Source organism: Pezoporus wallicus, unplaced genomic scaffold (assembly GCF_028554395.1).
Source record: "Pezoporus wallicus isolate ANWC-B61680 ecotype Strahan unplaced genomic scaffold, APGP_CSIRO_Pwel_v1 contig_8673, whole genome shotgun sequence".
Lineage (NCBI taxonomy): Eukaryota > Metazoa > Chordata > Aves > Psittaciformes > Psittacidae > Pezoporus > Pezoporus wallicus.
The window spans coordinates 2233815-2302778 of record NW_026637196.1 but is presented as its reverse complement, the minus strand read 5'-3'; the positions used below and the strand labels follow the sequence as shown (position 1 = coordinate 2302778).

The window sequence follows — 68964 nt, the reverse complement described above, 5'->3', positions numbered from 1 at the left end:
ACTCCATCAGTGCGCATCTTGATTAACCAAAAAAGCATTCTCCTGGCCTCTTTCCTCTTTCTAGCCATGACAGAGAGGTCTTGGATTGCTGATGCTCTGCAAGAGATCTCCACGCTGACCTGTGTGCAGTTTGTAAACCGCACTACAGAAAAGGACTATGTATATGTTGAACGTGGGCAGAGGTAAGCTCCCGATCTCCTGGGAGTGAAAGCACTCGAAAGGTCTTTCAGCTGGTTTTCTGGTTTGAGTTGGATTTAAGTAATTGCCCTTTTTCAACCTAGGAGTCAAGATTCAGAGAGCAGGTGCAGTTTCTCATTTTTTCCTTAGACATACTGGTAGTTACATCAGTTAATGGACTGCAGGAATAAATGTATGTGTGGACTTAATGGGCTATAATTCAAAATGAGATCTTTTCCTTAATTGTTGTAAAAAAGTATTACAGTTGTTTCAGGATCTTTGCTTAACTACTTAAACTGCTTCATTTATCATATCATATATCCTTCATATAAATATGATATCATATATCATTCAAATAAAGCTTCAAAGGCTTTATTTGCACCCCTATGTAGTTTGGCAACTTCTGGGAGACTAGATATCTCACACCAGTGACTATTTGCATGGCCCCTTCTGTGGCTGCACATCTGGAGGTCCTTGGTGGCATAATCAGTACATCCATTTCTTTGTATGTGCTGAGTGTGATCATTTTGGTTATTGATTGCCTGTTCTTAGCTGCTGGTCCTACTTTGGGAAAATTGGAGGACGTCAAGCAGTGGGCCTGGTGAAAAATGGGTGCATGGATAAAGGAGCGATTCAGCATGAAATGAACCACGCACTGGGTTTCATCCATGAACAGGCACGGAGTGATCGGGACAGGTTTGTCAAGATTATGTGGGAACATATTGTGGCAGGTACGTCCACTAAATCTTAAGAGAAAACATACACTTTTGGATGAAGGAGAATGTTTCTTCTGTGAACAGCAATGCAAAGAAGAATCATGATTAATGCTAGCTGAATTGCAGCAGCAGCAGCACATTCAATGTGATGGAATTTCTAGTTCAGTGTTTGTACTACGGGAATTTCTATGGCTACACCTATGTTAGTGTAGTCCTCCAAGGCAGATGCAGCCTAAAATTAGCCTTACCTTATATCCAATGGAGATCATCAGAAATGCAAACTGTTGTAGCAAAGACTTGGCCAAGAGGCAAAACTATGGGACTTTTAGCTGAGTTGGGGTAAAACACGATATTCAGAGATCACGGTAGGGAATCGCACAGTAACTCTATCTTAGGAAAAGACATGGAAATAGGGAAGGCAGCTGGTGGTCATCTTGGCACTGGCAGTGAGTGAAATGCACATAGCCTAAAATGTAGGTGAACAAGAGACGCAGTGTGGAAAGAACGGAAGCACATGCAGCCATCAGCATGTGCAAAATTCTGGGACCTGGCATGATGTGAGAGGAATTATTTCCTCCTTGAGGATAGAATGATATATGCTGCCATGAAAAGAAGGAGCAATGGGGAGCAATCAGGATTGATAAATCTGTAAAGGAAAAACTGAATGCTATTTAGGGAAAGGAATGCAGGATGATTAGTTTGGGCATGTGCCCTTGACCTGTCTGCTGGGAACATGAGAGCACATACAGGGATCCAAGCTCTATGGAGGGTAGAAGGAATGGTAGGAGGTCCCAGGGAAAGTGAGGAAGTGGTACATAGAAGGAAACTAGGGGAAGAAAGGATGCAAAGATCACTCATCTGACAGCTCTGAAAGAGCTGGTCACCCCATAAATTGTGAAAAGATATTTAATGGTGTATTTAGTTCATTATAGAAAATAGTAGTAAATGAGGCTGGACGGTTAGTACCAAATTCTAAGAAGTCAAATAAGATATTAAACTCTCCAGTGTCATGCACAGCTGAAAATATATATATATCTTTTTCTCCAGATGGAACTTGATTGTTTTTATTACAAATTCCTAAACACACTGTTCTCCAAACTTTTTTTCAGCTATTCCCATGATATCCTAAGTAAATTCCATTTGTGTTCCTCTTTATTGAGGTTTTAGTTCTACTGTTAAGACGTAATTCTGCTATGAATTGTTTGCCATCGTGTAACAAGGGCATGTTGTGTTTGATATGCTAGCAAAGGATGTACTAGGAAAGAGGAGTTGAAAATGTGAACTTATACCAACAATACTAGACGTACATTAAATCTTATGCTAGGTTTGCAGGGGGAGTCCACAGTTTCAGATGTCATTACTCCTAAAGGATATGGATGTAACCAAGCTCTGATTCAGGCACAGGATCATAAGTTTAAAAGAGGAGGAAGAGGTGAGGATGAGAAGACTATTCAAAGGAAGATGGGGTATATCTTCACTGTTTTAACAGTATTCACCCAGAATGGAGGCTGAGAAGATTGGTGTTAAGAGGGAGTTGGAATGCAGAGTGTGTGCAGCACAAGCACTGTAAGAAAATGCAAAGATATGCAGGGAAAAGGAAATTAAGCAGCACAGTTATGTTTGTGATGACTGTTGGTGTACATCTCCTGTAAAAACATGCTGCTTTTAACAGTGCTGAGGGCAGAGGTTCCACTGACCTCCATAGTACAGAACTAGACCTCTAGACCTTGTGCAGCTTTCCAGCTCTCCCGCACAAGCTGTTTTTTTCTTGCCAGGACTCAAGTGCTGTGGATATTTTCTGGGTTTTGCTCTTACCCAGCAATTCACCTTGGAAGCCATCCTACTTCTTTGTTTGGATAAAATGCAGCCTCATGGGTCGCTCTCCACTTTGCTACTTGAAACTCAGCTTGTTATTCCCAAACTTTGGAGGGGGAGAAAAACTACTCAAAGCCTTCAACCAAAGCTTCATTTTCAACTCTTCTGAGTCACTACATTTAGATTCTGGCAGAGGCAGGGTTTTTTTAGAATGGAAAAGATAGAGTAAGTCCCCACATGTGCGCAGGTCTATACAGCCAAGTCTCTCTGGCATGTGATTAGGCAGATACTAGTTTGCTGGCAGCACCTCTGTACAGCCAGGCTGCTGTTGCTTTCTCTTCTTTTAGTAAATCAATTCAGCAAAGCACTTATGTGCCAAACAGTAGCCATATTCGTAAATGTTTCACTGCATTTGAACTGTGTTCTCTGTTCATCATCTCAGAAGAAGCTGTGCATTTGCTGATAATTGTTTCTAAAGTCACTATAACAGATAAGAAGAATTGAGATAAAAACAGAATAGAGTCAGGAAAGCCAATGCTGTTGAGAACCAGTTTGAGCCTTAGCTGAGGTTTTTGAGCTATGAAAAGTTCCAAACTCATGTTTATTCCCAAACTTTCTGTAATTCAAGATTTTGAAGCTTCTCTTTGTGTTTCCGAGCCCTCACTGGGACCAGTGCTGAAGGACATTACTGGAAGAGACTGGCTCTGATTGCAAGCCTGCCAGCCAAGTTCTGTAGCCTGCAGAGATTTTTCTGATAAAGTGTCCAATCCTGAACTCTTGTCCAGATGGCTTGTGGTTTACAAACTACTAGTTACAATAATAAAGGTACAGATGTTGAACTGGAAAGAAGTGCTCAGTGGTCAGGGCATTAGCCTCAAGGCCAGGCTGACTGCACTCAGCTCCCTGCTCTGAGATTGCTGCTTACCATAGACAAGAGACCCAGTGGAATGGATTCATCGATTATATCAAAACTTTGATTTATTTGATTCTGAAACCTACTAAGTTAAGTGAAAATGGGTTCCCATGTTCTTCAATAGGCTCTGGTGGCTTTGATAGGTCCAAGTTCTCGTAAGTACAAGTATTATATCCTGTGTTACTCTTAGGATTATGACAGCAGGCAGTGTACTATTAGAGCAGCAATAATTGTTCTGAATGAAATGTTGTTTTTCTGCATTTAAGGGGAACAAGGGAACTTTGGGAAAGTGAATTCCAAAAATCTGGGCCTTCCCTATGACTACTCTTCAGTGATGCACTACGGCGCGTAAGTTGTTTTCTGAGATACCTTTTCAAAGGAGCAAACAACCTTCAGATCTGGGAAGAAGGAATTGCTCCTTCCCAAAAGGGAATGACTTCTGCTGTTCACTTAAAACGAAGGGAGTGCTCATAACTAAGGGTGAGCATGTTTCCATTGTCAACAGGATTCTTGGAAAACAAGAGTTGATATGGATAGAAGAAAAAATTAGGACATTCTTTCATTGTCTCTTGATAGAGGCCTTTGACCTGGCTCAGTAGCCTAACTCTACTGAGTCGCTGATTTAATAGTTCTCAAGTCTATACGATTTCATTAACATAGTAACAGCTGATCATACACAATAATATTTAGGGTCAGAGAGAAGAAAGATGGAATTTTTTTTGTCATTAAAATGTTGTGTGTTGCCTCATACACATCTGGGCATGCTAAGGCTGCATTTTAGTACATAATGTACAAGCTTCTCCTTTATTTCCACTAGCAAGTCACAACTTCTGAGCAAAACCATGAAATCAAACTTGTCTCTCTAGAAGCAGAAAACTGCAGATGGCAAATGAACAATTAGTAACTGAGACAGAGGCGGTTCCAGAGGCAGAACAGCTCCTGCCCCTCTGCCTCTGGAACCATGAAGGTGGGATTCAGTTCACTTTGCCAGGATGCTGGTGAAAGCTCTCCTCGCTCAGGATAATACAGCTTTGTCTTGTTTCTTGATTTCAGCTGCTGCATACAGTGTCTGCCATGCTGGTCCTCCTCAGAAAAGGTTAAACCGGTCTCTGAGAAGCTTCTTGCCCTTTTCCATTGAAATTCTGTGCATGTGGTACATGAATATGATTATGCAATTAAAGAACTTCACTGTTTAAGAGAAATGTGATTTTCTTCTTTCTACAGGTATGATTTCTCCAGCACTCCAGGGAAACAAACTATTGTACCAGTTCCTGACCCCTCTATACCCATTGGGCAGAGAGAAGGGCTGAGTAATTTGGATGTAGCTAAAATCAACAGGCTCTACAAGTGCAGTAAGTGCTGTAGATGGAAGGCATGTGAATCCTTAGACAGCTGATGTCTGTAGGCACTGTCAGACATCCCCCAGAAGGAACACAGCCCACAGTCCTTTCAATATATCTCTCCCTTGCCCTGTAAGAGGGCTGATAGGCACCTGGGAACAGAACTGTCCCTGTGCCAAGCTGCTGCCTTCTTGGAAAGGGCAATTTGCTTTCAATAACTGACTGTCATTCTGAGTTATCCTCACCTAGTCCCTGCTCTTTGACATAAGCAAAATCCATCAGAGAAATCATGGATGCTACCTCCGTCAGCTTCTCACTTCAGGAAAGATCTGAAGGTTCCAAATCACGTAAGCTATTCTCAGCAATGATTATAGCATAAAGTCATGTCCATCAGTAGTGCCAGCAGGTTTGTGATTTCTTTCAACTGGAAAATGACTGCAGGGCTATAAGTATGGGTGCCACTTAGGCTGATCAGAACATCATCTTGGAGGGGAATTCCCAAGCTTTTTGTATAGTTACCTACTTCCATCACTGTAGTATCTTAAGGTCTAGAAATACCTTAAGTATTCCTCTGCAGCAGGAATTCTTCAGCTGAGATACACAAAACACAGGTAAAACACCATGCTCCTCAGTTTTTGCCTCAAATCCCGGTATGCAGGCTAATTGATTTATATGGTATTTGACTCCCCTGAGATGTTATTCAGTCAGTTTCCACCAAAACAGCAAGAACATGAACACAGGCTACATGTTAGTGTACCAAATTCTGTTCTGAATTGTGTTAAGAGCTCAGTTAAACAAACAGCAGTAATTAATGGGAATCAGGATTCCTTCAGTCGGATAGTCAGGTAAGGAAGTCATTCCTGAGTGGTTCCTCCCAAGTTCTAAACTTCAGATAAAACAAGTTTACAATATAAGTGTCTGGTTTCAAAGACAGTGATAATTCAATTGTGATAATAAAGTGATAATAAAGACAGTGACAGCATTTGATGATATTTATTCTTGATAGTGGAGCTGGAAATGAATCTTACTTCAATACCATTATAATGTAATTTCATAATTTAGACCTGTATGTTTTGGAAGAAAAGGGCAAAATTAAAAAAAAAAACAAGGATAATTCAGGGGCTTAAAAAAGAACAAAATGTCCAGTTGTCCCAGGGAAAGCAGGGAGCAAGAGAAAAATGTCAAATTCCTATGTGCAGATGTCATATTCATAATTTTTAATTTGGGGAGTTACATACAGCACCATAAATGAAGACCACATGTGGAAAGCCAAAAGGCAGATGAAATCAGACTTTGTATGCCAGTCACTAGGTCTGTAGCTTGACTTCAGTGCTCTCTTTCACTGTTTTCCCCCACTGATTACCTGTCTTTGCTTTGACAGAAACTAGTTTTCAAGCTTGGTTTTGCACAAATGTAGGCATACACACACATTTGCTGATGGGAATTGATGTAGTGATGCAATTGAAACTACTCCTGTGGTTGAGGTTAAGGAAGTTCATGAAAGGTCCAGGCCTTGTTTAGAACAGTATGTGAGTGAAACCCCACTCTCTTTAAAAAAACATGAGTAGCTGAAGCAGATAAGTACTTTAACCAGCTTTATTTGCCTTATGTAACTTTGACACAAGGAACATCAACGCAACTGTAAGCATTCTAATTCATTTCTCCTTTGCAAGTTTGACTGATGTAAATGGTTGAAGAGACTTGTCAGGCACTTCTGGAAGACTTTTGTGGAGTTTTCATTCTCTTCAATGCTGTTTGGTTCTTCTCTTCAGATTGCTGTAGCTCTGTGTTGTCTAAATCCAAAGGCTTGTTCTCCTCTGTCAATTACCCATCCCCGTACCCGAACAATAGCAACTGCCTCTGGTTGATCCGCATCCGTCGAAGTAAGGTAAGCTTTATTAGGTGGAAAATAGGCTTGAACCACAGTGTCAAGGCTACACATTACTTCATTATTATGAGTACCCTCTGGGAGTCATTTTCATGGACCAAGACATTTATTTTGTTAAGCAGTGAATTAAAAGACAGTCTCAACAATTTTCATAAGACCTATCAGGACTCTCAGATGCATTACTTAACTTGATTTTTATCCAGCTAATATTTGATGGCTTTTCAAAGACAAGCAATAGTCAAACATCAGTAACTGGGCTCAGTAATGGGGTAGCTAGGTGAAATGTAATGCTCTTTTTATATGGAAAGTAAAGTTTCAGTATTACACAAATAGCAAAATGAATATGAAAACCTAGTTCACTTCATAACAGCTAGATGGTTTGAATCTTTCCCTGTGTTCAGCATTCAACCCAACATCTGTTTCCTTGTTTCTCAAGATTTTCCTGCAGTTTGAGGCTTTTGATCTCCAGCCCTCCTCAGACTGTTCTTCTGACTATATAAAAGTTTACAATGGAAACAGCAAGAATTCCCCTGTCTTGCTGGACAAATACTGTGGGAAGGGGCCACTGCCCTCCTTAGTGGCGTCTGGATCAACAATGCTAGTAGAGTTTGCAAGTGATGAGAGCATTACAGCCACAGGATTCAGAGCCTCCTACAACAAGGGTATGAACACTTCTTTACAGAGCTTGAAGAACAACATGAATAGCAGTTGTATGGAAGAACTGAACATTTTGAATGTGTACTCCAGAGGGGTTTGTTTCTGTGTCTTCCACAGCAATTGCTAATGCAGGTTAGGCAATGATGGGGTTGAAGGTTAGCAGGAAACAGAAAATGGGATGTTGCATGGGTGTAATGTTAGTAATCCTGTGAATCCACTCACATTCCTCTGAAAGCTTCTGCTGGGCTTCATCACATCTTTAGAACAACTCCTTTAAATAAAAACAATTCAATGACTGTAACTAATAGGAACAGTGCTGCCAAAGGCTGCAGAGCTCAATAAGAAATCTCAATCAATGGGATGTAGAGCCAATACCTGAGCAATATGTTATTGAAGATTTTGTGGCACTTTATGCAAAAGGAATGGTACTAACCTTGGGTAACTTAAACTGTCTGAATTGAAGACTTGTTATGTTACATAGAAGACAGTTCTTACTGTAGTCACTTCAGGGGTGTCTGGTTTGCAAACATAAAAGTGCCTTATGGACTGCTGGATAAAATTCTGTTGTGCTGAAACATGCTTTCAGTTAGAAGGCAGCAGCCTAAATAACTTGTTACTGCCTTATTTCAACTCAAAATTAAAACTTTCTTAAACCATAAATTGAAGAAGTCTTATAAATGTGGCATTTTTACTCTTTTTGCATTAGTCTTGATGGAGTCATTTCTAGACAGCATTAGCTCTAGCTTGGTAATGCAATCTTGAATACTTAAGCTAATTCTTTTCTGAAAGTGCAGTAAGCTGGTACCATTGGAATGCTGTGCTAATACAGGAACTCCCAATTGTAAAGACAGATACAGCTTTAGATGCAACTGTTTCCTGTCCTCCAAAGGTTATTTAGCAGCCATGTATTTAGTTCCTTCAGTACAGTGGCTGATGCAAATACTAAGCAAAGAAATTAAGTATGTCAGCAGTAGGTTTTCATGGTAGCACATTCTTTCTTGGCTTCAAGAAAGAATACAATATAGTATAAGCAAGCTCATTTCTGTTGCCAAAATACTCTCGTTAATATGCCTTTCTCTGTTTTTCTCCTTTATTCCTCAGTGAATTGTGGAGATACTTTCACAGACTCAAATGGAATCATCACCTCTCCAAACTACCCCAATAAATACCCCAAAAACCGAGCATGCTTCTGGGTCATCAATTCTCCAGTCGGATTCAAGGTAAGGTATGGATTCATTCATGAGTCTCATCAGCATTCTCTAGTAGAATCACTTTTTGCCTTCAGGAATAAGAGCTGTAATGTCACTTTTTGAGCAGGCATTCTCCGAGTAAAAAGCTCAACACAAAAATCCAGTTTAAGAACTTATGCTGGATCTTGGTGTCTGAGGTATTCAGCAAGGGCAAAAACCTGTACACACGTGTGAACTCTTAGGAATCTGGTTTGTACCAGTAGACTTTGTTCAGAATAATCCCTAGGTAAGAGTTCCCACTAGGAAACTGAAACACTGCACCGGTGCTGGTTTTATATTTCTCTAGAGAGAAGAATCAAAGTGTACAAGATCAGTCTTGTCCCTTGCTTCTCCTTCCATTCCAAATGCTGAGGAACTAAGCAAATAACTTGCTACTGATTTGCATTACAGTATGGGATGATTCTAAGATCAGGATGTGGTGCAAACACAATAAAAAATAGTGCCTGCACATAAGGAATTTAGACTATTTGTGCTTGTTACATACAAAGAGTAAGAGAAAAGGATATAACCTGGAAGCAAAGTGCTTTGATTGTATTTTCTCCAGATATCTCTTAAAATGTTATCCTTTGAGCTGGAAGATAGTGACAGATGCATTTATGACTACTTGCTTATACATGATGGAAGCCGACCTACATCACCTGCAGTTGGCCCTTACTGTGGGACAGAGAAGGTTGCAGACTTTACTTCCACTGGGAACTTTGTGCTGGTTGAATTTCACAGTGATATAGTTTGGGAGCTGCCCGGATTTGTAATCAGTTATACATTTGGCAGGTAGTACAATACAGGTAGTAGTTGGAAAACACAGAATGGAAGTAAAAGAGCAGCTAGCAACAGGTGAAAGTCAAGATGCCACTAATATCAGCAATAAATAGAGCTCTCTGATACCTTTGAAAAGCTTGAAGCTTGATCTCTTAGTCTTCTGTCTACAGTGGTGTAATTTGCATGGGGAATTATGGACAAAAGCGTTCCTTTCTGTGGGATGTCTGAGACTGGAAGCTTCTTGTTATACTATTTCCATTGCTAGTGTTGCTTGGTGAAATACAACAGCAGAACTGAAACTATGTAAGCAGATTTTCAATACTTTTTATTGATAGAAACTGTACCCATAAAACAATTCAGAATACAGCTATGTAGTAACTTTAACCTGTATTGTGACAAACATTACTACCCAACTCTAATGTGTATTCTAGTATGCTTGCAGAAAAACCTTCAGACACATGTTTATGCTTTTAAGCCAAGCTCAGTTATACAGTTTGTATAGGCCTTAGCTTAGCCTGGAAATCACCAGTTTACACTGAAGGATGTCTGTACAGCACCTCAACTCAAAGAACTGCACTACTCCTCTGTGAGATGAACCAGGTCAGGGAACAGATTTAACCAAAGAAACATCTAAGAGTGGCAGAAAGTAGAGGTGAGGGAGAGTAAATGGAGCGAAGGAGCTACTGCTGATAATTTGCTGTGGTCTGCCTCAGGTATTGAAATTGTCCATAGGGTATTACTAAATATTAAAAAGGAGGCCTGAAAATCTCATGTGAAGTCCCATGGAGCAAATAACATTTGCGAACACTTTAGGTGCGAAGTGCCTTGTCTGTAGAGAGAAATCTTCTGCCTCTGAGATGTCTGAAGAGAAAGAGATCTGTAGACAGCCAACACTTTGCCTTGACTTGATGTATTCAGAACTAAATGTCAATGCAAAACTGGAAGATGTTGAAGTGTAATAAATAAAAGTTCTTGCTGCAATTATGCCTTTGTGAAGAAGAGCATGTAAAGCACGTAAAAAATACCAGTTTGCTTTCCTGGTGCTAGGACGGCAGCCAAGAAACTTTTGATTATGCTGACTTTTGGTTTTCTTTTGGTTTTGTTGGCTTAGGTGGGGTTTTTTAAGGCCCTATAATGTTTTCCTTTCTAAGCACTGGTTAATTTTCATCCTCAGAAGGATGATAATTGATAAGTTGTGGATATCAGGATCTAGAGCTTTCTGGCATTGTGGTGGTAAAGTGCATGCACAGCAGGCAACAAATATTTACAGCTTTTGCAAGCTCCTCTCTTTTGGCTATAAAAAACTTTCCCTCATTTAATTTGGCTCACTATTTAAATTGGCACCTTTTTGGAGGACATAACAATTCCAGCAGCATGGCAGATCATTACACTGCACAGGAGCTAATTCTTCTCCCTGAGCCTGAGGACCTTCATGGAGGTGCAAAAGTAATAATCCTGTGACAACTGTTATTGTATGCAAAGTTGAATGGGTCCCTATTTTAAATATACAGTGTTGAGCAGTTTTTTGTCATATTACTTTAGATTCCCTTCCCATGGCCTGATGTGGAGCTTTACATTAGGTCCAGTGTTTTAGATGTTCACCCGTATTTGGTAAAGTAGGAGCCTGAGATGTGGCAATGTGACTAGATCAGGGTGTCTTATTTGTAAGCAAGCCCTTCACCAGTAATGATGTAGAAATGCATTCCTGAATGTAGACAGGCTGAAATATATCATAATGAATAAGTTCTCTCTTTCATAGGAAAGGCTTTTCAATCCAAAATGTAAAGGTTCTGCTCTTCATGAGTTCTGTTACAGGTCCTTGTTAAGCGCTTTCCTTAAGGGATATGCACATTAGCTGGAGCTTCCACACAGGCTCCAAACCACCTCCTGAACATCTGCAGATATCAAAACCTTCTGCTATCCTCTAATTATTGCTAAAATCTCTGGTTTCCTGCCAACACTCTCCAGTTATATATTACTCATCAATAAATCTGTGGCCTGCCAAACAGGAAAATGCAAGATACAAAACATCCTGATGAATGACATTCTTCTTACAATGACTGCTGCTCATTTTCACCCACAGTTGTGAATCTGAAATGGAGAAGCTGTAGGATTCACAAACCCTGCTAAGAGCTTAGGAGTACCCAACAGTGTAAGGGGATTTACATTTAACAGATAATAATCCTCCCACAACAGGCATTGCCCATAGATAGAAAAGGTTTATAAGCTTGCTTTTAACATTCATATTCTGAGATAGATGAATTGAGTGACACATGGACAGTATAGCCAAAAGTTGAGGATTCAAATATCACCATATGAGGATTTTGTGAGGTTCTAATGAAAGTCCAGCATTATCTTAACACCCCTTGAAATCCAACATGTAAGGATTTAACCTCATAATACAGGTATCTAGCAGTGATGAATATATATGTATGCCCATATATGTAGATACCTCATGACATAGGTATTACGTTAATTGCATACCAAAAAAAATATTCTAGGAGATACCTGCTTCTACAAGCCTCCGTGTGTGGAAGAGACAAGGGTGTTTGAGTCCATGTATTCAAATCCTACCTGCTTTGGGACTGTGCAGGTTCCTATCTGGGAGGCCTTCAAGTAGTATTCTTTTGTAGTCTGAAAGGACCAGAACAGAGCTCTGTCAATTACTGCTGTAGGAAAAAAACAGCCTGGAATAAAGCACCACAGAAACACACAAAATTGTACTACTCATAGGTCTTTTTTTGTCTTTAATTTGAAACAAATTTCCCTTACATAAGTAAATAACTGTGGTTGAGATGCCACTTGCTCGCATGACTAGAACCCCAGTCACAGAATCATAGAATACTTTGGGTTGGAAGGGACCTTTAAAGGCTGAGCTTTAAAAACTGAGTTTGGCAAGGAGCCGACCTATGAACCAAAGACCATTGAATTAATCTCTCCTACACTTCAAACAAATTGAAAACCTAATAGGCTAAGTCATAGGATTTTACTAGCTGGAATTACCTTTATCATGGGAAACAACTGCAGGCAAGAGAAGAAATAAAGAAAAGCTGCTGCTGTTCTGCTGCCAAATGGCCTTTTGGTGCCAGTCCCCCTCTGGTGGACACCACCAGAGGAAGAGGAATGTGCCTCCATCCTCTTCTCCAGGGGAAGAAGATTCCTTTCTCTGGGGGAGTGAGGGCTTCTCCTCATCCAGCAAATTTAGCTGAGCTGCTTCTAAGCAGGTAAGTTCAGTTTCTTTAACTGCCTTACTCCCTCCTATGCACTGCTATTGGCAGTGCTCTGATAGGAAGGTTCTTTGAGGCACTGCTTGCATTCTGTACTGAGGACCAGCACTCCAGCTTACACCTGTCATTCCATAGGTTGCACTATAACATTAAGTTTGAAATTTCCTCTTCCTCTTTTCCGATTGATCAACTCAATAGCAAAGACAACATCAAATTAATCCTTTTCTTTGAGTAGGTTCTCTTTCATATTTGTCTCAATTCCTTGATTTATGCCTTCAATACCTGGAATTTCCAGGTGGTCTCTAAAACGGTTGCTGGACCGGTACAAAGTCTGGCTCCCAAGTTTTAGTCAGTTGTCCTTCTAATGTGCTTTCCCATTAAAAAAAGCCCATAAGCTTGAGATGGGAAACCCCAGTTTTCTTCCTTTAAAGTTAGCTTTGTTCAGGTATTCATGAGGCTTACTTCCTTGAATAGATCTGTCAGTCTCCTAATTTAACTGAGATGGTATTTACAGTGCGGACTTATCTGTTGAACTGGAAAGAATGAAAAATGTAATTGAAGCCCATGTGATTAACAAGATGACCAATGGGAACCAGTGGTACCTAGAACTACACTAAGTAACTCTTAATGTGTAATAGGACATTCACTTCTGAAGGCATTGTGAAATACGAACTCACTCCTCTAAATGAGATAACAATTTGTCCCTCAATTTATTGAGGGACAAAGTCAATAAAGCAAAAGCAACAGCACTGGGCACATGACCGTAGCCAGAGGCACAAGTGATTAGTATTTGTTACAGGTTTATATACTTTCACTATTGCATTAGTCACATACATATTCATACTTCCCGCGTATAGGTGGGGAATATTATAACTAGCTCCAGGAACTTATTATCGTAAGTCTCCTCCTCTTGGCATCTGTGCACTGCTCTCCAGTGATTGTGGGCAGGGGTCTTGAGGATGAAGTAAGCAGTCTTCCTCTTGTGAGCAGGGGTCTTCAAGATGAAGTAAGCAGTCTTCCTCACAGTGTACTTTTCACCTTTGGCACAGCTGGATGCCCCAGTAATCACACAAGTAGCTGAAACCAGCCAGATCTGTAACTCTTCTGATAGCTGGCAAAGATTTAGAACAGTGTGACTTTCCTGCAAAATTTCTTGCAGGATGGGCAGGCAAGGAGTATCCCAAGCTAGCAGATGTTCGGGAGGCTCTGTCTCTAAACTGACTGATGAGTAGAAAGATGGTGTGAAGTAACTCATTCATGTTTAGTGGGGCCACTAAATCCTGTTATTTCACTACAGACTTACAACACAGACATTGTTCTTTAAAGCTAAAGATACTTTAGAAGACTAGTGTGAAACAATTAACTCATGTTTAGTGGGGCCACTACATTCCACAGACTTACAACACAAACATTGTTCTCTTTCTACAACCTAAGTTAAGCTAAAAAGTGCTTTAACTCTATGTTTTTCAGGCACTAGCTTTCCTTATATCAAGCCCCCCCCCCCCCCCCCCCTTTCTTTTACCTTTACAAATTCTTTTGCTATGTGACTCCCTTTTGCTCGGGAGTTCTGGCCCTTTTTAACTTGTTGTCTAATCGTGTGTCTTTAGCGAGCTTTGTTTCTGTTATTGTAAACAGTTATATCCACATAACCACACCTATGATTTGCGAAAGCCAATGCATTTATGCGTTTATCACAGCATGCAACCAAACACTGGCAGGAGTGCTGGCTGGGGACTTTTCACAAGACATGTAGCATTAGGACAAGGCGTAGTGGTTTTAAACTGAAAGAGGAAGATTTAGATTAGAAATTAGGAAGAAGCTCTTCCCTGTGAGGGTGCTGAGGCGCTGGCACAGGGTGCCCAGAGAAGCTGTGGCTGCCCCATCCCTGGCGGTGTTCAAGGCCGGGTTGGACACAGGGGCTTGGGGCAACCTGCTCTAGAGAAACATGTCCCTGCCCATGGCAGGGGGTTGGAACTGGATGAGCTTTAAGGTCCCTTCCAATCCCAAGTCATTCCATGTTTCGATGGTAACTGGAGTTTTGTGGTTCAGCTGATTTCAGCCTCTTGAACCAGCATCTCACCACAGGTTTAAGACAAAAAGGCACAGTCACTTTAGCACAGCCCTGTCAACATTACAAAATACACTCTATTTTATTTTATTTTTTTTTTAATTGTCTTAGTAACACCAACCAACAGCTAATGGGCAAAAATGCAACGCTTTACCACCGCGGGGCGTGCGGGACTGACCGCTCACAGCCACCCTCCCCACCAGCACCTCAGCCCGGCTGTCCACGCGCTGCCTGCCGGGAAATGGAGTCTTCCGGGGCCGCCACCGCTCCGTGCCTCGCTGCCGAATAGCGGCACCAGACTACAGGTACCATAATGCATCGCGGCGCGCAGCGTGCGCCGTGCGGCGCAGTGGGCAGTGTAGTTTATCCACGGTGCGCAGGTGGCGGGGTGAAAGTGGGAGGGTCGCTACAAGAACTGCAACTCCCATCGGGCTGTGCGCCGCGGCGTCGTGAGGTGTCGTGCGGCGCCGGCCCGGTGTGTGGGGGGCGGCAGGGCGGTGTGGCGGCTCCCCGGTTACTGCCTATGGAGCTTGACATAGTAGGGCCGCAGCGCGGCGCCTGACCTCCGGGCCCCAGGCCGGCGGTAGCGCCATGGAGAGCCGGTGCTATGGGTGTGCGTCCAAGTTCTCTGTCTTCAAGAAAGAGGCAAGTCCGGCTGAGGAGGGTCCTGCGGGGGCCTGCCCCGTTGTGCGAGGGTCTGCAAGGGGAGCTGCGTCGCTCGGCAGGGAGGGACGCTTCCCCAGCAGCTTGCTTCCCGAGCTGCCGTGTGCCTAGCTCGATATGTATTTAAATATGGGTGGTTACTGCAAAAAAAAAGAAAATTGCCATTGAATGTCCTATATCTAATCTGATATTTGGTCATTGTCACAGAGAATTTCTCCCTCTGCACACACACTTCAGTATACCATGGGATGACATGGTGTCTCTGCTTCTAGCAGAAGTTACAGGCTAGTGCTTGAGGGCTCTGGAGGGTATCCGCATCTTCAGAAGCAGCTAGTGATAAAGTTCTCTTAAAAAATCAGTATAACCCCAGCATTAGTTTTAGCGCACATTGGCATGGGCACTGTTCCTGCATGCAGTCAGCCAGGGCAATGGACTGTGTTGATGACTGGGTGATGAAGCTTTCTCCTGCCCCTCTCTTGTGTCTCTGCAGTGTGGATGCAAAAACTGCGGACGGTCGTTCTGCTCAAGCTGCCTTAGCTTCAGTGCTGTTGTACCCCGCTGTGGAAGCACTCAGAAGAAGGTGTGCAAGCAGTGTCATGAAAAACTAACTGGGTAAGATGGGAGCGTTTTTTCACCCAAAAACAGCGTCCTGCTTTTCTTCTTCATTTTGCCTCCCAGTGTTTTGTTGCAGATTTCTCCATGAGAGCTGTGCCTTGGACTTGTGCATGCACATATTGCCTGTACCCTAGAGTTTCAAGCCAGGCCATTACTAAACTGCTTTACACAAGCTGCGCAGTCCAAAGATAGGAATCGGGATTTGTGGCTGTTCTCCGTGGTGACAGAGTAGTCTGAAAGATCCAGGTTTAAATCTTTATGGATACACATTGAATGCCTGCGGATATCTTGGCTGGACAAGATCAAATTAAGCCCCAATGTATTTTTGCCCAGAAATTTACACCCCTTTGAAAGCACTGTCAGGTTTTTTTCAGGTTTGCAGTAGTTGAATGGCCCAACAATAAGATGTTTAAAGCATTATTACCTCAGTGGGCAACCAGTGACTCAAATCCTCATGGATGAAGGGTCTCTGCATTTAAGCCTAAAGGTTTAAAATTGCATAGCATAAAGTCAGTTTCCTTTTAAAAGGAAAAAAATTTACAAACATAATCAGAGATGCCTTTTGGAAGTAAATAAAATGTAATTCAGCAGCATGGGTTATACAATGAACAAGTAAGATGAGCAAAGTGTACGTGAGAACTTCTCTCACAACCAGCCCTGTTGTGTCCACTTCCTTCTTTTGCATTTCTCTTATCTCTTTTTCCCACCTGTCTTCTGTAGCAAGGAATTTTCACCAGCAAGTGGGAAATTTTCTGTCTTTGCAGGTATCTAAAGAAGACTTTTTCATTAGGAAAGGTCTTCATTTTAGAAGCAATGGCTCACAAAAACTGTGAATGTTGATGGTGAAAATACAGGATTCAGTCTTCCAGTTTTGAAATCTTCTAATTTCCCTTAACAATTCCAAATCCCCTAAGAAAACAGAGCAGCCCTTCTCCATGCTGCTTTTAGGTTTTTTTTTCATCATTTGTTTAATATCAGTACTACAGAATTACAGAGGAAGAAAAATCCTCCCTGCCTGGATAGCAGGTAGATAATACATGTAGGCTGCAGATCTGTAAGCTGCATTATTATTGTTCTTCATGCAAATAGCTTTCAGAACTGAAACCTTAGAACTGGAAAGCAGTCCAGCAACAACTTTGCATTCATTTGTTATTCCACAGGCCTTGGCACAGCACAGATGTATTTGTAGCTGTGCCTTCTAAGAATGAATAAAATATGCTAACTGCCTTACATAAGTTTGTAGCTCAGCAACTCAACCTGAATAGAGCAATATAGAAGATAGTTACCTGAGATGTTTGTGGTATGCAGTGTTCAAGTGTGCTAGAGGATGTTGTTGTGATACTTTTCCATTATATAATTCTGTGTTTGTTGCATGCCACAGCTCCTCTCATAGTGTTCTGCTGCACGAAAGCTAATTACACTGGGAGTCTGACCTAACTGCTCTCTATCTGCTCTCTGAACTGGGAGGTGCAGGCTGTGGGAGGCAAGGGTATTCAGCTCCACCTCCTTCAGGTCGTTGATGACCATATTAAATCACATTTTGTCCAGACGCAAAACAACTGGACCAAAGGACTAGAAATAAAGTCCCCTGTTGTCTCAGGCAGATATTATCTTAATCCTTTCTATAAGCTGATCACTGTCCATATTATGAGGTTATGAAAGGGGCTGTACAAGGAGGTCTAGACACATATACTGGTTCTTCTTGACTTGAGAAACTAAATGATTGAAACGTTGCCATTATCTGGAGTTCAGAGAAATCGTTGGGTTTGTCTTCCAGAGGGGGATCTCAAAGCAGTTCAGCAAAATGGTCACCACCAGAAAACTACAAAAAGTGAGTTGCACTTGCCAACAGACTGTTGTTTGTGCTGCAGAGTAGCCTTTCAGGCCCTTGCTCCTTTTCCCCCAAAAGAGACCAGCAAAAGTGGGGATTGTGATGTGGGTATTTGCTTGTTCAGAATTAGGTTAAGGATGGGGCTTTTGGGTTTTGTTTGTATGTCTGGGTCGGGTAGTATGTATGCTCCCATCTGCCTAATTTGTCTGTGACTGACTGGGGTTGGCTTAGAAACACAAACCTGGTGGTGATGTATTCCTTGTCTCCTTGGAAATGGTGCCAGGTGTGATGCTCCTATGAGCTCAGGCTTTCCTTACCCTTGGGAGTACCTCATTATGCCATTATGGCAGAGCCTGGTACAGGAGGGAGTGGTTTCTGTTCTGTTGTACAGTGACATTCTTCAAATAGCCTGTTGGGTTCACAGAGGGTGTTTTCATATGTTGGGGTTTAAATCCCTATTGTCAATTGTCATGTCTTTTTTCCCTTCTTGTCACAGGCGTGTGGCAGCTTTTGAGGCTAAGCAAAACCAGCTGAAAGAACAACAGAAAGCAGCTGCTGTAAAAGCCCCAGGTCAAGCAGGCTCCAGGTACCAGGGGCTCTCTAAAGAGGATAGAGCCATTGCAGAGAGACTGGAGAAGCTCAGGGAGGAAAGGAAACCAAGTGAGTTTTGGAAGAGATACATTGGGTGGAAATATTGCTACTTGGGAAATACAGAATCTAGCGGGAGAGGGAAGGCCTTTTTAGAGAACTGAAGGATTAAAATTGGACGGAGCATCCAAGTCCTGCTGCCGTAATGGCCAGATTCTACATGATTTTAGTTTTCTAGTTTATTTTTTCTTCCTGAGGTTTTCCTTGAAACTACTTCTCTGTTTTGGGGCAGTATCTTACCTGTAAAATCATCTTCTCAGTTTCCATTTCTTGGGTTAAAAGCCTGTGTCAAGCCCAATAGGAGCAGAAGGAAGTGAGGGTCTTGGACCAAAGTAGTTTGCAGGTTTTCTGTGGAACATTGTTCCAGGCAACAGCAGTGCCAGTCTCTGGGGGACTATGTTCTGGCCAGCCTTGCCTTACAGAGGAGAAAAAGGGCTTTCATCCCATCCACAGCTGCTGGGTTCTGGGACAGCTTTGTGGTGCTTGTGGGAGAATAAACTATTTTTAAAATGATATGTGATCTCTAAAAGGAAAAGAACACACTGCAGAGTGGTTACCTGATTAGCCCAGAATCATAGAATCATTTAAGTTGGAAAAGATCATCAAGTCCAACCTTGGTGTAAACCTAATAAGTCCACCACTAAACCGTGTCCCTAAGCACCACATCTACGTGTCTTTTAAATACCTCCAGGGGTGGTGACTCAGCCACTTCCCTGTGCAGCCTGTTCCAATGCTTAATAACCCTCGTAGTGAAGAAATTTCTTCTAATACCCCATCTAAACCTCCATGGTGCAACTTGAGGAAATTTCCTCAATTATGTGGCAGGGGAGGGTTTCAGTCTGATGTGCCTGGGATTACATTAAGAGATGCGGCAGCAATGGGCCGTACCACCTAAATGACACTTATTTCTATGACTGTCCCTAGTATCCTGAGTCAGCTGATTGCCAAATGACATTACCCTAATGCTTGTCTTATGGCTAGGAGATAAACTGTGAAGGAGGCAGGGACTTGCAAGAAAAGGGTAGCAGTTAGTATTAGGGCAGTCTCCAAGTCACTACACTAGGACCCCTCATTCATGTCAGGGGCTGAGGGAGGGTTTTGCTCAGTGTTCTGAGCAAAAATCAGAGTCTAATTACAGGAAGAAATACAACTTTAAGGGAAAAAAAATGAAGCCTTTTGTTTTCAATAACAGAGTAATCTCCTCCCTTGGCTTATTCTGAATTGCAGAGTCCATCCCTACTCAGGCTGAGATCGAAGCTAGGCTGGCTGCTCTGAAGGAGGACTACCGGCGACCTCTGCCATCCACACAGGAAATGGAGGACCGGTTGGCTGTCCTGCAGGGGAGAGATCCTCCTTCCCAGGCTCCCAGACCCGTAAGCTCCCTCAGCTCTTTAGCCAGCAATGTATTCCGAGTTGACACAGTAACTGGTGTCCCAGCATGTTGGCCATTCTTGACTCCATTTAGAAATCTCCATGTTTCCTGTTTGTGTCATTGCTCCAGAAGGAAATGGCCAGTCTTCACCAGTTCACTGCTTCAATTTGAATGCAGTGTGTTCTTTTATGTCAAATGTAGTTCATGTGTTTATTTTTTACAATAAATGCTGGTTTTTCCTCTCAACCCATTTGTATAGCTAAGTGGGCTGATATTTTTTCAGAGCTGTTTGTGTGTGTTTGGGGCTTATCACCTCCCTCTTCTAATTGTATCTTGTAGTTGTTACTGCGTCCCAGCTGGGCAAATCCTGTTAATTATTCCAGAAATGGAAGCACAGAGTGGTTAGTCTGAGATTACAAAGGAATGACTTGGTATCCCTTCAAAGCCTGTATGAATGATCTTTTCCCTGAGAAATCATTTCCTTATGCTCCCTTCTCAGCAGTGCTGTACACCCAGCTGTTACCATAGGCCTCAGTGAGGCTGCTGACTGGCACTGTTGAGAATGTCATTTTATTTCCACGGGGGGCACTGTTTTACATTGGAGGTAGTGTCAGAGCTGGGGTTCGGACCCAGCAGCATGTACTTCTATACATTCAGCACCACTTTTCCTTGGTTGGGTGACAACGTTTACGGTTGTGCACATTCAGTACCTCTGAGAATGAAGCCTTGAAGGTCTTACACCAGATAACGGTAAGCTGAGACTCTCAAAATCAGTGGATGCATCTTTTTATGCATCACCTAGGGTGATCTTGGTTATGAAACTTTTCCTTTAATTGAGTATGCCACTTCCCTCTCATTTTCCTTTTTCTATGCCCTCCTTATTTCTTAGGCATATCAACCTCCTGATACCAGGAGTCTGGTCCAGCAGACAGATGACCTGTTAACTCAGTTGTCTGAAGAAGTTGCCATTGATGAGCATTACAAAACAAGAGTCCAGCCTCAAGGTATCTATTCTGGCTTCCAAAGAACTGTTTCTGTCTAATAATGTATATGCTATAGTGCAAAGGGAATATATGCCTCCCTATCTAGCTTACAGGTGGGCTGGGTGTCCAGTTTGTCCTTATCTTCCCCTTATGACTCCCACATTAAGAGGAGCCATGTGGCTCAGTACTGGGTCTCATTTTGCTTAGAGATGATTCATTCTTCTCAGGGTTGTATTATTCAGATTGCTCCTCCTTGTTTCTCTAAGAAGACCCTTCCCTGGGGAGGAGATGTTGCTACTCCTAACACACCTGTGCTCTGTTACAAAACACATGAATCTGTGATACCATTATCTTCCTGGCTGCAGTGTTTTCTCTGTAATCTCACTGTAAAACACAGATTAGGTCACTTCTCTTCACATACAGTGCAGATCATACTGTGGCATGCCTTCTTCCATTATCACCCAGATTAATGGAGAACAGCAAGCTGCTCTCATCCCATTGCTTTTGTTGTGTTGTGTGTGCCCAAGGAGCATTGGAGCTGAGTCACCAGCACATTCTGTGTGTCTGTCTGCAGCTGTTAGTAGCCAAAGTTTGAATGATCTCAATCGGGAAGGTGGAGACTGTGTTTGCCCTGCAAATCTGGACCCAAAACAGCTAGAGGAAGAGAAGAATAAACTTCTGGCAGAAGCTGCTGCTGAGCTGAGGGAAGAGAACACCAGGCAGGAAAAGATCCTACAAGTTGCCAAGAGACTGGCAGCACTCAAAGGCGAGGACCCAGAGAAAGGTGGGTAGCAGACATGAATACAGTGCCAAGGGAGGAACCAAGTTCCTGTGACAGAGTAATTTCTTTTCTGAGAGGTGTTTCTCCATTTAGTTCCCCTGTTCTCTAAGAAATAGAGATTTGGTTCTTTCTGTAAAGCTGTGTGGCTTGGTTCGGCATGAAAGTTCTTTGTTGAGGGTAAAGGCTGGAGCTGTAAAGTCAGACTGCTTTGTCTTGTACCCTTTGAGATAATTCTAGCATGCTCTGGTGAGCTTAACAAAGCTTTTTAAAGCAAACCTGTGGTTTTGGTGAGGATTTTTTTTCCTTCCCTCTTCCACTGTTAAAACAGTAATGCTCTTTTTGAGGAGACCCCATCTGAAAGGATCTGTCTGTGCCAGAGCCAGAATGTCAAAACCAGCTTACACCACAAAGGACTAACTCTGGCTCATAAGTGGGTACCAAGCTTGAGGCAGGTGTGGGTTACAGTCTCCTGTGTCTTACTCCTGCAGTTACACTGGAAACCTATAAACTTCCTGACAGTGATGAGGAAGTGGCTGAGGAGGAAGCTATTCGCAGAGTGCTGAAACAGGTCAGAAGTGGCAGCTGTAGCCTTGTTTATCTTCCTCAATTATTCCCAGTGTGTATGTTACCTGGGAAGCATGTGAATGGTGTGTTTCTGTTCCTGGGCAGAGTTTCGTTCCTTCGCCTCCTAGTGCTTTTCCAATATACTAACTCTCACTAACCATTCAGCTATGGGTGATTGACAACATCAAGTCTGTCAGGTTGTGTTTCTCATTCATACTTAGCACCTCTTGTGGTGTATGTCTCCTCTCCAGATCCAGTCTACTGGTACTTCCTTACTTCTTGTTTCATCATCTTCCCCACCCAGCTAGAACATGGCTGATGAGATGTGTGCTGCTTAGCTTGGTTATGCCTAGCTTTCTCTCTAAAATGTCTATGAATTGTCCTGCAGGCATACATGAGCTTTCTGTGCATAAGTTTCTGTCTAATTACAGACCACACGTGCATGATTAGCATGATGTTAAGGATTTGCTGCTAGATGCACTGCAAAGCAGACTGTGTTAGCTGAAAGCCCCTGCTGTTACACTGGCTGTTCACAATGTACACACAGTGTTCACTGCAGACAGATGTATTGTCTTGTAATCAACTAATCTCCTGTTACTGTATGAGGGTGAGGAGAAGGGCAGGAGGTTTTAGAGAATGAGATTCCTAACTGTGTTTTGAAACAAGAGGCTTCTTTCTTTCTGTTGTTCCCAGCTTACAGAGGAAGCAGCCCTGGATGAGGCAAGTGGATTCAACATTCCTCCAGATCAGAGCACTCAGCCAGGACCCTTGCAACAGAACTTGTACAAGAAGGCCAAGCAAAAGGTCAGTGAGCTGGTTAGGATCTTTTGAAATGACACGTTCCAGGGTCTCAGGAGTTCTACAGTTCTGCAGCAAAAGTTTGCTTGATGCAGAAAGAAAAAGCAGCCAGCTTCTCCAGAGCAGACAAGCAGAGTGGTTTCTGCAGGGCTGACAAGCCCTGAGCACAGCTGTGAGTCATCCTTGTACTTCTAAAAGGAATTGCTCCCTGGAATACAATTCCTTTCAGGCTGTCTTTCTGTTGAATGGGATGGTGTCTTCTAAACCCTGAGAAGCTAGCATAGACTTTGCAGGATGTATATTAGAGAGTGGGGTTTTAACTCATCAATATGATTAGATCAAGAAAGCCGCAGTCTAGAACACTACACCCTGAACCAGGGTAGGTGAGAGGTTTGCCAGTACTTTTAGCATGTGCAGAATAGAACCTCTAGATAGTAATCAACTGTCTGTTTTCTCATATAACATCAGAGGAAGGAATTAGTAACAAGATACTCCATTCTCAGAATGGAGTTCAGCCTTATTATGGAAATACATACACCTTCTCTATGTAGGTGTATTACAAGAATTGAATGGACCTGTGACTCACAGACACCTGACAGGCCTGGCCCCAGTGGAAGAAATTGCTTAATTGTAAGCATTATTGAAAACATCCATTTCATAGGTATGTCACCTTGTGCTTCTGGGACTGCTGATGTAAAAGGTAGTGCCATCTTACTGCTGTTGTTAGGAAGCTGCCTTTGCCCCTGTCCAGGCATTGTGTCCCAGTGTGCATATGGCTGTTCAGCTCCACAAGACTTCTGTTTTCTCCTTCTGCTTTACAGAGATGACCTAATGGATAGGTTTTAGATTATGATTTCTATAACAGAGAGAAAACACTCCCCCCACCTTCCCACTGCTTTCCATTCTCACGTAACAGCTTTCAGCAAAACTGCTTGATCTCTTGCTTTTGCAGCAAGGACTCTCTGTCACTTGGCATTGCTGTGGTGCCTGCCGCAAGATCTGGCCTTCATGCCCTTAACACAATATGGACAATGTTGATGTATACTGCTGTAGACACTAAATGAGGGTGAATACCTGTTTACTTTCTGAGCAATACAAGTTCATGAGCAAATGATAGGGAGTACCTTAGGGTTTTATTTAATGATCTAGATGCATATGGAGCCTATCCTTGGCCTCTGGGCAAGTCCATCTCTCAGACTTAGGATCAACAGAGTGAATGACAGACCATGTGACAGTGCCATTGTGGCTATCATGCATTACAATGAAAGTTCTGTGTTGTCCCTGCTGGGATTTCAATTCTGTGTCTCTGTTTTCTTTGTGAATTAGAGCCAGACTCCAGCCACCACATCTCTTGCCATGGCAGATGACAGTGATGAGGATGAGTTACCATGGTGCTGCATCTGCAATGAAGACGCCGCTTTGCGCTGCCATGGCTGCGATGGAGACCTCTACTGCCAGCGCTGTTTTCGGTAAGTTTCTCAGTTCCTTTTGGTCACAGGTAAGGTGGGCTGCTTTTGTTCTTCCCATTGGGCAGAAAAGCAGGCAGGAGAAGACTTGAAGAACCCAGAGCTGGATGTTAATGGTTATGGAAAGACCTTGTGCAATCAGTAGTTATCCCAAACTTCAGGGACTAAACTGGTCCTAGACAGGAATGTTCTGTCTGTGCTGCTCCAGTGTGTGTTTGGGCACATTGTCTGAGTGAAGTCTGGAGCAGCTGGTGTGCTGCATTGTGTGGGATGGGATAAGCGACACCATTGTTCAGTGACTCCTACAGCTTGTTAATGACATTGATGAATGATCTGGGCTGGATTTCCATAAGAGGGGAGATCAGACAGTATAAATTTCCTGAGGCTTTTCTTAGGTTGAGACTCTGCAGTCTTGAATCATACACAAAAATCTTTGATGAAATATGTATGGGCAAACCTTTTTCTTCAGTAAGGCCTTGCAGCAGCTATAGTCTTGGTTCTTAAACATCTGTAGCTTGATTATTGACTCAAAAAGTTTCAAGTCTCAGATTTGGAGGGTTAATTCCTTTTGAATACAAAGCTATTCCTTACAGTTTGCATGACTTCTCAAGGTATTGGGTAATTGGCTGTGTTCTCAGATCAGTGTTGGGTGACATTTAGACAGCAGGATGCTAAGAATAATAAGATAATAAAAGATGCTTTTGTGTATATTCTCTCATTTCCTGCAAATGCTTTTGTGAAGAGATGGAAATGGATTGGGGGAGAGCAAATGAAAATGGTAATAAAACAGATGACTGGCAATGCTAAATGATTAAAAACAAACCAAACAAAAGTATCAGACAGCAAACATCAGTAAAAGCAGAATCAGCAGTCTGGGGGGTGAGTTTATCTGTTGCCTGGTGCAGATGAAAGCTTGTGTCTTACTCAGCACTGCCTGCTTCTGAGCATGGTTGAGACAGCTGCCAGTGCACTGCATTTTTAGCCACCACAGTTACTTTTCGGAGTTGTGTGGAGCAGACTGTCACTTCAACTGTTGTCATAGGAGCTGCTAATGTGCCCAGGGATCACAGACATGGTGCTGACAATGAGCCATGAGTTACAGAATCAAACAGGCAAGAGGGACCTGTTGTCATTTCCCATTCCAGCAGACAAAGGACCTCAGATATTTTTGCTACAAGCAAGTATCTTAAGCAGTCATTCCATGAGGCTGCCAGTCAGGTGCTCACAGCTTACCCCTGGGATTGGCTTGTAGTTAAGGGCTGCAGAGAGACATCTTGTACCATGGCTAAGGTTTAGTTCCCTGTCTGAGTATATTCTGACTACCCTTTGTGTTTGCTTCTCAGGGAAGGCCATGATGAGTTTGACCTGAAGGACCACCACACTTCACGCTATCATCTTCCTCACAAGTAGAAGTAATCACACTCTTCATGGGCAGAAAAAGAGGTGGAGAATGGGAAGAGAGAAGAGTTGGCCAGATGGGAAGAGTCCATGTGGATTTGCAGCCAAAATGGGTGATGTTTTGGACAGCTGAAGTATGTGTTGTAATCGGAGAGAGGCTTAGAGGGCACATGACTTTATCTTCACAAATACAACCAGAGAAGTGCAGGGTTTGCTATGAATGCTTGGGGATAAATGAGGACTTGATGTGAGGAGGTGGATATGAATCCTTAAGTACAGACGGTAAGGCAGTGCGGGTAGCAATAAAGATGTGTGCTTAAGGCAGTACTGACTGGCTGTTAAGTAACTTCCTGCTTTTGCTAACAGTTTACACACTGGTTCAACAGGCAGCAAAGCATTTTGCACTAAGAAAACTGTCTATGTTGTGATTATGTGTGTGATGAGAACTTCCAAAGCATAATAAAAATTATTCACAGAGGCCTGTGGTTAAAGTCTCTCCTGGAAATGCCCAATAGTCCTCTTCAAAGTGTTGCCTACTCGTAATGGGATGTTAGTCCTAGTGTCAAGTGGTTTAGGGAAAGAAATTATGGATCATGAAGTCATCAAAAATGTTTCTGTGGTGTGGCTGGGAAAGGTGCAGGAGCTGCTCTGCCTTTAAAGGCAGTGTTGCTTATGTACTTGAAATGAAGGGTGCTTTGTAAAGGTAATACACTACTGATGCACAGTGCTGTGATCAGCAGTGGCTGTGCTGAGGTGCCATGTGGCCTGGAAGAGTTGTGTTTTTAGTTGGAAGTGGGATTTGGCTCTGTTTGTTATCCCCTGGTAGGATACAGATGTTACTTGTGTGATGCTCTTTATCTGGCTATGAGGGAAGCTCGTTTTAATATGCTCTCCCCTTAGACAGCCCAAATGCAACTGATACTTGCCAGTAACCAAAGCACCCAGAATTACTTCAAATACCCAACAAAACCTGGCCTAAATCGTCTGTAATATCCTATCAGGATGAGCTCTTCCCAGGACTACAGTGTGACTTCTAAGAGAGCTCTCTAAGGCTGAAAAATTCCAATGGCAAAAACGTCAAAGATTTGCCTTTGACAAGGAGTTTCCAATGAATCTTGCCTGTCTGGTTTGGCACTGCCACTCCCAGTTGACTGCCCTGCCCCTGTGCTTAAGGTAGTAAAGTGCAGGTGTGTTGATGAAACAGTGTTTGCCTGCACCTCAACCAGCCCTGGTGAATGCACTGTGAGCAAATTAAACCACTGCTGAAGATGGGTTGGTGCTAACGTGCTGGACTGGATCAGGCCCTTCAACAGAGACCTGGATCAGGCAATGTAGAACAGTAATACTTCAGGTTAGCACACTAAAAAATCATAAGTGTATCCAGCAGTGCCATCAAAGCCCTTTGTTAGGATGGGGTGGCAAAACCTGACTCTTGTGGAGGATCTTCCTCCTCCTGGCAGTCCTTGCTTCAGCAGCGCTTGTCTCTTTGGGACAGGCGGATAGGAAAACTACTGGGGTTGTTATGGTGTAGGAGCTCACAATGAGACCTGTGTTACACAGTTTAAGTGGAGACTCGCTGCCCGGAGGAGCCTGTAGTCTTAGAAATGAAACCCAAATGCTATTCTGGCTTTGTGTTATTGTAGGAATGACACTTTTTCATGGCTATTTCACATGCATAATAAACCTGAGAGCAAGACAGCCCAGTTCTGTCTTAGGTTTAATCCTTTGTGTTTTGCATGTACAGGAGAAGATGCAAATACCTGTTCTTACATCTCTTCTAAGATCCACTCCTTTGGGCTTCAGCCTGTGTCCTTTCCAACATTTTAATTCTTTTTTCTAATACCTTAGTATGAGCTAATGTGCTTTTTGCAACATTTTGGGTACTTCATCGGCCACAAGCTAACTTTGAGCTCCTAGTGCAGTTAGGCAGCCTGTGTCTTGTAAGTCCTGCCCTATTCCCATCAGTAGTAAAGCAGCAAGTTACAGCCGGAAGCACTTAATTTAGTTCCCCAGACTGGTTTCTATGGGGCCATCCCAGGGAATCCAGAAATGCACCCAACCCAATAATCTGAGCTAGATCTTAGTCATACATGGACGAGTCTATTCACTCATACATACATGCTGATGCTTTCCCTGCACCACTAATGGACATTTTTGTGGCTGCTGAGCTTTCTGCATGTAATTGGCCGTTTTAGTGGCAGCCCAATCACTTTCCCCTGAAAAGCCATTCCCACTGGAGCTGCTGCCTCAATGACCTCCATAGAGGAGGGTAAAAGGGGTATTTTAATTAGCTGTCTGAAGGAAGCAAACATAGCTGAATCTGTCATTGTGGAAGAGGAATGTTGCATGACCTTTATGTGGGCAGCGGACTCTTAACTGTTGCTTACTCTCTGTCCTTGTCTTTGAAAGGATACTGGTAAACAATCAGTTCCTTGCAGACCATATTGACTTCAGTCTTAGCCATTCAAGGACGGAAAAGAGCTTGCTATCTTCAAGAAAGAGAATCAGCTTCTTTGTTTCTATCTTTGGAGCATACCATAAGGGCACAAGTAGTTTTTGTTTCCCTCTGAGAATGTTTTGTGTGTGGAATATCAAATGTAGGCTCCACCCCCAACAAGAAGTCAAAATAAGGCTAACACAAGATTGAACTCAGATTATCTTACAAAGAGAGGTCTCATCTTAGTTAAACTGCATTAACTTGCATTTGCTGCGTCTGCATGTAACCTCGAATGCTGTAACATGGTCACGTGTCTAAATGTAGCAGCCAGGATATTTTAAGGGCAATATAAGTGTTGATTATAACTAAGGGAGGATTGCATTAAAGGTTATTTTATACACCTTCATAAACCCTCAGTTAGAAAAGCATATGAACTTTCACGCATTCCGAGTTATCTTGGTATAATCAAGAGGGCAAAGTTCCTTTAAAGACACATTCTCACACAGTACGTGCATACCAGACATTACAGCCTTACATGAGTGATGATGCTGAGAAACAGCAGGGTTAAGTGGCAGCTGGTTTAAAGAATGGTAAATAAAAGCAAGTATGATTTACTGTTTTTAAGAACTAAAAAAAAGAAGAAATTGCTCTGGTTGCCTTGCATCCACCTTTTTCTTTTTGCACCAGTGAGCTGAGAAATCATCCAGCACTGGCCACATCTTGCTTTGTTACCCCTGCTGCATGAGAGCATAGGGGCAGGACATGATGTGAGAGGCTGCTCTGCCTGAGCAACCAGCCTCCATTTGCTGTCTTAGTTCCTAGCCACATGTGTCAAGTTACTGGCTTGCTGAGAGGCTGGATGTAGTTTCCTCTGTATTTTTCCAGCCACACAATATTGTAGCCAGAAGAGTTTTTGCCTCAAGACAATCTGTCCTACTTCATATCTCATTTGTGAGACCAACCTGTCAGCAAAAGACTTGCTCTGAGATGCTCCCTGCAGGAAAATTGAGAGCAAATATTTTCTCATTTCAGTTTTTTGTTAGTGTCTAAAAAGAGAGCAAAAGCAAGCAGTGCATGTCTGGTTTTCTGTGGTTTAATATACAAAATAAGCATTTTTCCATTTTTAAATGATGACTAAAATCATTCCCAGATCTTAATAATTTAAAAGCATCTTCTAAACAAGCAAGTCCTAAATTCCACAAAAAGGAAAAACAGTCTCTTCCATTAACCTTAGCAGTTGTTTCCCCTTAAGTAGATCAGGTGCACTCATTTTCCTTCCATCCTACCATATATTTTCTGTCCAACCACCATGATAACAGAGGCTTCATAAGACCTACAAAGTACGTGTAATGCTGTACAGTCAGGTACAGCAGTAACAGGCAGGAGATCACAGCTGGGTCCCAGCCAGACTGAAACAGGGTGCAGCTTAACAGTAACTGATTTTCCATGTTGATGAATGAGTGATAACCAATGCCTTGTTTTCCTTGCAGTGGATGGAAAGAAAGAAGTCTTGATGAGCTCCTGAGAACTGTATTCAGTGCTTCTCAGCCAGCGTGGAAATTCGTAGAAGAAACTAAAGGAAGGACATCTTGGCCTGTTCCCCAGGTTAACATGCCCTTTAAGAATCAGGAATATGTACAGTCTAGCTCCCTGCTGTATGCGTAGATCTGGGATGAGCTGAGACTTCAAACCACTGGTGTAAAGTTCACAAACTTGGTAATGTTTTCTCAATATCAGTAAGTCTTAAACATATTCTGAAGTGATGTTTCTGATCCTGGGTTTTGTGGGGAAGATACATATTCCCTTGTGACCAAAGCTGGGTGTTCCATGGGGGCAAGGTCATTTCTTCTGAGGATTGGTGACTCTCCGGAGACCTTTCAATCGACTAAGCAGTTCTGTAATGAAGTCCTAGAATGAGAATTGGTTGAAGAAGTATGTCAGTTCCAGCACTCAGCAGCCCGGAGTTTGCTATGGCACTTGCATTATTCCCACATTTGCCTTAATGCTGAGCAAAAACCAGAATTTTAGCTTAGGAAAGGAGACCTTTGCATGGATGAGAAGGATCTAAAAGCCCTTCTATTTCCCTTCCCTTGTCTACCTCTGGAGCAGCCATACCTTTTCATCAGGAGCCAGCCTCCCCTTTCTTCATCCCAGATACCTGCTTTTTCCACCTTGAGATGACCTGAAGATGCCATTGTCCTCTGTTAGGTTCCACTGCTTCCTGTTGCTACCATTACTTCCTGCCCACTTCTGCAGCCCTCCCAATCTAGGGCAAAGCAAGTTGTCCCTCTTGTAGAACCTGTAAAGCTCCATGTTGTGCATTGCAAACCATCTCGAAACCATGCCAATTCTACAAGGAAGTGGCTGGCAGAGAAGAGGTGGAGCAAAACACACATAGGACTAATGATAACCTGGAGCAGGGGCTGAGGGCAGGCAGAGCAGATAGTTCAGCAGTTAATGGAGATAAACCCCAACTACTTTGCTGACACAGCCAAGGACTATGAACTAAACTGGACCATCTGGTTATTCCAAACAGAAGTTAATGTGACTAGAGCAAATTTTACACTTTGCATGACAATGTAACATCGCCATAATGGAGTGTGCAACCTTTCTTCACCCAAAGACAGAGCTACATGTCCTTGTAATTAGGCAAGGTCACTGGAAGTACTGCAGCTCACCATTTGTGCTGTGAGGAAGCACAGCTTCCTCTCTTGGGTGATCAGAGGTTGCCTGCCACAGCATACTCTGGAAGTAAATGCCTAGGATCATACGTACCTTTTCAGTCAGTCCCTTCAGGGCAAACCAGTTTATTTTCTCGTGAGACCTCACTTGGAGCACTGTGTGCAGTTCTGGTGTCCTCAACATAAAAAGGACATGGAACTGTTGGAACAAGTCCAGAGGAGGCCACAAGGATGATCAGGGGACTGGAGCACCTCCCGTATGAAGATAGGCTGAGAAAGTTGGGGCTGTTCAGCCTGGAGAAGAGAAGGCTGCGTGGAGACCTCATAGCAGCCTTCCAGTATCTGAAGGGGGCCTATAGGGATGCTGGGGAGGGACTCTTCATTAGGGACTGTAGTGATAGGACGAGGGGTAACAGGTTCAAACTTAAACAGGGGAAGTTTAGATTGGATATAAGGAGGAAGTTCTTTACTGTAAGGGTGGTGAGGCACTGGAATGTGTTGCCCAGGGAAGTTGTGAATGCTCCATCCCTGGCCGTGTTCAAGACCAGGTTGGACGAGGCCTTGGGTGACATGGTTTAGTGTGAGGTGTCCCTGCCCATGGCAGGGGGGTTGGAACTGGATGATCTTAAGGTCCTTTCCAACCCTAACTATTCTATGATTCTGTGATTTCCTCTTTCTGCAAATAGGCTGCTGTGATCTTTCAAGGGGACTGGATTCAAGATCACCAGGATGAAAGGACATAGATTTGCTAACGGGACAGCAGTATTTGTAGTTAGCAAGTACCATGCTGTCCACAATACACTTTCAGGGCTCATCAAGCAGTAGAGCAAACTCCAGTTACATCTCTGGGAATGTGGGGTTCTTGCCTAAGATCTGAAATTTCCCTATTGCCAGCCTTGTCTGCTGAATACTTGCTAGGAGACTCTCTGTAATGATTACTACAGCAAAGTTAAATTTCAGTGATGGTTGTGTATCCACCTCATTTTCTGTATGTTCATCACTGTACAGCTACATAGGCTTGACAAGATATAGAGACTGATTAATGATGTCCTAGCACATGCAATGCGTGTGATTGAAGCAGTGGTGGGGGACCCCATTTTGCACAGATATGCAGTACAGCAAAGGCGACTGTTGTGTGGTGCATGCACCACACTGCAAAGTATTGGGTTCCGTTCCTTTGGACATTGTGACAGCTTGTGGGAGTTCTTCAACTCTCTGACTCAAAATCAGTACTTGTAAACTTCACATGGGAAGAAAACCAAACTTGAAAAACTGACTTATGTAGCCACTACTCAACAATTATCTGCCCAATCCAATCTGAGGGCCATCCAACATTCTTGTCATTCATAGCAGTAGAGTGGTTTAAGCTAAGAATGCATTTTTTTAACAGTGTGAAAGATGGTTATGTGAGCTGTAATCCCTGTCTATGGATTTTCTATGCTGAGGTCCAAATAGCAACTCACCTTGGTCAGGTTAGGATGTCCAAAACATGAAATGGACTTTGGTTATTACGTGTAATTCCTTATTTGCTTCACTGCTCTGCCCTCATCTCATCATGTATATGATGTAGATTTACATGTACTTTTCTAACACAGCAGAATAAAGCAGCAAACACTTTCCATTGGGAATTAAACAAATTTGCAGCGTTGTGTTAGGCACAGAAATACTGTGGCTATTCAGTGAAGCAGCAACAAAGACACACTCTCCCAGCACAGTATAACATATATATATTGATGGTGCTTCACTCACCTCTGTCGGGTTGGAGCACTCATGGAGGATTTCCTAAAAGCAAAAATAGGGAGGAGTCATCTCAGTATTCTACGAGTTGATCTCTTCTCCCCTCTCTACAGAAAGGATATATAATCTTACTACATTTGATATAATATGGCACAGGGATCCACCATGCAACACTATATAAATATACATATACATGTAACACTATATACACATACATGCAACTACTTCTTCTGAAGGAAGTCCCAACTTAAAAGTCCCCAGTCCCTCTGACCTGTAGTTTTAATTTCTGTTCTTCATTGGGGACCTCCAGGAGATCTTCAAGGTCAATTTGTGGTTCAGGAGCTGCTGCCTCTGTTTCCTCTCTTAGCTAAAAAGAATAAAACCAACCCATACTTAACAAACCTTCAAACTTTAAGGACTCTGGAGGCCATCTTTAAAGAAGGGAGCAGCTTCTTCCTCCTCACTTTGAAGTGGGGAGGAACTAGTTGCATAGAACTGCTGCACAGTTGAGGTCAAGATACAAATTGTCTCAAAATAAGGAGATTCTTAGAGCACAGATTCCTGTCCCTCTCTGGTGTCTGCTACAGCTGCACATCCTGATGCATACGTTCTTCATCTTTTCCCACCTCAACTCTTGATACCACTGCTCAGTGGGAAAACCCAGCTGACAGAAATCCAGTGGGCTTAATCTTAGAGAAGTACAAGTAATACAAGGAAATTAGGCTAAATACATTCACACAGTTGGGATTTCTACTAAGGCTTTTTGCAGTTATGGAGAGAAAAACAGTAAGGCTTTTCAGAGGCCTAACAATAACTTGCCAGCTTTCTCTAATAGACATGAGAGGGGTATAATAGTCTCCTTTAATGTGAGAGAAACCCCAAGCTTTGGTGATTGGAGTAATAATCTTGTCATGCATGGGGGTGTTAGTTGAAACAGTTGTAAACTAGATCACAGATATATTTTAGGTCCACGTGTCCTTACCAGACTGCATGAAAAGCAGGCTGTGGTTTTCAATGGATTTGCAAAATAATCTTTGACAGTGCAACACTAGTGATATTTTAATAGTAATCAGAATAAGGATACTGACTAAACAACATAGTACGTGACTGCTGGGTAGCATTTATGGATGTGAATGTAAAACATTGTGCAATAAAGGCAATACTTACAGGGAAAAAAGAAACTTGTTCTCTGATACCAAGCCAGAGATGAAGTAGAAAACCTTTGTTCAGCTTTGTAATGCAACTGACCTGATAGTAACTAATAAACCAGACTTAAATATATTGTACTGCGACCCATACAGCATTTCCTCTTCCAAATAATAGTTATAATGTGACTGTTTAGACCAGGTGTTGATCCAGCCTGACTTTGTCTCTGGCTAAGAAGCTAAATAGGCAAGGAGAGTGAGAAAGAGTTGGAACCTATGGGCTTTTGGGTCCAAGTATGGATGGTGTTATGGCTTCCATGTGCAGGGAATCATCTCGAAAATCAACATTGTCTCCTGGTTCTTAGTTTTGTTGCAAAAAGCCTCATGACAGTGAATAGCATAGCATTCAGGTTATCTGTATCAGGAGGCAATGCTTGAACTAACCTTGCTGCAATTGAACCTACAGTGCTGTTCATTCTGACTCTGGAGATGGACTTTTCATCAGGGACTGTAGTGACAGGACAAGGGGCAATGGGTTTAAACTTAAACAGGGGAAGTTCAGGTTGGATATAAGGAAGAAGTTCTTTACTGCGAGGGTGCTGAGGCACTGGAATGGGTTGCCGAGGGAGGTTGTGAATGCTCCATCCCTGGCAGTGTTCAAGGCCAGGTTGGACAGAGCCTTGGGTGACATGGTTTAGTGTGAGGTGTCCCTGCCCATGGCAGGGGGGTTGGAACTGGATGATCTTAAGGTCCTTTCCAAGCCAAACCATTCCATCATTCTATACCCTTCCTTTCTAGAAGTGTTTCTTCCAGAAACACAGGTTTCTGGAAGACACTGAGGAACATTGCACTGCCCAGGGCAGGTGGAGCTATGGAAGAAGCTGACAAAAAGACGAATTAATGGAAATCAATGGATCCAAGGAAGCCCAGACTAGCAGGGCAAACTAAATAGCCTTGCCACAATTAGCAGGACCTGCTGGCACCTGGGTGATTACAAGTAATTTACTGTGGCACATGTATTTAATTGAAGAGATCCTGTGTAACCCCCCCTGTTGTACCCTACTAACAATCTCTGACCTGGCACAGCATCATATTGTGTAGTTCCCTATAGCAAATCTCTTTGGTTGGCCCAAATATAGCAGGAAGTTGGGAAACCTGTTGTGCAGGAGAGGTGCTAGGGAGGCAATCTACTGGCAATCTGTTCCTGTAAGGGCATGGCTGGATTTTGCACTTTTGCCTGCTGGGATTTTGTAGTAGGAAAAAAATATGCCCTTTGGGCAGCTACTTTGAAGACAGTGAACAGCTCCCAATTCTCAGAAAACCAGAAGTGGTAATGTAACCTGGCTTGGTTTTCTGACACCTTTACAAGTGCACATCTGTAGATTTGGGCAAGTAAGTGAAGCACATGGGGATCCTCATCTTGGATCACGTTACTGGTGGTACCAGGTGCTTTCATCTATCTCAAAAAACCACACACACAAACCCAAATGTCCTCTAAAACCACAACAATTTGCCAAAGAGCAAGATGTTCTGTTACTCAAAGCAGCAGCCATTCCCATTGCTTCTCTCTGGCAAATCTCAACAGTCAGGTAGCTCAGTACAGGTAGCTCTGTACTGAGCTACCAACCAGGTAGACCCAGGGGACAGTTCCTTAAATGCCAGTGCAGGCAGGTCAGCAAGTGATGCCATCACTGGCACTGTTATTTTGAAGAGCAATCTCTCACCAGGACAACCACGAGCACTGCACAGACACACTGAATGTTGCCTGCCTGACTAGGTCTAGGTCATGTGTGTTTTCTGCTCCTATGTACATGACATGATCATAGAATCAGATTCACAGACTAGACTGGGTTGGGAAGGGACCTTAAAGCTCATCCAGTTCCAAACCCCCGGCCATGAGCAGGAACACCTTCTACTAGACCAGGTTGCTCTAAGCTCTGTCCAACCTGGCCTTGAACACTGCCAGGGATGGGGCAGCCGCAACTCTGCAGCTACAGGTACAGCATTATCCAAAGTGCCTCATTCAAACAGCAGGTACAGCTACGCTATTGTGACCAAAGGAACAAGGCTACACTAATAATTCTAACCCATCTTGCTTAGCTACCACTTGCAGCAAAGACAGTCTGTATGTGGAGCTCAGCAACAAGCAGCATTCCAGGTCTGTACATCTCTCTAGGTTCTGTGAGCAATAGCTACACCCCCAGCAGGTACAAGACCAGGCAGTTTAAAGCTAGTTGGATTATACTGGTGCAAGCTCCTCTGACTGCAGATACACCAGTCAGTGCTGTAGCAGGTGGCAATAAGATACCTAACGAAGACTGAAGATGAGGAGCTACTTCCAGTGGGTCAGAGCAAGCACACTTCTGTCCCAGCACACGGGACACTGGTCCCATTCACCCGATGAGCGAGGGGCTGATCTGCCCCAGTTACTCACCCGGCACTGGTACAGCTCCTGCAGTTGGGTGTTGATCCATTCCTCCAGGTCCAGCCAGCGCTGTAGGTCTTTGCGGTTGTACTTGATGGTTAACTTGCCCAGTTTCCTGTGTGACGATTCCTCCCCAGGTTTCTCTGGTGTCTGGAAAGTCACCCGGGGCAGTGTGCTGGAGTTGCTGGCCATGCTCACCCCTCTGACAGCAGAAACTCCTTCCTGTGGGCTCCTTTTCTCTGCGTCCTTTAACCAACCCTTCTCTGCAACCAGTGGCCCACAGCACAAGCTAATCCCAGATGCGGAAAGCAGGATGCATTGGTGATCCCAAGGAGACAGATGGAGGAGACCACACGACCAGGGCAGCAGCCAGGCTCTGCAGGCAGAGTTACAGCACTGGAGTCTTGGGTTTCACCATGGGCTGTGCTGACAGGAGCAGGGACGGAGGCAGAGGAGTTGTTGTAACTACATCTGTTGTTAAAAGAAGCCAAGTGAACCAGGGAATTGATGAACCAAGGCTGTTAATATTTAACGCAAGGCAGCTCCAAGAGGTGGGGAAGAAGGAGGTTTTCAATTACTGTTTTCCTACAGGCATAACTTAGGTGCCTGTGCAGTTCCAGAGGGCTGCTCCATACATAATGCATTGAATCCTGCTGTGTTCAAGCTTCTGTAAACTACTTCGCTGCAGGGTTTAGCTCCCATTGAAATGGTGTATTTGGCATTTCCTAGCTAAAGCACTGGACCCAGCACAGGTAAGAAGTGATGTGGAGTCAGGTGGCTACAGCCACTAATACTAGGTCAGTGACACTGAAGCCACACTTGGGCTCAGCAGTCCTGTTTGACGTCGTTCTACAATCTCTGAATCTATTCCATCTGTCTCAAAGATTGCTGTAGAAACCCTGGTGGCCTCAATTTGAGACCATTTGAGCAAGGTGCTTCTGAGAGAAATCAAGATACCTGTGCTCTTCTTAAATAAACCAGGATTTGACATGATGATACTGGAGGGGAAGGCCTGCCTAGGGGCGCAGCACTATCCCGTCCCAAAGAAAGGTACTTAAAGTAAATAGGCTCACCTGCTGAAGCATCATAAATGGCTGCTTTACTACGTGTTATCACTGCTGCGTTTACAATCTCTTTCTTACTGGAAGGTGGGTTAAAGGTCTGCAGCGTTACTGCCCTACGTGTGAGCAGCACTGTTCAGAGGAACACAAGTCAGGCTGGCTGAGTTTATGGTGTGCCGGAGCACTGCAACACCTGCGTTCCCTCCACATGCTGTATCACACAGGCTCCTTATTCATCCACTCCCAGAGCACTGCCCAGGGAGCACATGGAACAGACAAACCAGCTGAGACCCTCCATCATGAAGCACCAACCATCAACCGCAGCCTTGTGATCTAAGGTGGAAAAAGCAAGTCTCTGCTGCTCCTGCAAGCCAAGGTACTTCCAGTTTGGAGACCAAGAGCTAGGTACACCAAAGGAAGAACAACCAACCCTTCTCCCACTGACAGGTACTGCCAGGCAGCATGGGAATTCTGCAGAGGGGTTGGTCTCCTCTGGGCAGGCAAAAGCTTATCTGTACCATCGAATCATATAATGGTTTGGGTTTGGAAGTGGTACCCAGTTCCCTAGCCAAAGTCCAATTCCTGCGCCCAGAGGGATGGTGGTACAGCCAGCCAGCAACATCTTGTACACAGGGTGACAGAAAATCGGGCAGGGCCATTCCAGCCCTTCTCTTCATCCTGCATTTCAAAAAAAATAAAAGCCTTTTCTGACAGAACATTCCACAAAACACTGATCCTGAAACTTGCTTCCACATCGGTGAGGTATAAGGTGTTAAAGTATACCTGAAACTGATATCATCTCCTCTGCTTTTCATAGAATCATAGACTCACAGAATGGTTTGGGTTTGATAGGACCTTAAGATCATCCAGTTCCAACCCCTCTGCCATGGGCAGGGACACCTCACACTAAACCATGGCACCCAAGGCTCTGTCCAACCTGGCCTTGAACACTGCCAGGGATGGAGCATTCACAACTTCCTTGGGCAACCCATTCCAGTGCCTCACCACCCTCACAGTGAAGAATTTCTTCCTTATATCTAACCTGAATTCTTTTCAGACAGCCTAAAATTCCTATTCAGAAGACAGATACCAGGTATTTAATTTAAGCAGCTTTGCCCCCTTTTCCTCACTTGGCTCCCTCTAATCTCGCTCCTGAAATTGTGGTGAGAGGCCCAGACCATACTCAATGAGTGCAGATTCTTCAGAGATTAAGAGTTAGAAACCTTGCAAAACCCACTGAACACCCTGTAGTGTGTTTACAGCTATTGGCTTTTCAAAGGTCAATATCTGACCCAGCACAGGCAGATTTTCACAAGGTAGCTCTGGACCAAAGGACACTGCCAGGAGTCAACTTCTCACCTCCAAACACAAGTGCTCTATTTTGGTGTTCAAGGACTGGTAGTTTTTAACAGGGGAAAACAACCAATGTTTCTTTGGTCCCAAGAAACCATGACAAGCTGTCATTGAGACAAAGAAAAAGGACCAGACTTAGAAGAGAAGTTCCCTAGCTGAACTCTGGTGCAGTTGAGCAGTTCACTTCAACTCTACATGAAAGATAGGGTTTGCCCTATTGATCTTCTGCCAGCACAGTTGAACTCATGAAGCACAGGATCCGGAGGTCACAGGATAGGTGTGAGGAAGAGGGAAAAGGGAATATAACCTGCCCTAATGGTTCTTCAAACACTTTGAGCCACTGTTCACTTGTCACCTCACTTGAGCATGAGCAATGCACTGAGATACCACGTCTGAAAAGGTCCACGGGCAGACTCACCCCACCGTCTCTATTGACAAAGTAGTGAGCAGAACCCAGTGCCCTTGTGCTGCTCTGTCAGTGTCACCTTACAGTGGAATAAGACATTCTGAGGGTGATGTCAGAGGCCTTCTCAGGCAACTGCAAACAAAAATGAGCCCGATTACAGGATGTTCATCATACTGCTTTGGCTTATATGAGCTTAGTCATGGATTATTTGTAATGAGAAGGTGGCGATATAGGAAAAAAGGTTTACAGATAAGGTAGGCCTCCTCCAGTAATAAACTATTTTAATGTATCACTAAAGCAAGAGAAAGAAGCAAAAAGTGTGCAAGATCACTGCCTGAGGATGTGGTAGAAATTCCTTCAGGCACAGGACAGGGTGCCTCATACGGGGTAAGGGATACTGTCCCCTTTGAGTGAGACAGCATCTTCTATGGGTGCACCAGCCATCTGCCAGTGCTGGTAAGGGCCAGTGCCACCAAGCAAGAAGAAGCTGTATGACTCTTTGCACACTGCTGCATCCCATCCTGTCCTCTTCTTGCTTCACAGCAGATTCTGGTGGCCAAAGGGGCAGAAGGACATTCACCATTGTGTTCGGACATGCACAGGGGGGGGATCTCAGAGATCTCGGGCATAGCTTGGAGATGGGATCTTATTTTCAACCACCTTATCTCTCCTTATAGCCTTGGGCACACAGCCTGCACCAAAACTTGAGGAGCAAACACACATACTTGGGCAACTAAGTCATCTCATTAGACAACCTGTTTGTTCACCAGAGCTGTGCACATTTAAACTCCAATGGGCCTCCTGCTGCAGTTGCTGGTGATTGTGCCCTCTGCAAACCTGCTTATGTAGTGAGTAAAGGGGGTTTAACTGTGGCCAACACGTTCAAGTGTTAGACTGAAACACTGTGCCTCAGTTTCCATGCGTGTGACCTGAGGTTGCTGCTCCTCCCTAAGAGGGAGGTCTTGCCTCTGAAAAGGAGGGGGGGATTCCATACTGTGAAGCTGGGCTTTTGCAACTCTCTATGGCTCCAGAGAGGGCCACCAAACCAAGATGAGCATCTGTGCCATAGTACCAAGCAGCTGTGACGCAGATCCAGACAGGAGAGCACAAGTGCATGAGGCAGATCAGTTACACTCCTGTGCTCTTGAAGCTAATAATGTCCATCCCACACCTGTGACCTAAGCTGGTGCTTCGCTTTCTCTCTGAGCTGATGACTCTGGTGTGTGCTCAATAATTCAGCAGGGCCCCAGCTCATCTTTCCAGAGATCCAGGTCGGCCCATTTCCCATTGAGTACCAGCATAGAGAGGGATGCTTCCCTTCAAGGGAAGCCACTCGCCACCTGGTTTAGAAAATAATCACTTTCCCTGTGGTTGCAAACACGATAGTTAACACGAGTTACACCAGGGAAGACAGCAGAGGTGACTGTACCAGCACTGTGTTGACACCACGAGGTAAAGGGGTTCCGCACCCTCCTGTGAGCAGGAACAGGCACAGAAAACAGTTGTGCAGAACAGAAAACGTAGCCAGGACTGGAGATATAAAGAATCCAGAGCCCCAAGCACATACACACACACACACACACACACACACCCTCAGTATCTTGACATCCATCATCCACTTCCATAGCAGCGTGAAGAACCAAAAAGGCTGCACTGAAATCTAGGCAGAGGAGGGAGCACACATCATCTCGTGCCTTCAACTCCTGGAGACTTAAGGAAGCAGCCAGGGGTTTCCAGCTCACAGATTCCCTACCTGAACAGTGCTGTACCTTCTCCCCAGCATACAAACAGGACCCTATCTATTCTTCAGACAGGCAATCAATAATCAGTCTTACTCCTCTCCCCCAACAGTCTCACCTTTCATAAGGCAATGGAAGAGCAGTGAGAAGGAAGAATGGTGAGAGACAGAGGAAAACATTTCCCAGCTCAGTATTTGACTGATCAACCCCAAATCATCACCTCAAAAAGCAGACAGGTCTCAGCAACAGAGAGAAGAGGTGAGAGGAGCTGGCCTGCCTGCCCTCCTGCCTCTGTTATTGGCAGGCAAATGAAGTGCGAAGGCTTAATGGCTCAGCACCAGCTGAGAAGGGTACATGAGAACTAGCTGTACTTACTGCTTTGGCACAGCAGGACTAGCGAACCCTGGACTCCCTTGTCATTTAGGCAGTTCTGCTTATCTGTGTCCATCCTCAAACGTTCTGTAGGTAGTGGGATCAGTAAGCATCTCCACTGAAGAGGAAGCCCCCCTCCCCTTGAATACACGTGTGAAGCTGCCAACATGGATTAGATGCCAAATGGATTATTTGGGGATCTTTGAAAACCTGTCCATGTTGTTTTGCTGCCCTCCCTCTTGTGTTGCTTTGCTGTTTCCCACAGAGAGTTTTGCAGCACTAAAAGCATTATCAGTGTTTCCATGTGTTTCAGCAAGTCCTTGAATGGCAGAGTTGGAGACAAGAGAAGCAGAGCCTGAAGAGATGAAGGGATCCTCCTTGTTCTCCAGCCTGCTTTCAATGATAAGATTTATTGTGATCCATGGCCTCGGAAAGGCGCAATTCCACTTGCAGGGTCTGTACTGCTCCCACTGCAGGGAAATCACCATAGACAGACCCAGGGCAGAGCAGCCTTTCATGGGAGGTGCTGGCAGCTGGCATGAAGTCTGAAGGTTCCCTGGGATGCAGTCACTGTGGGAAGTGATAGAGGAGAGGCTGTGGAAACCCCGTGGCCCATCCTGTTCCACGGTAAAGAACAGGCTGGGTTGCCTATGGGGACTTCAATAGGAAATGTTAAGCTTATTCTAGTATTTGCAAATTGAAGGTTCTTTGCTTCACATTTCCATATCCATCTCCATGTAAAAGCCTAATACAGACAAGACAAAAATGAAGATACTTTCTCGCTGTGACTCTTTTCCCTTCTTCCTTTCGCAGTGCTCTTGCCTTTCAGGGTTTACCTTGACCAGCAACATGAAAATAAAAGCCAGTGCCATGCAGGACTATAGACAAGAATTCCCCATTGTAACTGCCTTCCCCAAAGCTACCCTCCATGCAATAGGAGTGGCTCTCAGGAGGACTCAGCAGCTTGTCATCCTTTCCCTTGCTTCCACAGGACCAGTTTTAGTCATGGCCCGACGAGGTCCCTCCCGGTCTCCTTCCTCTGCCACATCTTTGTGCCATCACTTGCATCCGGGCCTCACCCCTAAACCACACCAGGAGGTTTCCCCTGAGGCAAATACAACAAAAGAAGCAAGCAAGCAAACCTGTCTCCCAAGCAGTAATAGTACACGGAGCGGTTCCCAGGTAAAGCACAGCAGAATGGATTCATCTGCAGCAGCCGGTGGGACAAGCTGCTGTCAGGAAGCCACTGCAGATGGTGATGCCATGGAGCTGGGCTGCACAGCAAAGGGGACCTGAAACAAGTCTTCCCTATTTTTCTGCCTGTTGGGATCACTTCCTCATGGACCTGCAGATGGGTCTCCATAGCAAACACAGGAAGGCCGGTGACGCAGGCTCCTGCATCGAGTGGGTTAGAAGCCATGCGTGTGTGAGAGCTCTTAAAATCTTAGTTAAAGATTAACCTGTGGTGTGGTTTACCCCCCTCTGAGTCACCTCCTCAATGGTTATTGCCAGGCTGCGAGCAGACAGGGCTCTCAAGGCTTCTCAAGGACAGACAGACGTTAACAATGACTCACTGTTCCACGACCCCTTAAACCACTCCAAGTCATGGCATTGCACACCCTACTTTCCCTTCATGCTAACATGAATGACACGCAGCTCAGCTGAAGTCCTGAGACGTGATTTGTTTGGCAGGAGATGAGGGCTGCGATGGGATTTCTGGGTTAGGAGAGCAAAGAATGAGTTACCGAGTTGGAAGGAAAGCTGCTGCAGCAGAGAGAGGTTCCTGGTAGAAGTCCTTGATCTTGGGATTAATCTTAACTTAAGTTTTAATTACTGAACCCTTCCAGAAGAACTGGGCATAGTGGACAGTGTGCTCCTGGCACAGAGGCGGGATGCATCCCTCCTACAGTGGAGGACCAAAGCTGTGATCTTTAAGGTCAATAAATAAGCCAGACCCATCTGTGAAGCAGAAAAAAAGTGGGACCAATTTATGAATATAGAGGATAGAAGAAGTAAAATCACATACTTAGGGAATTGTCACAGAATATTTAGCTGGGACTCAGCTGAAAATGGCAGAGAGAATAAGACCAAGATCCATTCTGTTTTATCATTGTGAGATGACTCTGCAGTGAGCCTATGAATGATATTAGTACAATCCCAAGATCTATTCAGCAACTTTCAGCAGAGAGAAGAAATACATGGCAATGGTGATCCATTCTTTAGACTGTGGCATGCAATTCTGTAACACATAGTTAATACTAACAAAAATGGAACCAGAAAATGTAAAAGAAGAATAAAGGCCATTAGGATAACAGAGGGGAAGTGGAGACTCTACCATAGGAGAAGTGATTGAAAGATCCTGACTTGCTTGCCCTAGCACACTGAAGGCTGAGTTAGGGTATGATTTCACTGAAATAAATACAGCTGAAGATGACAAAAGGAGAGAATTTTGAGATGAAAGGACAAGACTGCACAATGAAACTGAACATAAAGTAACTATTTTAGGCTGAGAAAGTTGGGGCTGTTCAGCCTGGAGAAGAGAAGGCTGCGTGGAGACCTCATAGCAGCCTTCCAGTATCTGAAGGCTATAGGGATGCTGGGGAGGGACTCTTCATTAGGGACTGTAGTGATAGGACAAGGGGTAACGGGTTCAAACTTAAACAGGGGAAGTTTAGATTGGATATAAGGAGGAAGTTCTTTACTGTAAGGGTGGTGAGGCACTGGAATGGGTTGCCCAGGGAGGTTGTGAATGCTCCATCCCTGGCAGTGTTCAAGGCCAGGTTGGACAGAGCCTTGGGTGACATGGTTTAGTGTGAGGTGTCCCTGCCCATGGCAGGGGGGTTGGAACTGGATGAGCCTTAAGGTCCTTTCCAACCCCAACTATTCTATGATTCTATAAATGCATTTATGGTGAGCAGCAGAAAACCTTGCAGCAGGACATCAGCACAGCCCTCTGCTGAGAGCAAATGCTATTAACCCACACACACACTCTAAAGGACAGGCTTGATCAGCGTATGAAGGGACTTACCCCTTCTTAAACAAACCAAAGCAAGGGCCAGAGATGCCAATCAAGGAGTCATCCCAGCTCTGCCTTGGAGGAGTTACCTGGCACAAGCAGTGGAGACATCACGTCCTTCAGGTTTGCAGGAAACCCTTGACAGAGGTTTTGCAACATGGCACAACTGCAGAGGCAAAATGGGTCACTGCCAGCTGGACAAAAATACCAAGCCAGACTGTTCAGTGTGCATATCCAAGCAAAGGGGATGAGGCCAGCAGCTCCCTGAGCACCGCGGTCCTGTGCTGGGGAATTGCATTGAGCCTCCAAACCAAAGGCTTGAAATATTGATCCAGGAAAAGCTCTCTTCCAGGTTCAACACAAGAGAGAGCCCCAAGCAGAGTGCCTCAGACAGCGAGAATGGAAGGAGGAGGCAGCTTTCATGTATTTAGGTCTCAAAGACCTGGTGTACACAGACAGGGTCTGAATGGGGAGTGAGAAACACTCCTGCTTCTTCTGACCAAGATTCATATGGCCAATAAGGGAAACAGATGTGGCTCTGCTCCGCAGTTATGTGTGTTTCCTACTGCTCCACCATCTATTTTCATGGTTTATTTTTTATACCCTTCCATAGCCTGATCAAAGCCATTCCCTTTTCCTAACAGCAATCACAATGTCAGGCCATAGAAAATCATGAGAGGTACTGAAAAATAATATTCCCACAACATTATGTTCCCATAGTGTTTGTCTGTGACAGACAGGAGAAGGAAACATGTCTCTAAGGACTCTCAATAAATCCCATCAGCATACGTAAGGCTGGATCATCAGCAAGAACTGAAACGCTGGACACCAGAATGGTCCCCAAAAGAGCAAAGCCGCTGCTCTTTGATACATAGCTGCTGCTCACTGTCTCTTTTCAAAGACACACCACATGAAACCACCTCACATTCGCTGCTGTTGCTTTAAATGATGCAATATTTCATTACAAATAATGTCCAAGCACATTACAAGCACTCCCTGCCTCCCTAAGGACTATGACAGAGGGTAAGAACAGTTTATCCAGGGGCTTTAGGGCTGTTCACAGTCACAGGGGGGTGGACAACACTGCTGTGTCTGTTGAGCTATTAATTTGAGCATGAGCCTGTGAGTGGAAGCAGGAAAGGAGAAAATAGATGGACGTTATGGCAGGCAGCCTGCGTGTGCCCAAACAGCACCGTCCTGTGAGGCAGGGCACTACCAACAGACCACAACCGATCTGTATGAGATGAAGCAAAACGCAGCACCGCACCAGCTACCAAGGAGAAAAATGACTGCTACCGCTGAAGCCAGGACAAGCAGCTACGGGTGGCTGCTAAGTTTTCACTGCTGCGGTGGCAGGGCAGCCCCTGGACATGCTACCAAGTGCTTTCACTCCAAAGGAATCGCGTCCGAGGAGCAGGGGATTCATGGTTTCAATGAGCACAAAACCTCTCACAGCAGAGACGCAGCTGGAACGTGAGTGCCGCTGCTGGAGGCAGACTCCCCAGCTTTGGGTGCACCCTCAGCACGGGGATGCAGCCAGCACCCGGCCGGCAGGATGCTCATCCCGAGTGGGTGCCTACACCTGCGTGCACATGGCTCCCATGGGAGGGAACCTGCGCTCCCTTCGCAGAGTGGACGCCGGTATCACCCCGCTCTCCTCCCCTTCCTCTTACGCAACTCAGCTCGCAGGGGAGTGCCTTGGGTTCCCCCCCCTCTCCCGGGGAGTTGGTTTTCACTTCCTGGGATCCGCGGGCCTTTGTGTGCGCTGGATGCAGCCGAGGGCACACCTGAGGGGTGAACCACAGGGGGGACGAGGCGGACTCCCCGCTCCCAGCATCGGAGCCCAGGTAGGGGCTGAGAGCCTGTACGTGGGGATGTGTTGCAGGGTGGGGGGACGCATTAGCCCCGCATCTGGACACCGTCACTCTCACCTTCATCTCTCTTCTCCCTTCTTTCAGGAAGGGATTAAGGACTCAAGGTGGTGAGGATCGGGGCGCCAAGATGGCCAGAGGGAGCCCAGGTCCGCACTTCGTGCTCTGGGTCTGCTTGGTGCTGGCGGTGGACTATGGAGAAGGGCAGGAGGGAAAACCCTTCGGTGAAACGTGCCTGGAGGACTTTAGGGCAGGAATGCCGGATTTGGTGTTGGATACAGACGCCTCTGTCCAGAATGGAGCCACCTTCCTGTCGTCCCCCATGGCCCGCCGGAGGAGGGACTGCATAAGAGCCTGCTGTAGGGAGCCTGCTTGTAACCTGGCTCTTGTGGAGCAGGACCCGGGCACGGAGGAAGACCACATCCGGGGCTGCTTCCTCCTCAACTGCCTCTACGAGCAGGCTTTTGTCTGCAGGTTTGCCAGGAAGGTCGGCTTCCTCAACTTCCTGAGGAAGGACGTGTACGATTCCTACCTGGCAATGCAGGATCCCAGGTCGAACGGTAAGGTGTCCCTAATGGATCTGTGCAAACCGGGGCTGGAAAAGAGTAAATGGCCATTGGTGCCAGCTCCTCCAACTGTCATTTGTGCTACCAAAGGATAAAGCAGTGTTAAAAATGGGGTTTCTGTATAGAAAATGGTCTATTTCTATGGTCTGCCATAGAGGTTTTCCCTAACTTGGATAAACTCACTTAAGAGCTGTGCCTCAGTTTACCTATTAGTGAATGGAGAGGGAACTCTCCTTTAACCTATTTGAAGTGGGTGAAGTGATTGTTCACCAAATGCAAGCTGGGTTTTGATCCTTGTAGAGCAAAAGGAGTTGTTTCCCTGCTCCCTGCCGCCAGGCCTTTGAGGCTGGAAAGTGAAATCCCCTCAAAATCCACACATCCCCGTGTTTTAAAGGGCTGCTCAGGGGCTGGAGGCAGGACTCAAGCCGCTTACCTCTGCTTCAGCCACAGCCTCAACGCTGTGAGCGGCAGCCTGGGTGGGGAGGTGTCTCCATATCGCTGCTTGTTGAGGTGGGGTTTCTGCTGGGGGAGGCTGATAGAAAACCTCCCATTTGGAGGGGGGTTTCTCTTCCCCTCTGGTTCCCTGCACCCAGACCCACAAAACCAGGTGGAAAACAAGCTGATGTGGAGCTGGCTGTCTCCAAAGGAATGCGGTGTGTTCAGAAACACTGAAACCACGGCAACTCCTCTTTTTGCCCCCTTCTTCCATGTTTCAGAGGAAGCCTGGCAAGGCTGGCGTGTCTCTGGTGTGGCTGAGACTTTGCCAGCCATGCCCAGTTTATTGTATGTTGGTGCTTGGGCAGGGCTGTATGGGTATATCTGGGTATGTATCTGGGCTGTATGCGTGTATCAGGGGATATGTATGGGTTATCTTCCTCAAACCCCTTCCCAGCCCAGCCGTGGTGGGGAAGGGATCTGTGATGATGACCAGGGGAGTGGACACATGGGCTTGGGCTCTATGGCATGAACTGAATAGGTCTTTGATCTTCTGCTCACATGCCAGCCTGTGAGCCTTGGAGGTGTGCACTGGCACCAAACCCCACACTGACCGCTTTGTCCGTCCTGAGTAGCAGTGCAGGGCTTTCGGCTCCTATGGAGCCACCCTTGGGTGTCACTGGTTTGAAGAGGGATGTGGCAGAGGTATTCCTTTTGTCCTCTGTCTCTCCTAGTTGCTTCCCACTGGATTTTAGGGCCTTCTAGTAAATCTCTCCCTCACAGTTGCAGTAGTTCTGTGTCTTCATTCCAGGCTTAAAATCCTTTCCACGTGAGGAAGTAAAGCCCACATCGCCAGGACTGGCAGTGGCATGCTGGCAGCTGCTTGCATTTCTACATGCTTTGTTGTAGGAGGAAAAAGGAATGCATCATCCCCAGTACATCCTGATTTCACAAGATTGGATCAGAATACAGTGTAGTGTTGAGCAATTCAGCCTCTTCATCTCTGTGGACCAGCACCTTGTACCAGGAGACTGCAACCCGCTTCTCCCTTGGCTGGTCCCAGGGCCTGGCATGGCATGTGTGTGGATCCTAGGAAGTGTCCCTGGGTCACTGTACTCCATGTGCCACCAGCAGTGCTGTATTCCCCAATCCATGGCACCTACCTGGAGCATCCCAGCCGCTGACAGCCGATGCTGCCTTGAGAACCATCCCCATAACGCTACTTTCACAGATGCTGGGATGACAGTGGTGGAGCTGGAAAACCCTGGAAGACTTATGAGTGAGAAGTGGGAAACATACCAGAAATGCTGCTGGGGATACTCTGTAAGGCAGGTGTACCCTTCCTTGCTCACATGCCATGATAGCTGTGCATGTAGGAAGGGCTTGTTCCCTTCTGCACCCTGTGTTGGCACTCTCAGAGGGTGCAGGGTGCCAGGCTGCAGTAACAGACACTGGGAAGCTCGCTGCTTCATGTTTGGATCAGGCTGCAATGTTCATGCTGTGCTTCGATGGGAAATGTGCTTCCCTCCTCTCCTGACATTCTTGGGCATTGTCTTTGATACCCAAAGCTTTCTGAATCACGCTGGATGACATCAAAGGGCTGGTAGGAAAAGAGATGGAGGATAATTAGTTCATTAATCCAGAGATGAAAAAGGTTTATTTTACTGGAGAAATAGCAAATAATAACAAGGGCCAAATCAGACCCCATGAACCCCCCTACAGCAGCTGAGAACTTCAGAATGCTGACCTTGATTTTGGTTCAGATCCAAACAAAAAGATCCAAACCCCAAGCCCCTGCGGCATGATGCTGGAATTGGGTCTGGGCGGGAAGGTGGGAGCCTGGCTGGCACCTAAAAGAGGGGAAGCACACAAAGGTGCAGGAGGCCAAATGAGGGAGCCTCTTGGCCACCGAGTGTGTCCACCCAGCAGCATAAGGAAGCTGTATGGCATTTTTGCTTCTGGACCTTTTGAGGATGCCTGAAGAGACCAGGTGAAATGAGTGTTAAGGAAGCTGGTTTTGGAATGTCAGGTTTTCCTCCCAGATGTTTACAGGCAAAAAGGTCTTGGCCCAGGTTTTGGGCTGGAGACCGAACTGTCTGATCTTCCTGCTGTTGTGCTGTATCGCTGTTAAAATGCAAAGCTCTGTGGCTGCTCTGGAGCCTAAGTTATTGTCAGCCCCCTGAGACTGGCTCTAAAGGTCTGCAGGAAGCTTATGTCTTGCTTTATCATCCATCCCTTTCATTATGTGCTGCTCTCAGGGGTCCTAGGAGCCTTTAGGCTATGTCCATGTGGCAATGTCCTCTGCAGGATTAAAAGCATGTTGTTTCTAGTGAATGGTGAAATATATCTTTAGTGACCCCAGTGGGTGACGTGAAACAAGAAAGCCACCCATTGCGAGACCCTCACTACTGCAGGGAGCAGACCTGTTGAATTGGGAGGTTTCTATATGTTCAGGAGGAGACTGAAGAACGCTTGAAAGAGAGAGCACAGCTGGAGGCTGCTGAATGGGGCAGATTTGGAGTGTTTCTGGAGCTGATAGAAGCAGCTGAAAGCAGGGACAGTGTGAGGGGGGGATGCACTGTGTATGTTTGCTCTTGCTCCACAGTGGAACTGCTGGCAATGGAACACAGGAACAGAAACACCCTTGCTCTAACCCGCTGCAGCCAACCTAAGGGTAGAGGCAACAATGAATACAGCTGAAATCTGGCTTCTGCACATCCTCTGAGTGGTTTTTCAGTGTTCTGGAGAAACTCACAAGAGCGTCTGAGTCATTTATAAGCCGGTGATGACAGCTTGGCTGTGTCTTTCTCCTGTTCCAGCTAACGTAGAGCCCCAAGTCTCTGATGTTGTTGTTAAAAGGCACCATCCTCTTAAACGATTCCCCAGCCTGAACTTTGGTGCGAGTTTTCTGCCTGGCTCATTCGGGAGGGGCAGGCTCACCAGGCACTTTATAGGTAATAATGGAGCCCGGTGTTTAAGTAACTACTCTGAGCTTATTCTGGTCTGGGCAGACCAGTTCTGGGTGTGAAGCTGGAAAATAACCTCCCTGAACCTTTGTCCGTTTCTTGAACTGAGCCTTCTGTGGTGGTTGTGAAATGCTTGGTGACATCCTCCTCCTGCTGAATTCAGGGCTTTTGAGTGGGAGATGGGAAGCACTGGGGTTGTGTTCAGGATCCGTCTGCTGCTGCCTCACCATAGGACATAGAGTGGTTTGGGTTGGAAAGGACTTTAAGAGCATCCAGTTCTAATCCCCCTGCATGGGCAGGGACACCTCACACTAAACCATGTCACCCAAGGCTCTGTCCAACCTGGCCTTGAACACTGCCAGGGATGGAGCATTCACAACTTTCCTGGGCAACCCATTCCAGTGCCTCACCACCCTCACAGTAAAGAACTTCTCTTCATCTAACCTTGACTTCCCCTGTTTAAGTTTTAACCCATTACCCCTTGTCCTGTCACTACAGTCCCTAATGAAGAGAACTTCCCAGGTTTGAAGCTCATCTGTCTTCACATGCTTGGTCCCATGATGTTTTCTGTTCTATGGGCACAGTGCAGCTGCAACAAGCAGTGCTTGGATCCTGGCTGGGGCTGAGACGGGTCGCGACACTGGTCTCCCCTTGGCTGGTGCTGCTCAGTCCTGAGCCAGCTGCTCATCCTCCAGCATCCATGTGTGGCCAGGAGGGGCTGGAACTGCACATTCAGTTTAAGCTGAAACAGGGTAGGTTTACGTTAGATATTAGGAACAAATTCTTCCCTGTGAGGGTGGTGAGGCCCTGGTACAGGGTGCCCAGAGAAGCTGCGAAATTCACTTGCAGGGAGATTCCTGTTTGTCATGCAGAATTCACTGACCTGCCGCCTGCTGTGGATACTTCACATCTTATCTCTGGAGCTGTTTGAGGAGACCAGGGGAACAAACCAATTGTCACTGAATGGCATGAAGACCATTCATGGAGACCATTTAGTGGGAGAGTCTTTCCCTCTGCCCACTAAAGCAAACCAGCCTGGTTTCCCATGCCCTGAGGAAGGATGGAAGGAGCCTGGCAGCAGCAACAAGTTGCCTTATGCTGAAAACACAACCCATTCAGTCATGCTGTGCTGCTTTGGAGAGCTGAAGTTGACCTGCTGTGTACACCTCTTACAAACCGCTATAGAAACCTCTAGTAACTAAAGCTGAGAGCTGCTCGGCTCTGCATGAGTTGTCAGAAAACTTCATGGCTTTAGCATGACTGTATTTGCTGCCCATCCAGAATGAATCCTTATGGAAGGAGCCTGTATTTCTCTTTCTGCTTTGTTGCATTGCCTTGTTCCCATCTCCCTCTCCCCCTCCTCAGGCAAATTAACAGTGTGGCAGCATCATCACCCCTTATTACCTTTGCCTGTTGCAATGGAGAGTTTTCTAGTGTTGGTGGGCACGATTTGAATGAACGCTCCCTGAAAGCTGTTCACTTTTGAATGACTTCCCTGTGAGCATCACAAGAGCAGAGCTTCAGCCTTTGCTGCTCCTGCCTCTGCCCACCTTCTCTTGCAGCAGGCCAGCTCAGCTGGCTTCTGAGCCCTGGAATCTCTGAGGTTGTGTGTCTCGTGGGTGCTGGAATTTGGGTGGCCTCATTTCTGCTCCCGTCTACATTGAGCAGTTGTGCCCAGTGAGGTCCTTGCTTCACAGTGCCTCAGTGTCCCCATAAGCTGCTTCTCCAATGGCAGACAACAAAGGGCTGTAAAAGCCCCTCTGGTGACCATGAGAAAGCTTTCCAGCTCTTTCTAGTGACAACCTTGAATCATTGTTGGGTACTTTCAAGCATTGCTTTACAGCCTCAAGTACTCAGGGTTCATCTGCATGCGCGCTGGAATGGAGGAGATCTGGTTTTCTGTGAATCTGTGTCTCCAGGGCAAGAGCTGGTATCAGAGCTCTAAAAGAGAAATCTCCATACTGAAAGCAAAGGCATCCTGCTGCAGGATTTCACTGGTGCAGGAATACACTGTGAGCCACACAGATGTGGCTTTAACCATTTTGGATTTACTTTATCAAGCTTTTCTGCGGGATCATAAAGAAATTTCACCTTCCAATGTATTTTATAAATGGAAGAGGAAGTGGTCACTTAATGACATGACTCCAGGAGCATGTTCCACAGTAAAAGCACGCAGTACAGAGCAGCATCATAAAGCTTTAATCTCCCTCTTAATTACAGAGTTTTACAGCAGAAACTTTCCACAGTCAATAGAGCATTATAGCAAAGGTAACTTTCCTTTTTCAAACAGGCTTTCAGAGCAACACACAATGGAGAATCTCCCTTCTACAAGCAGTTTGCTAGTACTCTGCCTCAGTCAGCGCTCAGTTGTGAGGCTCAGGTGGAGAACAGCCCCATTGCCACTGAAAGCTTCATACAGTCAGTGTAGCAGAAATACTCCAGAGCTTTCAGATGTCCTGAGGAGAAGAGGCAGAGACTTGAAGTCCTTCATTCGTAGAGGGATTTCCTCCTTGGCAGTCACCACAGATACGCAAATGCTCCTGGCTGCTTCTTCTGGAGGTGAGGAGGCTTAGGGGATTTGGGTCCTCAGAGATGGGATCTGGAGAAGTTGCTGACTCATTGAGTAGAACCAGGCTTTGCAATCCACAACCCAGTGTAGCTGTATGGACCTGTGGAGAAGTGCTTGGTCTGCAATAAGTGTACATGTTTAAAGACGGGAAGGGAAAACATGCTTTGGAGTTGGGAGCTCATGATCAGCCTCTGTGCGGCTGAAGAACTGGTCTTGTCCTTGTGCAATTGCAGTCACCTCCTGGGCTCACCCTGGCAGTTGGGTGGCAGGGACCAGGCTGCGTTTCTCCATGGCAGGAATGTGTCCATTTTCTAGAGCTTGTAGTGCTGTGTACAAGGTGCTTGTGGGGCTGTTTGGTTTGGAAGGTGTTGCCAACTTCAGTCATGGCCTTCACCTGTGAATGTTCTGTGGCCACTTGTAAATAGAGCAAAACTCCATGTGTTTGTTCTACTGACCCTATCAAAACCAAGAGGTGTCAGGCTCCCTTGGCCCTGCTGGGTGTCTTTCAGCAGCCTTTGTGCCAGGCTGAGGTAGGACCCATCCCTGTGGCATGCAGCCCTGAGGAAGGAGTGGTAGGGAGGTGTGCTTCACCCAAAGGTGAGAGGACACCAGGGTGGGCATCTCTGCTTGTCTTCTCTGTTCAGGTTCTGTTTGTGCCCAGTTTTGGGCCCCTCACTACAAGAGAGACATTGAGGAGCTGGAGTGGGTCCAGAGAAGGGCAACGGAGGTGGTGAAGGGTCTGGAGCACAAGTGTGATGGGGAATGGCTGAGGGACCTGGGGGTGTTTAGTCTGGAGAAAAGAAGGCTCAGGGGGGGACCTTACCACTCCTTGCAACTGCCTGAAAGGAGGTTGGAGTGAGGTGGAGATCAGTCCCTTCTCCCAAGTAACAAGTGATAGGACAGGAGCAGCCTGGAGGCGGAACGTCAGAAGGTGGCACACACAAACCCTCCCTGATTCTGTAGCCAAACAGGCTGGGCACAATGCTCAGATGTGTAAACAAGGGAAGGCTTGTTTCCTCTGTGACTTCCTGGTGGCAGCAGCATCTGTAAGACCAGGGCGGAATGAATGTGGCTTCAGTTGGTAAAAGATACTAGAAAATAGAAGGTTCTGGGTGGGTTTGTGATAACTGAGCAGGAATGCATGTTGCAAAGCCCACGATCCTACTGAGTGTAGTGATGAGGGAACTAAAAAGTAGCTTGTTTTGAATGTCATGTTTATTTGTATATGCCTTATATTAAAGGTCCCTTCAGGAGGCTGTAGCAAGAGTCAGCAGCTGGTACCTGAATCTAGAAACAGTCAAACAGGAAATTAGGAGCAAGTCTACAACAGTGAAAATAATTACCTGATGGAGTAGTTTCCTAAGGGGTTTGGGCACTAATCCTCCTCCTCAGTCACAGTCAATATAACAGTGTAATGGTTGAGTGATTTATATCTAGCTTATATATCGATGCCTTTACAAAAGACTCAGGTTGAACCTAGACATTGAACGTTGGACTCGGTACAGGCACTACCAGGTGTAGTTTTATGGGCTCTGCAGAAAGCCCGTGATCAGAGGCATTGAGGCTGAGAGCAGTTATGAGTCAGGCTTAATGGTGTCATTGTATAGGCTGGTTTTGCTGGCACAGCCAGGGATCAGTTTTCATCTTTTACAGTCTGGAAACGTGTTTATGGATTGTGGAAGCTGCTGGTGAGCTAATCCATGGAATGGCACAAAAATAATGATCTCATGAATGGCATTTGTGTGCCATTTGTGTGCCATGGCATTTAAACCATATGTGTCAGAGAATGGGGTGGAATATAAGGTGGTGGAGGGATAGTTCCCATCCAAATCCTGCATTGCAGAGCCTTGGTTAGGTATGCTAACACAGTGCTTAGAGATGGTGGCAGGAATGGTGAGAATCAGTTCCACATTCTTCAACACTCACACCAGGTCATCTCCCTAAGTGAAGGGTGGAGATTGCCCTGTGCTGTTTTGCGAGGATGTGGTCCAACAGACAGAACTCAATGGCTGGAGCTACAGGAACACCCTCTTACAATGGTTCCTATGGGCAGAAGTGGCCAGGGAGCCAACTGGTTCAAAGGCACTGCCAGAATGGGTTGTGGCATCATGAAATTAGTGAGGGCAGTAATAACAGTATCGATTGCCTGTTGCGTGCTAAGGCTGCAAGTACAGGTGTATGAAAGTGTTTTCCTTTCAGTGGTTGAAGTCTGTATTGATTTAATCTAGAAGAATCCCCCTCCCTTGTCTTCCTGTAATGGAGATACGCACTGGACCCTTCAGCCTCTTACTCAAACCTTGTTCTGCCTTTCTTCTGCAGATGACCGTCCTCCAATAGCCCGCACTGCCAAGGACATGAGGGTACAGCCGGGAGAGCCAGTGATGCTGAGAGGCATAGAGAGCACGGATGACCGAGGGATAGTAAGCTATGAATGGAAACAGGTCGTCGGCAACCCCTCCGTGGAGATGAAGGTAGGGAGCTGCAGGAAGCAAGCAGCTTGCTCAGTGTCACCTGCATTAGGTTGGGCTCTCACAGCCACTGACTTCCCTCTTTGAGACAGTCCACCCCTAAGCCTGTTCCCAAAGGCTGTGGAGCACTCCTTGTGTCCTTGTGGCTGACCCCAGCCTCTCGCACTGGGGACATGGCATTTCTTGGCCTCACTGGGTTGCAGGCTCCCTGCACCAGGATGCCATCTCAAACCTTCCTTAGCAACACCTCCTCTTCCTGGGTGGGAGTACTTGAAAGGGAAGCAGCTTTCGTGCAAGAGCTGATTCTGCTCCCAAGCTCCTGTAGTTCAATGAGGGGCCTGCCCTTACTTATGCTCTGGTGCTTCTACTCCTTTGGGTCTGAATAATCCAGCCTCAGGATCTGCTTCTGTTCTGGGGTTTTTCCTGGACTTTGCCTCTCTTTAGAGCATAGTTTCCTCCTCCTATTGTATCTGAGCTGGAGCAGAAGCCACATCTCCTGACTGGCTCCAAGATCTCCAAGGTGTGAACACTGCCTATCTGGTGGATATTAAATGTGAACTGTGGCTTTAGAAGAGCAAATGATTACTGTTAAACTTGTGTGAAATGTCCTGGAAAGCCTTGGAGCTGATACAGAGATCTTGTGGCACCTTTTGGAAGAATTAGCAAATGAGTGCATGAGGCCCACAGCTGATTTTGAAGATGCAATTTTGAAGATGCAATGACTAGCTGTAGGGTTCTGAGGGCACTCTGCAAATATGCAAGTGCTCCTTTCCTTTTCCCTTCCCCTATCACAACCAAAGTAACTTGTGTGAGGGTACACAAACCAAAACCAGACCCCAAAAAAGAGTCCTCGTGTATTATTCTTTGTTAACTACATTAAGATGATCCATAAGCAGCACTGTGTTCTCTTGAAACAAAAACCAAAAAAGGTAGATAGCATGGAAATGAAGGCCCAGTATTGTTAGCAAATATCATAGAATCATAGGATAGTTTGGGTTGGAAAGGACCTTAAGATCATCCAGTTCCAACCCCCCTGCCATGGCCAGGGACACCTCACACTAAACCATCTCACCCAAGGCTCTGTCCAACCTGGCCTTGAACACTGCCAGGGATGGAGCATTCACAACCTCCCTGGACAACCCATTCCAGTGCCTCACCACCCTTACAGGAAAGAAATTCTTCCTTATATCCAATCTAAACTTCCCCGGTTTAAGTCTTAACCTGTTACCCCTTGTCCTATCACTACAGTCCCTAATGAAGAGTCCCTCCCCAGCATCCTTATAAGCTCCATTCAGATACTGGAAGGCTGCTATGAGGTCTCCACACAGCCTTTGTGTCAGTAATCACAGCTTTCTATTCTGACAAAAATAATTCCCTCTCTTTTAGAAACCTCTCAGCAGGCAAAAATATGCACTCATTTCCATCTCTAAAATGGAATATACTTGTCATATTTAAGATGAAAGAGTGTATATATCTTAAATACACCTGGTTTATTCCCTATGTGCTAAGTAAAGGATTCATAATAAGTTTTATTTCTTAAAAAGTAAAATAAAAACTGTTTCAGTCCTCTCCAAAAATGTTTATTGTCCCTCGTGCCTTCACAATGCCCCAAAATATGAAATATCTACTTACACCTGTGGTACTCTTTCTCACTGCTGTTCCAGCTGGGTACCAGCCCATGGATTTCGGGGGATTGTACAGCACTGAGACATTTTTCATGCCAGACATCTGCTTGGGCGTTTGTAGCCAAGCTGCTTTCTTCCTAATGCAGGAACATGGGCTTTGCGTGGCTTCACTCACTCCCTCATTAGAGGTACTTCTTCTGCATAAGCCTTTCTTTTGCATTCTCAGAAGCACAAAGACGATCAAGTAGAGATCTCCAACCTACAGGCAGGGATTTACGTCTTCCAGCTTACTGTCACAGACACTGCACAACAGCAGGACTTCACCAACATCACCATCATGGTGCTGGATTCTGAGCAGACTGAAGGTGAGCTTAAGCCCACGGGTGTCTAGATGGAGTCCCCAAGCCTGGGTGATGCTCTTCTCAGAGAAGTAGATGGGAGAAGAGCACAACCAAGAGATTAGACTTGCATGTCAGCTTTTCCCAGTAACAGCCAGCACCTGACCAGTAGTGGAAGGTCTCCGCATTCATAGTGGTCTGTTTTAGGGTTTTAGCATCCCCTTGCAGAAGAGGTGCCCACAATAACCCCATCCTGTCTGCACATCATGCCCTCTGCTGGGTGATGCCAGAGTGGCTGAAGCCTGGGGTGCAGCTGAGTTTGTAAGAGAGGAGAACCTGAAATGCCCTGTTGACTCCATGGTTTCGGTGTGAAGGCCCTAATTTCCTTAAGCTGCAGGATAGGTGGAGCTGCCTGCTTGACATTCAAAGCGTCCCTGGCTTGGTTTATTAATGGCTGGTTTTAATGACCAAAATGTTCAGCATCACAAGTGCGTTAGGATCACAGAGTTCTTGGACAAATGGTTGATTAGTAGCTAAGCAGGAAATTTCTGCTCCTACCACAGGTACCATAAAAATACAAGAAGAGTCATATCAAGTGGCACTAATGGTCCATACAGAATCCAGTACACTGCATTCAACAGTGTCCAGAGGCTGATACTCTGGAAAGGGTACAAGAACATGGCATGCTATCAGTAAATCCTTACTATGCTTGGCTAGTGCCAAGGAATTTGTAGCTGGGAGGTTTTTTAAGCAGAAGGTGGTGTCTTTGTGTTTAGTAGCCCTTTTTGTGCGTAATCTTTGCACAACAGCAACATCCTGAAGCAAGTAGTTACACAGCTTAACTATGTGTTGTGTGGAAAAGCAGCTCCTTTTGTTTTATGGATGTGGCACCTTCTAATTTGATTTTTTGACCCTGCCTTCCATGTAAGAAAATATATACCAGGATTCCCTGCTCACCTTCTCCATGCTGCTCAGGACTTTATAACTCTTCTAGATAAGGCCTTTGGAAGAGTTTCTCCTTTGTAGATGTGAAGGCAAAGCCAGCTAACCAGAGCCTTTTGTGTTGACTTTATCATAGAGCATTGTTTGACTCCTAAGAAGGTGGGTTGGTGCCGGGGATCTTTTCCGCGCTGGTTTTACAACCCGAGCCTTCAGCAGTGTGAGGAGTTCATTTTTGGTGGCTGCAAGCCCAACAAGAATAACTATTTAAGGGAAGAGGAGTGTCAGCTCGCCTGCAAGAATGTTAGAGGTGAGTCTTCTTCAGAAATCTGTTCCCTCTTTCCCATAGGATTGGGATGACTCCGTAGGCAGGTACTGCAGCTTTCTGGCTGGCAGCTAGTTAGAGCCCAGAGGGCTGAGGAGACCTGGCTAATTATGAATGGGGTCACTGCCGACGTATCTGACCCAGCTCCTGGAGCACTGCTCCCCGTGTCACTGTCCCTAGTGTATCTCTGGCTGCAGAAATACTCACCAAATCTTCATGTCACATCTGAAACCTAAATTCACTGGGTAGAAATGTACTGTGGAGGAGCCAGAAGTGCTTCACTCCCATTTGGGAATGGTCTAGCTTGTGGTGGGAAGTTCCCCTCTGTTCCTCCAGGCCTGCCTCATGTGGGTACTACTCATCTGGGGTCTCCAGGTGATGGGCATCCATATTTCCCCTCCAAAACCCCTACAGGGCTTGCTTCCAGAATATAAGCACTTCTTAGATGAGATATGAGGGCAGTATGAAGCTGATCTTGAGCTGACAAAAGGGTGTGGTGGTAAATTTGGTCTATTTTTTCCCTCGTCTCTCAGGTTCTGTTGGTGGGCGACAGCAGCCAGGTGAGCCTCCCGTACCGCTGTGTAATCTTGCTGTGAGCTCAGGCTGGGTGTCTCACGTCCATTCCTGTGGCTTTTGATTAGCACTCACTCAGTGTGGAAAGGGAGGCACAGGAGACTCATGTCTTTACTACGCCTTTCACTTTCATGCCATCGGATAATTCAGGTTGGGGATTACCTCTGGAGGTCATCTGGTCCAACCCACTACTCAAAGCAGGGTCAGCTTTGAGTCACATTGGGTTGCTCAGGACTGCATCCAGTCCAGTTCTGGGTATCTGATAAAGGAGATTTTTGTTTGATCTTTGTCATAACTTTACTCTCATACTGAATCATTTTCTCTTGTTGCAACTTGTGTCTGTTGCTGCTTGTCCTATTACTGTGCACCTCCAAAAGGAGCCTGTCTCTTATCTGTTCCAAAACCTCACACTAGGTCTTGTGCTCCAGCCCCTTGCTGAGTCTACTGGATTCACTTGAGTATGCCAATGTTTTCTGTGCACTGGGAAGCTTGGAACTGGGCACAGTACTCAGCATTTGGGACCACCTCTGGAGCAAAGGGGAGTAACTGCTCCTCTCCATTGGTTCCTGCAGCCCAGTGTGCAGGTTTCAGTTTGGTTTTCCTAATTTAATCCCCCATGCTTGGGCAATGTCTCCATATTCTTTTGGGCAATGTCTCTGTTCTTCTTGAATAGCTCATTCTTGCTTCCACTTTCTGTGTACTTATTTTCTGAGTGGAAGCATCACTGTTCCCAGAGCAGTGTTTCATTTACACTCAGGGTGGCACTGAAAACAGAACTTAACCCATCTGGGGTTTTTTTTGTTTGCCAGCCCTATCAACAGCTTTTAAGTCCTTCATAAAGCATCTGTGTGGCAGGGAGAATTTTAATGCTCTATCTGAACTGTTTCTGATGCAGTGTGCAATGGGAAGTGTCAACTCCCATTCTTCAAATGCAAGGATGGTTGCTGCATCGATGCTTATCTGGAGTGTGATGAAACTCTTGACTGTGCTGATGGATCAGATGAGATGTATTGTGAACGATGTAAGTACTTCAAATTCTGTCTTAGACTACTTAGTATCTGCCTGCGGATGAGAGCAATGTAAGTTACAGGTGTTGACTCAATGCTTTTTGGTGCCTTCTGTTCTTATCTGCTGACCCTGCATTATCTCTTCCTGTGGTGGTGTATTTGCAGATTCTGCCATCTCCTGTATCTCTGCTGACTGCAAGAGCTGATCTTCCCTCTGGGATGTTTCCTGCCTCTTAAATACTTTCCAACTCTCTTCTCTGCTCCTGTCTGTAAGACTTCAGAGCCTGTCCTCCTCACCTCTTCCCATATTTTTCTCACTGGATGACCTTACCTGCTCTCATAGAGCAGGGAGTTGGGAAATGAAACCATGATTTCTCCCAGTGTGTCCAGTGTCACAGTCCCCTTAACATCCTCGTGTTATGTTAATGTAAATGCACAGTGGTAAGCTGCCCAAGTCCATAGTCCCTCCTTCCCTCTCTTCTCATGGAGTTCCCCTAGTCTCTTTCCTATATGTGGATATCCTGTTGCCTTTCTAGGTTGCAAGCTTACAATTCATCCCTCTTGCCCTCTCATATCCTACACTTGTGCTCTTTCGCACTACTGGAGTGATAACAGTTTCCCCATACTTTTTGATGGAAAAAATATAATAAGAAAGCAGCTTTTGTTTTCCTTAGTTCTGTCTCTGTATTTGTGGAATGGATACTGGGAATAGTTTCTCATTATTTTATTTTTCCCATGTTCCTCTCACAACTTTGAGGCAAATTATCTCTCTCTTTCCCTGGCTTGTCATAGCGAAATGTGCAGGAAACCCCTGTCTGCTCATGTCTGCATGGACAGAAGCTTTTCTTTTGCATTCAGCTGGTGACACAAGTTTTAACATGAAATGTTGCTCTTGCAGATGCTCGTGAGTTCAACAGACTACAGAAAATCAATGTCACACACCAGCAAGGTACGTCCCGTAGGCTGACATCTACCAGCTTTTGTTTTCTTCTTCAGTCTGTTGTTTCATGGTAAAACTGCTTCCTTGTATAATTCCAAAAATGGCTGGTTTTAGAAATAGCACAAACCAAAGCATTGTGAGTGACACAGCAATGGCATAATACCAGTAATGGCATATGCTTGTGCTCAGTCCCATATCTTTGTCTTGTTTGTACCAGTGTAAACAGTGGTACTGTCACTGGTTAAAAGAGTATATCCCAAGTGCGGAGACCTGAGATGAACTGTGGTTTCTGTGTGTCCAGGATCTTCTTGTTCCCTTCTGCCTCCCTAAGAGCACAGATCATTCCTGCAGGAGGCTGGATCCAAGGTCTAGCACAGCTGCACACTGTTCCTCTGATGTTCCTCCCTGCTAGCTGGGTTTATGGGCAGATGGCATCTCACTGTGGCAATGCCAGATTGAGCAGCTGGCAACTGGGCAGTGGTGGGGACCTGAGATCCTCTGTTCTGGCCATGGATTTCCTCTGCCAGAGTGCTTGTACTCTCCTGTTGGGAGCAGAAGATGTTGTTACTCTGCTTGGGCTAGAGCACATCTCCTTTGCTTTGCCAGATCACTGTGTGGAGTTGCCTGATACTGGACAGTGCACCGAGAGCATCCCTCGCTGGTACTACAACCCGTTCTCTGAGAAATGTGACCCCTTCACCTATGGGGGCTGTGGAGGCAACAACAACAACTTTGAAAAGGAGGACGAGTGCATGAAATCATGTTCAGGCATCACAAGTAAGCAGACATAGTGAAGGCTAAAGTTTTACTGATGAAATTATGAAAATCACTCCAGATTAAATTCTGTGGTCCCAAAAGAGGCAGTGATTTAGGAGCTTTCAGTCAAAGCAGCTCTGCTCTCAAACCCTGGCCATCCATCACAGCGTTCTTCAGTGTGACTGATGGCTTGTGGGAAATGGGGTGTATCTACAGCGTGTTTCTGCAATGCAGCCTGTCATTTCTCAGAGCTGGAAAACATTTTGGGTGCTGATGTTGAAAAAGGGACAGAAGAGGATGACAAAACTAACCAGAGATAAGGTATGGCCTCTCTAGAAAGAACCTAACTTTCTAGCTTGGCTCCAGTTCTCCCCAACTGGGAGACGAGAAATCAAGAAAATCCTCAATGACACATATTAGACTGAAGTTTTAAACAAACAAGAGGGAAAAGTTGATGCTATCAGCTTTGTATGTGTGGCTGTGGAGGCCAACAGCTGAAACAGGAGGAGTTCTCCCAGACTGGACCTGTCAGGAGGCAAACTCCTGCTGCTTTTCTACAGCTACACTGTGCCTCACAGCTTGCCCTGAGAGCTCAGTACCATGGCTGTCAAGAGGGAAGTTGTATGCATTCGGTCGTTTCAGAGCACTGGAAATATGTTCCTCAGAAACCTGTCTTATCCCTTGTTCCCAACCTTCTTTGTAAAATCTTTTCCCTCCTGTCTGCTCCAAATTCAGAAGCAGATGTCATTGGCCGGAGATGGGAATCATTTGAGCCCCAAAGTGGTCTCTTAAGTGAGTAACATTTTTTCCTACAGATTTTGCTTGTTGCTTTTATCCTGTTCTGAAAAATGTTTGATCTTTCCTTACAAATGATAGCCTTCTGTTCCAACCCCCTTTTGAAGCTGAGGGAGTAATGTGGGATGTGTGGGATGCCAGCAGTGGGAAGAGATGCTTCTGTGCGCTGTGGTCCAACTTCTCCTTTGTCTGTGACTCAGTAGCTGCCATCAGAAGCTCCTGATTCTCCTTCCATCAACTTGCATGAATGTTCCACTGTTGAACATCAAAAAGTGCAAGTAGAATTCTTCCTAAGGACCAAGTTCACCTCAGGACCACTGACTTGCAAAAAAAGAGGGACCAGTGGGTACGGGAATAATGTTGGAAATCCGATGACCCTATATAACTTCTCTGCAATTGTTCTTTACAGTTGTAAAGAACACCAAAGCTATTTAAGTACAAGTTCTTAAAAGAATATCACATTAAGGTTCGTGTCCTTTCCCTACAGAGCTGGAAGGCCTCTTTCTGCAGTAGAGACCTCCGGAAAACATACACTTTTGTTCTTCAACCCTCGAGTTTGATTTAGTCTTCAAATTCACACCAGCTCCTGAATGCATCATGTTTGACGGTCTCCACTGATGATGCAGGAGTTTGGTTGGTTGTAAAAGACCAACTGCTCACAGCACTGCTACAGACTCTTTCCCACAAACTTAGCCTGTCCACCATAGCTCACTCTGACAGCCTTATCTCAACCAGGAGATGATTTCTGCGACCCTTTGGTGGCCTCCCTGTTGACATACAAAGCAAAGCCAGCGTTTTGGAAGGGCTTGATATTCTGTCGAAGTCACTGAATAGCCTTTAGAGGGCGTGTTGCATCTGGGGAATGATGGGAGCCATAATTTAGGAGAGACAGGCTGGCTATACCCTGGCCATACCCTTATGCCCTGTGGTTGTTGTCTTTTTTCTTTGCCCTGTTGAGCACCTGCTATCAGGCCAGCTATTGTCCGCCTCTTCTCTTTGCCAGCACAGCTTTTGCAGTGGCTTTTGTGCTTTCTTCTTTCTGACCGCTGCTGCTGTGTGGGGCAGTGCTTCTAAAGTGTTTGTGTAACCCCACAGGTGCTTTTGAGGTAGTGATTGCTGTGCTCCTCGGGATCTGCATCATGGTGGTCCTGGCCATCATTGGCTATTTCTTCCTGAAGAAAAGGAAGAACAGCGGCCGGCATCAGCCATCTACTGCTACCAACTCCACCCTCTCCACCACAGAGGACACTGAGCGTCTGTTTTACAGCAGTGCCACCAAACCAGTCTGACCAACAGCCTCTCCCCCTCCAGCCCAGTAATGGGGCACTCCCCAGAACTTCTGGAGTTCTGTTTTAAGACACGGGCCAGTGCCTGAAGGACGTTTTCCCTTTGAAGACATTTGTCAGGCCAAGGTCTAGCCGTGATTTGGCAGTACTAGTGTTTGTGATTGTGTTGGCTAAATGGCTGCTCTGGAAAGTGAGGATCTGGGAGCATTTTGATGCTCTGTGATGTCTGTCCCTCCCTAACCTCAAACAATCCAGTGAAACTCTGAATTACATCTTACTTCCTGCTCAAACCCGGAGCACAGCTCCACTCAACTTCCTGAAGGACCCTGGGACTGGATCTGAGTAGCCTTTGCACTGGTGAATAGTGAAAGCTCACCAGAGCCACCAAGTTTTTGTTTGCAGTGCCAATTTCTTCCACACAATCTCTTACTTTCCTCCCTTTCCCCCAGTCCTCTGCAAGGTGGCCCTGCCTCCCAGCAGCCCTCCAAGTCATGGTGAGCCTCTCGTGGGCTGTGAGATTCATGTAACCATTCAGATCTGTTCCAGGGGCTCTGTGACACTCTCCGGTGGTTCCTGGTTTTGAGATGGAAGGAAGCAGAAATACCTGCTTTAATCCCTAGGCTTTGCTTTTTAACAGAAAAGCACACCTAGAGTTTTTTATGCCTGGCTGCCATTTTACAGCCTGCTATGTACAGTACGTGTCCACTATTTTCTCTCTGTGATTTGCTCTGTTTGCTTTTCCAGTGTTCACTCTGAACCCAAACACATTGAGAAAATAGCTATTTATTCTCAAATGAAAGAAAAGGAATGTCCCTACTTTTCCTGCTGATGGCAAGAGGAAGGTGGAAGGACCCATCTCCCTCACAGTTGCATCTGTGAGGCAGCTTTGATTTTACAGCGCTCTCGTCCAAGCACGCATCCTGACCCGAGTCCCTGCCATCTCCCAGAGCACAGAAGTGGGCTGGATACCCAGCTGATGTCCCCAGGCTTCCTTGCTCCTGCTGGCCTGTTCCAGCCCCAGGAGGTCCAGAGCTCATCCCTGACCCCATGGCAACATATGAAATCCCCACTTTGGCAGGGTCCATATATTCCCCCTTGGCTGTTTGCAGTGAGGTGCTTCCCAGATCTGTGCTGCTCTACACCTATGGTTTGGGCTTGTACCTCTAGGAGCTGAGGATGTCTGCTGGGGGCAGAAGTACCTGCTATGTTCTGTCAGCTCTGAAGTTGGCACCAATCCCCAAACTTACAGTGCCTGCTGCTCTTGGAAAACTCATTCTGTGGAAAGAATGGAAATTGGGGGGTGGGGGGAGGGAGGGTGTATTTGCATGTGTGTGCACGTGTTGTGTAAGAAGCATAAATCTATGTACAGACGCTAGTTTAAATGCTTGGACCCTTTCAGGGCTGAGGGCACAGTGGCTCTGGAAGGCTCTGGTGTAGCCGTGCCCAGCTCAGGGCATGTTCAGGTGCAGCTTCAGGAGAGCTGCCTCACTGGGCTGGAAGGGAAGAAACCCCTGCCCCCAGCCTGCTGGCAATCTGACTGCACGCTCCTCCCTGTCATGGGCATCTACATCAGTGTCCCTGGGGCTGGTCTGAGTCCTCCATGGCTTTTCATGGTCTCTCTCATATCGTTTCTTCCATCTCTTTGTTTTTCCCACAGCCTGTCATGGCCTAAGCAGTAAACCTGACATCTTGATTTATGTTTTTGTGCGCTCACTCTGCTAATAAAAACGAATTGTTTGTTTTATCTGACTTGGGAGTGGTGTCTGAGAAGCAATGACCCGCAGAGGGGGCAGGTACCGTTCCCATGCCTGCTATCTCGCACCCTTTCATCTGCACAGACTGCGGTAGCTCAGGGCACAGCACTGTGCTGTTACTGCAGCAGCAGCAGCAGCAGCTGTCCCATGGCTTGGTGAGGGCTGGGAGAGGGGGATGCAGTGTGTGTGGATACCTGGGGAGGCAGCTACCAGGTGAGGTGTGCTGGGAGTGAGATCATTACACACCAAGTCACCCAGAGAGCAAGGCAGGGTGTAACTGAAACTGAGTTCCAGCTGGTCAGACTGGTTTGGGGTTTGAGTCTGAAACCAAACGCAGACACTGTTGTTCAAACAGGAGCTGCTGTGGCTGTGTCTCCAGGCTGGTGATCACTCAGGCACTGCCATGTATAGTTAGGTAGATGTAAATTGGGCTAATTGGCAATGAATATGTATGACACCAGGCGAACCTCCACCTCTGACCTGGCAGTGCTGGGCCTCCACAGCAGGCTTTCACCCCTGCACTCTGGACTGTGGGGTGTGCTTGGTCGATACCACCTCTCTCTTCCCCCACTCTACACCAGCTCTCCCATCCTGCTGTTTCCAGTTACCCGTGTCTGTGTTACCCCCCATGTCCCATGAGGAGCAGCTCTGCTGAGCTGTGCTCTGCTCAGGCAATGGGGTCACCAGTACGATCGGGTAACCCCTGGACTGGGGGTGCTATTGGAAACCAAAGCTGCTTCTCTTGATGGTCTCCAAAGAGAGAAGGTGGCTGTGTGTATTACAGTCTGGATGGAGGGAGGAGGTGGATGGTCTCTGCTCTCAAGTAACAAGTGATAGGACAAGAGAAAACAGCCTTTAGATGGGCATGAAGGAGTTTAGACTGGAGATTAGGAACAATTTCTTCACCGAAAGGGTGCTCAGGCCTGGGACAGGCTGCCCAGGGCAGTGGTGGAATCCCCATCCCTGGAAGTGTTCACAAACCGGTTACACAAATCCCTCAGTGACAGGGGCTAATGGTGCTCTTGGCGGCAGTGGGGAAAGGTTGGACTTGATGGTCTTAAAGGTCTTTTCCAACCTGGTTGATTCTATGATCCCCTTTCACGTGAAGCACATCTTTGCGTCTCCCGGTGCCACACGCGGCACGGCTGGGCTCTGCAGGCCGGCCCCGAGCCCTCCCCTTCGCTTTGCGTCTCACTGAGCACTTTCTCCTTCACCCCGAGGAGGTGCAGGGCAGCGAGGGGGCTGGAGGGGCCGGACCCCGCGGGCACCCTCCGCTGCGAGGGGAGCTGCTGCTCCGGCCGTGAGGAGGTGCCTCCATGTCGGGACGGCGAGACCGGAGGACTCGGGCCCTGCGGCACGGAGGTGTCACCGGAGCCAGAGCCCAGCACCGGGCCGGGCCCCACTCCCTGCTACCGCCGCCGGCCGCCTGCGTTCCCCGGCTTGGCCGTGTGGGGTCAGCCGGGCTGCGCCGGCAGCTCCGCCGTGGGGCGGATGGGGAAGGCTCCGATGCCGCCCGGCCTCGATTCTGCTTCCCCTGCGGTGCGAGGGGTTCTGCTCCCCGGGGACTCCCGGCGCTGCAGAGCGGGTTCGTCTTCGGGACGGGAGTGGGAGCCCAGCTGTTGAGCCTTGCTGCAGGATGAAGCCCTCCTCCTCACAAACCAGAACTGGAGAGTGCTTTGCTGCGCCCTGGTGAAGGAACATTGAGCTGCCTTGTTTCACTGGCTGTGCCTAACACGGAGCAGAGCCCCCTGTTCCCCCTACACGAAGTTGTTGGCTGTTCTGGGGCAGAGCTCCCCAGTGCATGCCCCTGAGCCCATCGTCCCAGGGCAGCCGTGCTCTGGTGCCGGCAGCTCCCGGGGCTCTGGAGCCGGTCCCTTGTCCTGCAGTGTCCAGGCAGCACCCTCCGCACCAAGGTCTGTGTTTTTGAGGGGGTTTGCACGGTTTATGGAGCCAGGCTTTGTCAAGCCCCAGGAGCTGCTGCCCACAAGTGCTCTGCACAAGTGTCCTGCCTGTCTTTTTGATAGCCTCCATCTCTGCAGCAGATGCCTCTCATCCCTTCCCGATCCGCAAAGCTTTTGGCCTCGCTGTGGCTATCAGGAAGAAGGGCTTGCTTGCTTGGGTGTATGGCTGAGTTAATCCCAGTGGGCTGGATGGGACCTCACAGGCTTTGCGTGGCTGCCGGGCTGGATGCAGGAAGTGTTAGCTCATAGCGAAATACCGAGTGTCTCCGGCTTCCCTGTGGCACAATGGCTCACAAATAAACACAGCAGCTGCCCCGGCGTGACAAGGGATGGCCCCACAGTGGCAGGACAGAATATTGTCCCTCTGCACAAAACCCACAGTGATGTGACACTTTCTGATAAGTTACTTCAGCTAGCTCTCCAGCCTAATTTATTGCTTAAGGAAGAAATTATGTGGGTTTTGAGGTCAAACAGTTCATTCAGATTAAAAAGAGAGCTCTAAAGCCGTAGGGGTGGGGAGAAGGAATGGGGTTGTCTGCAAGCTCTGAACAATGTAAAGAGAATTCCTTAATATCATTTCCCTTAGTGCAAGAGAATTAGGAATGACCAGACTTACTCCTTCTGCAGTGTGCTCCTTCTGCATCCCAAATGGAGCAGATGCAGATTAGAAGTGCCAAAGCTAGTCCGGCATGTGGTAAGCAAACATTACTTGATCAAGTGCTGCCTGTGTGGGAAATAGGCTATGAAAACTTTCCAGGCACTCCTTTTCTTTATCCTTGAAGAAATGGAGATAGAAACTGAAAACGCTCTCCCTTGGTCATCAAGCACAGAACTGCATGTTACTGTAATAGCATAGAGAATAGTCTGGGTTGGAAGGGACCTTCAAAGGTCATCTAGTCCAACCCCCAAAGGCAGAGGGAAACAAGAGTCAGCTATAGAACTTACAGCAGATCTGATCAGTTCTGCAGCATGTGAAAGGAACCTCTCTGCAAGGAAGCTTTGCTGACCAGTGTCACAGGGAAATGAGTGGTTCCTGGGCAAGGTGCCACCTGAGGCATGACAGGGTTTCTGTGGCCTTTAGTCAATGGTTACCTCTCTGAGATGTCCTCATCTCCCGCTGTGTCAGGAGTTTGGAAACTTACCATCAGTTCCTATAACAGCTTCAGGAGACTTTGCAAGGCCAGACCCATCGTTTAATTAACATCGTCACTAGGTTGCCCAGAGCCAGCGTACATGAGAGGATATACAGAATGAGAGTGAGCGGCCGGCGGGGGCTGCAGAGGCCAGGAGCTCTGCTGGAGCCAGCCAGGCTTTCCAGCAAGGCTCAGTGCAGACAAAGCGTCTGTGTCTTTGTTCTCTGCCCTGACACACCTGACCCACATGCTGGCTGCTTCAGGACTGTTCAGAAATACTTGTGATGGGTTGAAGCAAAAGCATTGGCCCAGGAATGTGAGCTGCTGGGACTCCCCCAACGAGAAACTCTGCTTGA

General features: G+C 46.0%; 4 protein-coding genes and 1 long non-coding RNA gene across 6 annotated transcripts in view; 3 read left to right on the top strand and 2 right to left on the bottom strand.

The window, feature by feature from the left end:
• LOC130596424 (embryonic protein UVS.2-like) overlaps positions 1 to 9712 on the top strand; it is a 12597-nt gene extending 2885 nt beyond the window's left edge. Inside the window, exons 4-11 of the mRNA XM_057404005.1 lie at positions 65 to 182; positions 730 to 908; positions 3888 to 3969; positions 4846 to 4973; positions 6734 to 6849; positions 7286 to 7511; positions 8608 to 8726; positions 9301 to 9712. Coding sequence (XP_057259988.1) covers positions 65 to 182; positions 730 to 908; positions 3888 to 3969; positions 4846 to 4973; positions 6734 to 6849; positions 7286 to 7511; positions 8608 to 8726; positions 9301 to 9531 — 1199 coding nt within the window. The 3' untranslated portion in view covers positions 9532 to 9712. The remainder of the gene's footprint in view (positions 1 to 64; positions 183 to 729; positions 909 to 3887; positions 3970 to 4845; positions 4974 to 6733; positions 6850 to 7285; positions 7512 to 8607; positions 8727 to 9300) is intronic.
• LOC130596429 (uncharacterized) lies at positions 6542 to 12169 on the bottom strand. Its single transcript, XR_008971523.1, has 2 exons — positions 12090 to 12169; positions 6542 to 6821 (listed from the first exon to the last, which is right to left on the bottom strand). It is a non-coding gene; the product is annotated as an uncharacterized LOC130596429 (long non-coding RNA).
• A 3126-nt stretch (positions 12170 to 15295) lies between these two features.
• ZFYVE19 (zinc finger FYVE-type containing 19) lies at positions 15296 to 26407 on the top strand. The gene is made up of 11 exons (XM_057404014.1): positions 15296 to 15455; positions 15964 to 16085; positions 17866 to 17919; positions 18416 to 18579; positions 19795 to 19940; positions 20829 to 20943; positions 21497 to 21706; positions 22192 to 22271; positions 22961 to 23071; positions 24392 to 24534; positions 25875 to 26407. Exons 1-11 carry the CDS (start codon positions 15402 to 15404, stop codon positions 25939 to 25941), a joined length of 1266 nt encoding a protein of 421 aa, XP_057259997.1. The 5' UTR covers positions 15296 to 15401; the 3' UTR covers positions 25942 to 26407.
• Positions 26408 to 29388: 2981 nt separating this feature from the next.
• Positions 29389 to 37112, bottom strand: PPP1R14D (protein phosphatase 1 regulatory inhibitor subunit 14D). Its single transcript, XM_057404013.1, has 4 exons — positions 36364 to 37112; positions 33056 to 33151; positions 32797 to 32829; positions 29389 to 30274 (listed from the first exon to the last, which is right to left on the bottom strand). Exons 1-4 carry the CDS (start codon positions 36544 to 36546, stop codon positions 30206 to 30208), a joined length of 381 nt encoding a protein of 126 aa, XP_057259996.1. The 5' UTR covers positions 36547 to 37112; the 3' UTR covers positions 29389 to 30205.
• Positions 37113 to 46131: 9019 nt separating this feature from the next.
• On the top strand, positions 46132 to 64148 carry SPINT1 (serine peptidase inhibitor, Kunitz type 1). 2 transcript variants are annotated; one of them, XM_057404003.1, is made up of 11 exons: positions 46132 to 46148; positions 46260 to 46732; positions 55028 to 55179; positions 57028 to 57166; positions 58218 to 58388; positions 58937 to 58963; positions 59872 to 59997; positions 60882 to 60932; positions 61530 to 61700; positions 62415 to 62471; positions 63570 to 64148. In XM_057404003.1, exons 2-11 carry the CDS (start codon positions 46303 to 46305, stop codon positions 63761 to 63763), a joined length of 1518 nt encoding a protein of 505 aa, XP_057259986.1. In that variant the 5' UTR covers positions 46132 to 46148; positions 46260 to 46302; the 3' UTR covers positions 63764 to 64148. The 2 variants fall into 2 exon arrangements, with proteins under 2 accessions (XP_057259986.1, XP_057259987.1); XM_057404004.1 differs by lacking the exons at positions 46132 to 46148; positions 62415 to 62471 and having other exon boundaries at positions 46175 to 46732.
• The last annotated feature ends 4816 nt before the right edge of the window (positions 64149 to 68964 follow it).

What these genes read in the sequence shown, in the direction of transcription:
- SPINT1 (XM_057404003.1), top strand. Translation starts at nt 46,303, where the DNA reads ATGGCCAGAGGGAGCCCAGGTCCGCACTTCGTGCTCTGGGTCTGCTTG. An exon ending in ACCCCTCCGTGGAGATGAAG is followed by an intron (nt 55,180 to 57,027) that starts GTAGGGAGCTGC and finishes TTGCATTCTCAG; the next exon opens with AAGCACAAAGACGATCAAGT. An exon ending in TGGTGGGCGACAGCAGCCAG is followed by an intron (nt 58,964 to 59,871) that starts GTGAGCCTCCCG and finishes TTTCTGATGCAG; the next exon opens with TGTGCAATGGGAAGTGTCAA.
- ZFYVE19 (XM_057404014.1), top strand. Translation starts at nt 15,402, where the DNA reads ATGGAGAGCCGGTGCTATGGGTGTGCGTCCAAGTTCTCTGTCTTCAAG. An exon ending in CAGGGAGGAAAGGAAACCAA is followed by an intron (nt 18,580 to 19,794) that starts GTGAGTTTTGGA and finishes TCTGAATTGCAG; the next exon opens with AGTCCATCCCTACTCAGGCT. An exon ending in AGGCGAGGACCCAGAGAAAG is followed by an intron (nt 21,707 to 22,191) that starts GTGGGTAGCAGA and finishes TTACTCCTGCAG; the next exon opens with TTACACTGGAAACCTATAAA.
- PPP1R14D (XM_057404013.1), bottom strand. Translation starts at nt 36,546, where the DNA reads ATGGCCAGCAACTCCAGCACACTGCCCCGGGTGACTTTCCAGACACCA. An exon ending in AGGAGCTGTACCAGTGCCGG is followed by an intron (nt 33,152 to 36,363) that starts GTGAGTAACTGG and finishes TATTCTTTTTAG; the next exon opens with CTAAGAGAGGAAACAGAGGC. An exon ending in AGTGCTCCAACCCGACAGAG is followed by an intron (nt 30,275 to 32,796) that starts GTGAGTGAAGCA and finishes TTCTCATTCTAG; the next exon opens with GACTTCATTACAGAACTGCT.